Genomic DNA, 72089 nt, shown 5'->3' on the forward strand with positions numbered 1-72089 from the left:
TATTTGCATGAGCTAAGGGCAGATGGATTCCAGGAAGTAAATGCTACATGAATCATCTGCCCTTACTCAAGATGGCTGAAGCTAGAAACCCTGGGGGTTGAGGGGGGGGGGGGTTCAAACTGATTTCTTAACCAAATAAAGCATGGAGACATGGATGGATGTGTGAATTTGCTTTGAATATTTAAAGAAATTAATTAAACGGCATTTTCAGTTTGTGGTGCTCAGATGCAGTTTAGTTCACTTTAATTGTTTCTTCTGTAATGTAACAGGAAGGGTTTTTAAACAGATTTTTCAGTCTCTGAATATACTGTAGTTCATGGAGTTTGGGTTGAGAAGCTGTCAGGATAACATTTTTTAATTACATACCTGTGAAGCAATGAGCTCATTAACAAAAAGGTAGGCTTAGGTTCTGCCAGACAGAATGCAATGCATAATAAATTATATTAAAAAAAAAAGGAGTATAATTAAAGGCTATTCTGTTTATTACCTAATAATTACTCATTATTTAATATTATGCAATTATATTTATGCTGCAAAAAGAAATGATTATGTTGGTCTCTGATGGTGTCTAAAGTATGGCACCATCTCTTTAATGTTGCATGATGGGTATTTTACCGAGGGGTGACAAACATTTTATAATTCCGAGCTCTTGAAGCATTGGTTTTGGGTTCTGGGGTGATCTCTAGGTCTTTCTTATCCACTGTTGGTTTCAATGTAAGCTTCTGGAGTACAGTAGTGAAAAACAAGAAAAGCTCCGTACGGGCTAGACCTTCTCCTGCACATACACGCTTACCTAAAAAGAAATAAAAGGAAAAAAAATCAGCTTTAAGATAGCAGCCACAGAGACCACATGTACAACCTGCAAGATACAGTTTTCTGATTGTTGGTAACATGGTGCTCTGGTAACACCTAAATCTGAGCTTGGTCCACCCTACATGTTTCGTCATACGTGATGTTATCAGAGGCAAGGACAAGTTTATCCTTGTGTTTAACTTTGCACGCTATGCCTAAGCTAAGGAGTTCCTGTTTGGATAGCTATGGTGACTGCTCGGCTGAACTTGGGTGAATGTCTTTCTTAAACTTTTCAAGTGCAATTGACCACTTATAGCCTGAGGGTCAATAAGCTCTAATAAGCTGCAGAGCATTTAAATGTGGGTGTACAGCATTGGATGTCACTTTCTTGGTTGAGGTTGAACTGTCTTCTGTTGCTTGCATGAATACCATCCCAGGGATTCTTCTTTTATGCAGCATCTGATGACCCCTTTGGTTAGACTCTTCCTTCCAGTCTTCGAGATGTATGTAAATGGCCTGCAAAATGAACTTTTGCTACTGCTTCTATATGCCCTGCTCACTGGCTTTGTTTGCACCTGTGCTGGAATGCCGTATAGATTTCTATGGGTTCTTCATATGTTAGTCTTGAGCTAATCATTAAGTGTAGCGGCATCCTAGTTTTTATGAGGTTTTTAGTATGGTAAAGTGAACCTTTACCCATTAAATTAACTTCTCATCTGCTCACTCCTCTCTCTTTGTTACTCAACTACAGATATTATTTTATAAAAAGTAATTATTATTATTATTTTTTTTTTTTTTTTAAATAGTACCATTTCCTAAATTTCTTGCCTAGAAGTAAGGTCGACCACCCCATGGCTCCTAGGATGCCCATGTTACACATTTAGGGAGGCAGTGTTTCTGTAAGGGATGAAGTATTGCTCCATTTCAATCTTGACAGAGACCTGAACATGAACGGGACCTTGCACATGCACATACATACTTCCTTTGGGTCTCTGCCAGGTATTTGGAACCTGGAAGTGACCTGCCCTCATGTCTGCACACGCATGAGCTCTCCCCGGGCAGGAGTTTCAAGATGACAGCACAGAAGCAGAGCAAGGCAAGAAGAGGTTTATGAGCAAGGAAGACAACACTTGACTCAATGGACTAGTAACTATCTTTTTTATTATCTTAGAGGGAAAATTATTAGGGAGTTGAAATTTAGTTTTACCTAGATACGGTGAAGTTCCTCTTTAACTTGTTCTTACGCAAACAACAGTTAAGTCCTGTCTTCTATTCATATTTCTACTATGTATAATTGTGCGAATGAGAAAATATAGCTAGTTTGATCAACACCTTTGCTGAACAAAAGCTATCAAACATAAATTACTAGTAAAGTCAGCAGGAAAGTGCATTTGATTAAAGACTGTGTCTATCCTGATCTGAATAGGTTTTGCCTCAATCACATCCCTGCCTTCCCTGGAAGTTTATGTCTACAGATAAAACAAGTAAAGCCCAATCCATTGCGATTTTCTTCTAACCTAGAAGCAGTGACTTTATATATGCAGAGGAAACGAAGCATGTATACAGAGCATTACATAGCACACAAAAAAAAAATAATATTTATAGGAGCAATGGTTATATCATTTAAATTATAATAATTACATTTAGCTTATTTATGTTACAATGGATTCCTATTAATATTTGCATAGTTCTTTGGTACCTGCAGAAAAAGGCATAAAAGCATCATTCTTCTTAAAGGCTCCATTCTCATCAAGAAAGTGTGCAGGATCAAAGTTAGTAGGATTCTTAAAGAATTTGGGATCTTTCAAAACAGATGTGAGGGTAACAACCACCAAGGTGTCCTGAATTGAAAATAAGATACAAATACAATCAAAACATATATATTATCATCACAGATTTTCATTTGGGGTTTAGGAGACATATGTTAAATTATTTTGCTCCTTAATTTAGGGATTAGCAACCTGAACTTGAACTGGCAGTATGCCCTGCATTTTAAAAGAATTTGTCACTTTGCCACCCCCCAGACCATTTTATATTGACCTCTCCAACAAACTCTGCCACTCCTTCCACCATCACAGCCACCAAAATACCTAGGGTCAGCTGGTGTCAGATCTCAGATGGAGGAGTGACCTAACCTCATCCATTATATAACAGTGCTCAGGCCTTGTGGTAGACCTGAGGACTGCATCATGGGATGGGGTCACATGTCTCCTTAGCCAAAAACACTGGATATTTGGCAGCAACGGCCACAGAAGAGGAGAATTGGGGGATGCTTGGAGAAGTAAAGATCCTGCCAATTTGCCCTGAATGTGACAGGCTCTCTTTAAAGAAATTTGCCTTTAAATTGTTTCCATTATACAACTGACAAAATCAATGCACATCAACAAATTTTGTTGGGAGATGATCACTTGACAATTCCTTTCTAAAACAGACGTTTCTACTCCTACCTTAGGAATCCTATATCCTCGGAAGGTGATGTCTTTGCTGGTAGCATGAAGTAATCCTGATGGAACTATATCAGCAAATCTCTGGATTTCATGTATAACAGCATCTGTATATGGCATCTTGTTCCTGTCTTCCACAGAGGGAAGGCGATCTTGTCCAATCACGGCGTCAATTTCTTTCTGGACCTTTTCTGCAGGTTACATGAAAACTATGATAGAAATGGAAGGGAATTGTCCCCCAACAAAACATACCATCAAAAGCAAAATATCTTCATGAGAAGGCAATGTTGTGCAATGACTAATCAAGGACATGCTCCAGGCTGGAGAAAGAGATATAAGCAGCAGAAACATGATGTGAGATTCAGGGACAGAAAAAGCCAAGGGTATAGAGCAGTAGAGCAGGGGCGTTGCTAGGTCTGCAAAAGATCTGGGGCTAGAGCCCATAGCAGCGGTCACCAACCTTTTTGCAGGCGGGGGGGGGGGGGGGGTGGTGGTTTAAGAAATTTTTTGCGGGGCAATTTGTGCAGTGGCTGGTGTTGGCGCTTCAATCATCATGGCACCATGGTTGATAGTTGATATGGTGTCAGGGTGATTGAAGTGCATTATTTCTATTGTTATATTGTAATATATAATGAAGTGGTTCAACAGTGCGATCCAGTTCTGGGAGGGCGTCTATTGACATCCTCCCAAAACCGTGCTCACTGCGGTGCACACCCAGCTCACTCTATAAAACAGCTGATCACAGATTGGGGTAAAGAACCAATAACAGCAGCTCTTTACCACGTGACCAGCTGTGTCCAATCACAACTGATCGAGATGTAAACACACTTGCCGGTTATCGGCATTCCTTTCCTCACACTGAAAAAAGTGGCCAGTAGGCAAGCGGTTAAACCTGCATGGGGTCCAGCTTTTTCATTTAAAAAAATGACTTTAATAACGCTTTAGGCCTAGGTCACATCTATGTGGGTTTACAGTGCATGTTTGCGCAGGCATGGCAGACCATTCCGTTGAATGGGCTGCTGTGCCTGCATTTTTAGAAAAACGCAGCAGCTTTTACACTTTGCGATTTCCCTGCAGTTCAATTTTAGATGTGTGGGGGTGCCATTAAGAATGAATGGCAGCCTCGTGTGTTTTTAAACAGCAGCATGTTTTGACTCTGGGTGCTGGAATTGCTGAGATTCCTGCACACGCTGCTGTTTAAAAAATAAATTCCTAATGGCACCCCCACGCATCTAAAAATGCAGCGCGATTGTGGGTGCAGGACCTGCAGGGAAATTGCACAATGCAAAAAGCACCATGCGATTTCAAGGCCGCTTAAAATGCTGCATGCACCTTTTCTCTGCAGGAAATTCAGGCATGGCAGCCCGATTAAATAAATGTGCTGCCATCACAGCGCAAAAACAGGCCGCAAACCCGCATAGATGGGAACTAGGCCTAAAGGAAGCCCAACAAGCAGTGGTGCATTTCACCATGTCTGTGTGGAAGATGTGCCAGTACCAGTGGTGGTGGTGCATGCTAGTGCTCTAATTGGTGAACAGTTCAGCCACAGCCAGATCAGGATTTAGTCCACACTCACAGGCAGAGTATTTGGGGAGAAGGACCTACCTGGTCCTGCCCAGCTGGGCTCACCATCCGCTGGCTTTCAGCACAGTGGGCACCTGCTCTCTCCCATTCGGATCCCAGCTCCAAAGCCTCTGGCTCTCACCACCACTGCCGCTCCCTCCCGCTCTGATTTCAGCTCATATCCTGCGGCCTCCCGAGTCTCAAACGTGCGGCCTACATTGGGCGGGGTCAGAGCAGCAGTGGAGCTCCTGGCCCCACCTGCTCCCTGCTAGCCGGGGAATAATACAGTGCAGCGCTGCCTGTCTCCCGCCGTATACATAGTCACTTCGCAAGGCGGAAGTGTACTGATGCGGGTGGGCGGAGAGAGATGATGTAATATCTGCTCGCCCGCCCTCCCACTCGCTTGCTCGCTCGCTTCTTTCACCTGCCTGCTCGGCTCCGTCATGCAGCCCGTCCACCGCGCTTGCGGCCCGGTGGTTAGGCAGGGACCACTTCGGTAGGAGACTTGGGGCTATGGCCCCCAGATTCGGGGCTATAGCCCCAATAGCCACCCCCTAACGACGCCCCTGGTATAGAGCAATTGTGAGTAGTCAGATAAGTCACTAGTCAGAGTTCCTTCAGAAGGTCCTTTAAAAATAGGTAAAGCATAGACAGAAAAGAGATTCTAAGGCAGACCAGGCATCCAGTTATGGATTCAGAAAGAGGTTTGTGGCATGTTCTTCAACCTATACTTTTCACCTTAACCACTTCATTACAGGATACTCTCACCCCCTTCCTGCCCAGGCCAATTTTCAGATTTAAGTGCTGTTAATTGTGGGATCATGCAACATTGCACCCATATGAAATGTTCATCATGTTTTTTTCACACAAATAGAGCTTTCTTTTGGTAGTATTTAATCACCACTGGGTATTTTTGCAAAACAAAACCTAAAAGAAAAGAAAATTTTGCAAAATTTTTTTTTCTTTGTTTCTTTATATAAACAATAAACTATTGCAAATAAATAATCTTTCTTCATAAATGTAGGCCAAACTGTATACTGCTACATTTTTTTCTGGTGAAAATAACCCAAATCAGTGTTTATTTTTTAGTCTGTAAGAAAGTTATAGAGTCCACAAACTATGGTATATATCAGAAAATCGATCAATCCTGATGCACTGATCTAATTTTCTGAGACCCAAAAACACCAGGACAGTACAAATACCCTCAAATGACCCCTTTTTGGAAAGTAGATAGTCCAAGGTATCTAGTAGAAGGCATGGTGAGTTTTTTAAAGTTGTCATTTTTTGTCACGTATTTTGGAAAATGAAGAAATGAAAAAAATATTGCTTTTTTTGCAATCTTTTTTTTTTACATACTGTCAGCAGTGCAGTACAGCGTCATCATATAACTGGTGTGACGGCGATCAGGGGCACTGACTGGTGACAGTATGTAAAAAAAATGTAATAACTTTTTTCAATTTTTTTCCTTTTTATGCCATTTCCTTCTTTTTTTAAGATTTTTTTTTTACACACTGTGACCAGAGCAAAACAGTGTTACCACAATAACACTGTACTACTCTGGGGTAGTAATTAGGTTTTTTTCGCTTTTTTTTTTTTTTTTACACATTATGATGGCTTATACCAGTCAACTGCACTGGAATAGGCAACCGTTTTTACTGAATTAAACTGATTCATTCAGTGTTTACTATTGTGATTAGCTGTGATTAGCCACAGCTAATCACATGGTACAGATGGGCTGTGATTGACCCTGTCAGTACCATGTGATCACTGTGACCGATCTTGCTTGCAACACAAATATACACAATGAATGGCATGAAGAAAGCCATTCATTGTGTACAATTGCCATGTGATCTGCTGTGATTGGTCACATCGATTACATGGTACCGGCAGCAGGCTTGTACACTGATCAGTCATCGGCTGAAATGGATATTTTCCATTTTTCATACACAACTTATCACTTTGTTGATGCTAGCTGCTGATTTTTTTCTTTGTGTCTTTTTTCCTTGTGAGTCACTAGTAGCGCAACTTTTTCACAATTTTTCCAAGAATAATGAACGTCCCGTCCAGCCATCATATTAAAATAGGCTGGGCGGGAAGTGTTTAAAGTGATTTACTTTAAGGTCATTGCAAAGGACAACGGGGCACTCTTTGCAACTGGAGAAAAAATGTTTACTATCTGCATATGGAAAGGCTTCTTCACAGTGAAAATACATGAAATATTCTTCACACATGAAATAAATTCCCTCAGAAACTAGTTCCAGCCAGCTCAGATGATGGTTTTAAAAAAAAACTGTATTGATTTCTAAATGCACAGCATATAATTGGCTATTAAAGCCTAAGTTTACTACAAAGAAAAAAAAATCAGCACAAGAGACATTACTTATGATGATCAATGTAATGTGTCCTTTGTGCTGCTGTCTCCTCTTTTAGTGGAAATCCTCTTCTTCAAATTCCCACCCCACCCCGACACCATAATCTTCCAACATGGCAGGGGTTAACGGAGCCAACTGTGCTGTGGTCTACCAAGGGTGCTTTTGTACACATGCCCATAGCGGCTCAGTGAGTCTATGGGGACCAACCTATGCTAGGCAAGAGTGGGTTAAACAGTACAGGTTCTACACCCACTGTTTTTGTGGCTGTTTTTGTGGAGGGCATGCAGCCTGAACATGCACACCTGGCTGCCATTACACAAAAGTACTACTACTTTTGTTACACATGTTGGATGTACAGTTAAGCCCCATACACGCTATTAGATTTTCTGCAGATTTTTTTCTTCAGATTTACCAAAACCATGTAGTGCAAGGGCCTGCCTGATTGCATACAAATTGAAACTCTTAAGGTTTGACCTCATATTATATGGTTTTGGTAAATCTGAAGACAAAAATCTGCAGAAAATCTAATAGTGTGTATGGGGCTTAAGTCAGCTTTCTTACCTTATTCCTGTAAACATGATGCTACAAATTTATGTCTTCTGTATTCTGGGTATGTTTCTCAATATGCATGCTAATCCTGTATGTATGGATTGTATGGATGGATGGATGGATTCTGCACACTACCAGTTCTGTTGCTTTGTATACAGGGTATAGTTCTCAGTATGTGTTCTTATCCTGTAGTATGGATACTGCACAGTACCAGTTCTTTTTGTCTGTATACTGGGTGTAAATCCAAGTTCCTGTTCTTTTCATGCATGTACTGCACAGTGCCAGTTTTCTTGCTTTGTACACATAGTGTAATCCTCAGCATTTTTTTTTTGCATGTATTATATGAATAACACACAGTATCAGTTTTCTTTTTTTCTGTATGTTAGATATAATTCTTAGGGTAGCACCCTCCTAGATAGGTGTCAGGATTAGGTAAATTTAGTTTTGTCTCACTGTGTCCAGTTGAACTGTGTTTTTGTCATTAGGTACATTTAGCTTGTCTCACTATAATCAGTATGGCTGCAATTGCAGTGTTAGGTAAATTTAGTTGTGCTTATTGTAACCAGTGCAGCTGTGTGTGATTAGTTAGGTCTGTTCAGTGTTTCAGCTGCTGCTGGTTTGATTGCTTCCATTGCTTTCCAGAGAATAAAACAACATCCATTGCTTTCCAGAGAATAGAACAACTCTCTGGAATATAGGTGTGGAGCAATGCAAATAACAGCATGAATATTTATACAGCCCTGGACAATCCCAGGTAGGGTGGTCCTGAAGGTTGCTGGGAGTCTGTAAAAATCCTCTGAGACACAGAGCTTCTGGGTCTTTTCCTTTAGGAGAGGAACTAAGCCTGGAGGGCTTGCTGCCATCTGGGCAACACTGCCATGTGATTGTTGTTTGTGAGGCCTCAGGTGGGTGACCGAAAGGCCTGGATGCTGAAGCGACAAAGAGCTGACTGAGGGACTGTTGTCTGAAGATCTAGTCTGCTATCACAGGAAAAAGGTGTTGCATGAATGTTGGAAGGAGGCAATTAACTTTCCCCGGATATTTTTTGAGTACAGACTGCTGTGAGAGATCTTAGAGGCTTTTGGGCTGCTGCCACCCCCTCTGGAGATAGAGAGTCAGCTGTGTGTTTGTGTAAAGGGAACGTCGGCTGGTGTCCTGAAAAGCTCAGTCTATCTAGTTCTTTTGAAGAGACAAAGGGACTCTGCTCTGATTGCTCTAAAGAAAGAAGCTTGTGTGCTTTAACTGCTTCTACCAAAGCCAAGTCCATAGTTTGCTTTTGCAAGGACTACATAGTTCTTTTTGGACTATCCCATGCAATTCCCTCAACCCTATCCCAGTTACCCAAAAATAATAACACCAAAAAGAACAGCCCTAGACTTGCTATTGAGCCAAAGTCTGACTGTGATCATGGGCCTGTCTGCAGAGCAATTACTGGGAAAAGGAATCTGGGCAATTTCTAATGGCTCCTTCCGGGTTAGTGCTACATAAAGATTCATTCTTATTCTGTTTGTAGGAACAGGGCCTATACACATTCACAGATGAGTAGTTACCCAGCTTAGTTAAAAAATGTGTCTCATTCATCCAATCCTCTTTTATAGCTCATATAGCATGTATAGGTAAAGGTAGGTCAATACAAACTATATTTCTTGAAGCCACACCCAGAAGACCTTGTAGCAGATGGTGCCCTAAGCATTGTGATTTTTTTCCTGCCTCTGTAAAGTATCCCTTCAAATTATTTTGGCAACTGTGCTCATTATAATTTATTCACACATGTCAAACATTATCAATTTAACTAAATAGATGCTTATGAGAAACCTTTCCCTGTAAAACAATATCTAAGACAGCCTTTCTCAACCTTTATACCTGTGGGAACCCTTGAAAAAATTACCATGTCTAGGGAAACCCCTGCTAAGAACAATTCATTGGGAGGAGGTGGGAAAATGCACCTTACAACAGTGTTCAGTGTAACTGTTTACAGTAGGGATGAGCTTCGAGTTCGAGTCGGGTGACCCGGCCCCCCTCTGACATCACGGGGAATGCCACAGGGAAGTCCCCGTCAAGTCCCCGTGCGTCAGAGGGGGCGGGGTCACCAGGTGGCTCCACCCCCCCATTATTTAAGAACCGTCAAAAGAGGAGAAGCGTCACACAGCGGGAGCCTCCCTCCATGCCATCATGGATGCGGAGCGGCCCGAAAAGAAGATGAAGACAAGAAGATGAAGACAAGAAAATGAAGAGAAAAAGATGAAGAGAGAAGCGTCACACAGCAGGAGCCTTCCATCCAATCATGGATGCGGAACGGCCCGAAAAGAATATGAAGATAAGAAGATGAAGAGAAGAAAATGACGTGGAGGGAGATGCCGGACGAGAACACCGGAGAAAGAAGCAGAGGATCAGAGGAAGAAGAAGATGGAGGAAGAAACCGAAGGAAGATAGAAGAAGGAAGATAGAAGATGGAAAAAAGAAGACTTTAAATAAAGGAATTGTCAAAAACTGTCTCTTGTCATTTTTAACATTTTTGACAGGTTTTTTGTGAAATGGTAGGGGTACTTTTGTACTCCCTTACCATTTCACATGGGGGGGTGGGATCTGGGGGTCCCTTGTTAAAGGTGGCTTCCAGATTCCGATAAGCCCCCTGCCTGCACACCCCCACAACCACCGGCCAAGGGTTGTGGGGATGAGGCCCTTGTCTTTATCAACATAGGGACAAGGTGCTTTGGTGGGCTACCCCAAAGCACCCTCCCAATGTTGAGGGCATGTGGCCTGGTACGGTTCAGGAGGGGGGAGGCGCTCTCTCGTCCCCCCTATTTTCCTGCGGCCTGCCAGGTTGCAAGGAATATTATACTTTTATTGTTTGACTTTAAGCATTATTAAAATCACTGCTCCCGAAAAAATGGCCGTTTTTAAAACTTTTTTTTGCATTGATACATGTGCCTTGGGGCAGTACCCGGGTCCCCAAACCCTTTTTAGGACAATAACATGCAAATTAGCCTTTAAAATGAGCACTTTTGATTTAGAACGTTCGAGTCCAATTGACTTCAATGGGGTTCTAACGTTCGTGCAAAGTTTTGGTCTGTTCGCAAGTTCTGGTGCGAACTGAACCGGGGGATGTTCTGCTCATCCCTAGCTTACAGTCATAGTCAGAATGTGACTCTTACAGACAGCTAAAAAAGATAATTGATGGCATGTTGCTGGCTCTTCCAAGTGGCGTTGGCTCCAAAACTTTGCAGCCACCATCAAATTGGAGGTCAACCAGCCACAGCTTCAGGAACCCACAGCAACCTATGGAGCAACCTTAGGGTTGATTATGGGTGGTCTAAGAGGAAATGTAGCACTATCCCCATGGGGCCACTGTAGTTTTCACAGGTTCTTTCCCAAAACAGGGCAGAGGCAGCCAGGCACACAGCAACGGTCCATACACTCTGGCTTATGGAACAGTCTAGGAGATTTTTTTAATTGAATTTGCTTGTGAAACTGGTTACAGGAGGTGATTTGGGGTGGTATGGGATACACAAAAATGTTAGGTATTGTTAGCAGAGGACACTTCTCATTCAGTGACAGCAGCACAAGTAACAGATAGACTGGAAGAGTCTATAGCTCCACAGCTGGGACCATGATGTAGGTTTAAGCATAGGCAAAGGTAGACTTTAACAGTCCATAGGTTTATGGCTGGGGACCATCATTTAGGTATGAGCATAATCAAAGGTAGATTGGAAAAGTCCATAAGTTCACGACTGGGGACCAAGAAGTGGGTTTAAGCAAAGGCAAAGGTAATCCTAGATCACAGAATCCTAGAACAGGATCAGTCAATAGGTGCATCCTCTTGTAGAGTAGTCCAGCATCCAGTCCAAAGGGCTCCAGGGCAAGCACCCCCCTCTCCCTTTTCAGCTCACAGATCCATTCCCTCCACAGGGAAGAAGACAATCTGCTCAGGGCTCCAGACTATTTAACAGCCTCCCAGTCACCACTTCCACTAGGCCCTGCTCAATTTTCAGGCTGGGCATTTGATTTCCCCCTCCCCAAGCTCCAGAAACTTCCTCCAGTGGCAGGTGGAAGCAATCAAACTGCCAGTCTGTGCAGCCCTGAAAAGACAGGACCATACAATTACTGCTCCCCTGGTTACAGAAGTAGCCAAAAACGAAATTTACCTAGCAGCCTAACTAGGAGGGTGCTACAGAGAATTACCTCTCACTCCATCTCTTGTGCACGTCTGGGGCAGGAAGTAAAGGGAAACTTCCACAACAGGACAAATATTGCAAAAAATAACCCGACAGGCATTTTACCCCCTGTGTTAGCTGAAAAAAAAGCTATAAACTATGTTAGTAGCAAGCTATACACTATGTTATTAGAAAGGCAATATTGTAGATAATAATATCAATTTTATCTGGAATGACAAAAGTCATACAAACATCTAGAAATACCTTGTATCTCTGGAAATTTCTGCATTATTAGGAAGGCATATCTTAGGGTAGCACTTGAAGTCTCCGTACCAGCAAAGAACAAGTCAAGAACTGATGCCAACAAGTTCTCTTCAGTAAATTCAGTATTTGTTTTTTTTTTTCTCCTATAATAAAACACAGATACTCCAAATTAGTTGCGATGCATACATATGTATACATACACATATGTATTCTTTATTTTAGTGGCCATCATAGGGTATTATATATGCACTGATGTCAAAGCTAACATAACATTATTTCTAGCAAATATTAACATTTACAACTTACCGTGTTTTATAGACAAGGTCGTGTGTCCTGGATTGTAGACATGTGCACTGCCAAAAAATGTGTTCACTTTGTAACTTTGGAAAAAATTGAATCTGTTATGTTTCATTTGTTTAGATATGGTATTCATTATTTTGATAATTCGTAAAAAATACGAAATGAGAAAATCCAAAGAATATAAATCCGAAAATAAGAACGAAAATCAGAAAATCAGAAAATTTGAAAATCAGAAAATAAAAACGAAAATCCTGAAAATTTGAAAATCCGAAAGTAAGACTGAAAATCGGAAAAATTCGAAAGAACGAAAATCTGAAATCTTTTAAATTTGGCTGTTAGTAAACATAACAGAAATACGAACGTAAATACCAATTAATCCGAAGTTACGAATTATCCAAAATAACGAATGCTGCATCTAATAATAATGAATTAATATAATAATTAATAATAATTATTATAATTATTTATTATTATTAATTTGTTAACGTTCCATTCATTTAGATGCGGCATTCGTTACTTCGGGTAATTAGTAACTTCGGATAAATTTGTTTTCGTTACGTTCAGCCAAATTTGAAAGGAAATTCCAATACCTATAATTTAATAGTTAGCAATAGTTATTATTAGTTAGTTATTCAGATTTTCAAATTTTCGGGTTTTCGAATTCTGGGATTTTCGTTCTTATTTTCGGATTTTCAAATTTCGGATTTTCAAAATTTCAGATTTTTGTTTTTTCAAATTTTTGGATTTTCGTTCTTTCAATTTTTTGGAAAAATTTGTTAAAGGGGTTTTTGTCAATTTGAAAATATTTCTAAATTAACAAATTTGTCGAATTTTGTTGAAAAACTAATTTGGAACTAAACTAATTGCATATGTCTACTGGATTGGTTCAAGAGGATGGGGAACACAAAGCTGCATGCTTAGATAAGGCTCTGGTATAATTTTTTAGGGAGAAACCCATGCCGTTTCTGTTTGCTTTTTTTTGTGTGAGGTTCCCCATTAACATCTATATTAGACCCTTCACAGCTGACTTGCTTGCAAACAGAACAAAGCAGCCAGGAGCTGTCACTTACTGCCACTTCAAGCAGATGTGTTTCTTTGTAAATGTCAGTTATGGTGCAGTAGCTGTATATATGGTACAGATGTGTCACTTCACAGGCAGAATAGGGGCATCCCCCCCCCCCCGCATATTATTTAACCACTTCAACTTTGGAAGGTTTTACCCCCCCCTCCTTCATGGTCAGAGCATTTTTTGCTACTCAGCACTGCACTACTTTAACTGGCAATTGCGTGGTCATGCAACACTGTATGCAAACTAACTTTTTTTTTTTTTTTAACAAATAGAACTTTTTTTTGGTGCTATTTGATCATCACTAGGTTTTTTATTTTTTGTAAAATAAATGAAAAAAGACCAAAAACTTTGAAATAAAAAACAATCTTTTCTACTTTTTGTCATAAAACATATCCAATGAAATCAAATGTCATCATCAATGTAGTACAAAATGTATTCTGTTACATGTATTTGATAAAAAAAAAAAAAATTCCAAAAGTGTATATTAATTGGCTTGTGTGAACATTCTACCATCTACAAACTATGGTATACTGTATATTTGAAAACTAATCAGTTCTGATGTACTGATGATCTCATTTCTATAGGCCCTAAAATGCAAGGACAGTACAAATTTCCCCCTAAATAACCCCTTTTGGTAACTAGACAGTCTGAGGCATTTAGTAAGAGGCATGGTGAGTTTTGTGAAATTGTATTTTTTTGTCACAATTTTTTTGAAAATTTAGAAATTGAATAACATTTACATATCAGTACAGTACAGCGTGATCATATGACTGATGTGGGGGATCAGCGACACTGGCTGGTTACAGTATGTTACAAAAAAAAGTAATAATTTTTTATTCTATGGATTATTATTTTTTTTTACATTTTGTTTGTTATTACAATGAAGATAATTGTAACAGCAAAGTTTTCAACTGTCATGAGTGGGTTAACCATTCATGACAGATGTAGTTACCAGTGATCTGTGATTGGCTACAGCTAATCACATGGTTGACCCAGGTACCATGTGATAGCTGTGGACCAATCTCAGCATAGGCAACACAGCTATTATAAATTAATTCCTTCATGACAGTCTTGTTGACATGGTGATCATGTGATCGTATAGCAATAAGCCACATAAGTAAATAGATGGGGAATGAAGCAGGTTACATCATTGCCTAAATATGACCACATGGCCATATTTGGGCAATGATGTCACCACTATCACTGGCCCTTCCTTTATATAGCTTATGATAGATCAGGAAGCTTCATTTGGCTTTGTGTAATGTCAGACCAGTTGTGTGCGATGGGCCATTGGGGTTTTTTTTTCTTGAGTCTGCAGGTGCAGCCATCATGATTGACAATGGATTTACCCAGAGGCACACTTTTGGGGATTTTTAATTTTTTAATAAAGGACTTCTTAAAAGTTTAGGTGTCTTTTTTTTATCTAAAATGTAGGTTTTCCCCCTCCCCCCAAAAAATAATCACACAGTTTTCATTATCATTAGAAAATACTTTATCAAAAACAGCACACAGACCCCTCCAAAGGTTTCCCACAATACATACCAAACTCTTAGGGGCCTGCTTTGTATTTTGGGGAACCTGTGTGGTCAGCGTACCCTTTTATCTTAAAAAAAAAAAAAAAAACAGGAAGATGTTATTTTCCTTTGTAAATATTAGTACTTTAAAAAAAATCACTGCTCCCAGCCGCATTAAAAAAAAAAATGTTTGCAATGGTACATGTACACCAGGGCATTGCCCACACCCTTGTTATTTTTGCCACCCCTTTGCCTATTAGCCCACAAAATGGGCATGCATTTGACAGAATTGATTCCCATCAATTTCAGTAAGGTTTTGGTTTGATATCTGAACTTCTTTAAAGTCTGCTGAATCAAACCGAATTTAGGGACGTTTGGCTCATTACTACTTACTAGTCATTTTCTGACTTTTTTCACCTGGTGATGTGGTCAGTAACATACTTTTTTGGTACAGGAGGTGTTTGGGAAAGGGTGATGGGAATGTACCAAAAAAAAATTCTGTCAAAAATATAAATGTTTCCTGACTCTCCTCTCACATTGTTTCCTTTTTTCACAGAAACCTCGCAAACAGATATCCGACGTGAGAAACTTTCTTATTTAATAGCTGGCAGCAACAGGTCAGTCGGTTTAACACTATCCATATTGATTGAACGGAATATAGGCAGATAGACGTTTACACATAGTGTCAGGGATGTATACACACACCTATAAAAATCCCTTAAGATCTGACTTCTAGTCTAATCTTGTATGCAATGTTTCTGTTCAGTTTTTGTTTAGATTATTTTTCGACTATTTATTATTATTATTATTATTATTATTATTATTATTATTATTACTATTATTACTATTATTATTATTATTTTATTTTCTTTTTAGGGTGACCGTCAGCTCTTAATATATGATTTTTAGAGTTTTTTAGAGTCTTCTATAGAATTATACAATATACAATTTTGATTTAATCTTTTTTGTATTTTCCGCATGTTTGCCCTTATACAGTACCTTGTCCTCAGATATCTTTTCTTTGTATATTTTCTTGTGCTTGTTTGATAACCCTGATGAAGGGGGAATCCTATCTCCTGAAAGGTGTTGGCTTGATGTACCTGTCATTACTTTTAACATCTTTTGATCTACCACCAAACACGTATTAGTTTGGACAAAGGGAGCTCCTTCCTTTTAACTTTTTCAAGTCTATATGCGGAAATGACCATAAGGAATAACCACGAGGTAGCAGCCCACGTCCCAAGAGGGTTCACTGCCACTATCCAAAATTGGACACAATTTAATGGAGGGACTCTGCGTGTCCGTATTATCACCCATCTACGACTAGTGACTGATCTAGTCAGTCCAGCTTGGTCTCCAGCACAAACAGAGTGTCCTAGAATGACAACAACTTCTTACTGTACTGTATCTGTAGGAGAGCAGTGTTGTCATCTTTAGACAGGGAGTGTGTTAGGGATTTAGCTATGAATTATTAATCTCCCATTCTCCGGATCTCCATAACAGAAGACAGCTATAAAGGTGGATAGCATTGTTTGAGATTTTAGTTCAGTGCACAGGAAGTTACAAGGACACCGGATTTAGAGGAAAAGAGATTTAATCTCCAAATATGGAAAGGTTTCTTCACAGTGAGAGCTGTGAAAATATGGAATAGACTCCCTCCATAGGTGGTTCTGGCCAGCTCAGTAGATTGCTTTAAGAAAGGCCTGGATTCTTTTCTAAGTGCACACAATATAACTGGGTAATGAAATTTATAGGTAAAGTTGATCCAGGAAAAATCTGATTGCCTCTCGGGGGATCAGGAAGTAATTTTTCCCCTACTGTAGCAAATTGGATCATGCTTTGTTGGGGTTTTTCGCCTTCCTCTGGATCAATTGTGTGTATAGGATTGGGTATATAGGATTATTTGATATTATTTTTTATTTATTTTTATGGTTGAACTGGATGGGCTTTTGTTTTTTTTCAACCTGACTAACTATGTAACTATGTAACCGGATTTCTGGAAGGATGAACACATTTTGGACCTGCAGGATGAACACATTTTGGACTTGCAGAAAATGTTTCTTAAAAGAGAAAACTAATGTGGCTTCCACATCTATGCACTAATATATATTATACTATATTTTTGTTCTTGGGTTTATACTTTAATTCATGGTCTAGGACTATGATTTCCTTCTCTCCTGCCTCAGAATGTGAATGGGTCCTCAACATCATAAGATAAAGTACAGGACTAGTGGTGGATGCTGGTACTGCATTGTACACAAAGACACCTCTGAGAAGAAAAGCGACATACCCAGAGAAGAAAAGTGGCTTCAGGGGTCTGGTCATCAATACCACAATATCTGGTGCTTCGGCTGCCTTGGGGCCAAGGATTAAGGTAAGTATTCCTGTCTACTAGATCCCAACTGTACAAAACAAGAATTAAATCCTACACATGCTGGGGGAAGGGCTTTCCACATCATTTAATATTTTTGGCCAGTCTGAATCAGGCTTTAAAGCCATTTTGGTATTAGTGTACTGTAGGGATCTACTGTCTTCTACTGTCTGAATTTGTAAATGCCTGTAAATATATTATGTATGCACTTCCCACCCCTGAGTTTTTGGCTTTGAAACCCTGGAAGGAAGAAGTGGAGAAAGACAGAAAGTCTCAGCCACATCTCCTTCCCATGCTCCAAGTCAGAAGAGACAATTATACACTACTAGGGAGGGACTAACACACAGAGTAGATAGGCTGACTCTAAGTTCCATTGCCACCACTCAATTGCTGCTGGTTAGCATTCCAAGCTGGTCAGACAGCAATTTGAAGATCCCCTGTGATGTCTGATCTTGTCTTCAGGTCTCCAACACAAAGACAGATACCTCATAATTCTCAGGGGCCCTTGCAATTGGACCTTGCTGCAACATTCATCCAGGGGTATCTCTATTAATAACCATATAAACCCAAGTACATGCACACAATTCCACCAGGGCTCTGTTGGGTTCTTTGCAGATAATATCTGTTTGTACATTGGATGTATGTACTGTTATTAATCTTTTCTTATATAAAGTTTGTATTATTTCTATATTGGTGTACATGTATATGCTTCTTGATAATGCTATATGCTGGTTGCAGTAATTCCTCTGCTCTTGATTACTTTTTGATAAGATTACTGATTAATTTCCCAGGAAAGTTTTGAAGTTTAGGCACCCTTCCTAAGTGGAGATGCTGCCCACTTTATTATAAAACCCACTCTTACAGGTTTAGTGCAATATACTGTTTTGGGAGAGCCTCTTCTCATACCCCCCTGAAAACCAAAAAAGAAAAAAATGGCTACATTACATTACAGTACATTTCCAGGTAGGATTTTCTAAAGCTACCAACTATGTACTCATAGCTCATAGCCATTGCCAATTCAAGTCAGTTTAAAGGCATACAGACTCATTATGATGAGATATCTCAGGTATATTTGAAAACTAATCAGTTCTGATGTACCGATGATCTCATTTCTATAGGCCCTAAAATGCAAAGACAGTACAAATTTCCCCCTAAATAACCCCTTTTGGAAACTAGACAGTCTGAGGCATTTAGTAAGAGGCATGGTGAGTTTTGTGAAATTGTATTTTTTTGTCACAAATTTTTTGAAAATTTAGAAATTGAATAACATTTACATATCAGTACAGTACAGCGTGATCATATGACTGATGTGGGGGATCAGCGACACTGGCTGGTTACAGTATGTTGTAATAATTTTTTATTCTATGGATTATTATTTTTTTTTACATTTTGTTTTTTATTACAATGAAGATAATTGTAACAGGAAAGTTTTCAACTGTCATGAGTGGGTTAACCATTCAAGACAGATGTGGTTACCAGTGATCTGTGATTGGCTACAGCTAATCACATGGTTGACCCAGGTACCATGTGATAGCTGTGGACCAATCTCAGCAAAGGCAACACAGCTATTATAAATGAATTCTTTTGTTGACATGGGGATCATGTGATCGTATAGCAATAAGCCACATAAGTAAATAGATGGATGCATACAATTACTGTAGCTTTTTGTGAGTGTGGTCTCTATGCAAATGGAATTTTAGTGATTAAGTGCAGCCATGTTTACTTTGAATACCCAATTATGTGCAAGAGATTTTAAAAATGTTTTTTTTCCTAACACATAATTGGGTATTCAAATTGAACATAGCTCACCATATTGAGTAACATTTATTTGGTAGAAAGAAGAATACAGTTTGCAATGTGAGCTACTACTTACGTAAGTCAGCACAAAGATATTAGTTTTATTATTTTTTTATATGAGGGAATGTGACCCACTTAATTTAATTAACACTGTCAATAATAATATTCTATAAAACAAATTCCTATACATACTTTGTACACTCTGAAGAAAAAAATAATTATATTCATCATTCCAATGCGGGGAATAAGTTACCCTCCCAAATATTTCAAGATATATGTGTATATATATATATATATATATATATATATATATATATATATATATATATATATATATATATATATATATATATATAGTGGGGGCGGAAAGTATTCAGACCCCCTTATATTTTTCACTCTTTGTTATATTGCAGCCATTTGCTAAAATCATTTAAGTTTATTTTTTTTTCCTCATTATTGTACACACAGCACCCCATATTGACAGAAAAACACAGACTTTAACTCAGGTGCTGTCCATTTCTTCGTGTGTGTCCGCAGCAGTCTCTCTGTCTCACCTGAGACAGAGAGACTGCTGCGGACACACACGGCTGCAGCATTCTCTCATGAGACCTTCACCCCCCTCCATCCTCCATTTACTGGACAGCACCTTCCCAGGAGTATACAGGTCAAAAGATCTCCCCTCCACCCAGCCCGTGACAGGTCCACACCACCCCATAACCATTTCTCTACAAACTTAAAGGAGAACCCACACACCATCTATTATCACATAGAACGCTTGAACGTGGACTGGTATGGAACACAGAAAATCGCATCTTCCATTTCAGGCCGTTTTTTCCAACTAGCCATCATGTTGATGTACATATTTTGGCCTACTGGCATATAGAGACTGCACCCTGGTTCTCAATAGGCTCTGATGAAGAGGTTATCCTCGAAACGCGTTAGCCAACTCTAAACACCCGCCTTAACATGGGCTCATGATATTTTTAACCCATTTTTAATTTTTCATGTCTTTTACATTTTGTCACCTGTTTGCATGATACGTAGTATTGGTATTATTCAATTGCTTTTATTTGCTCTTTATTTCCTCTGAAATAAATTTTATATGTTTTGATGTGAGCTTGATCACGCGCCCTTCATCCATCACTCTCCATATAGCCTTACCTGACCACCCCGGGGTCAATCTCTGGGCAGCGGGACATGCAATACCATCTCTTCTAGCTTTGATACAGTTCACAATACTACTCTTCTCAAACCCAATCAGACCCTCACAAGCGCAGGAGTAATTTCTTCCTTGTCCACAATCTAGCTCACAGTGCATGTCAGAGCAAATGAGAATCATGAGGTCAAAGGAACTGCCTGAAGAGCTCAGAGACAGAATTGTGGCAAGGCACAGATCTCCCAAGGTTACAAAAAAATTCTGCTGCACTTAATGTTCCTAAGAGCACAGTGGCCTCCAAAATCCTTAAATGAAAGATGTTTGGGATGACCAGAACCCTTCCTAGAGCTGGCCGTCCAGCCAAACTGAGCTATCGGGGGAGAAGAGCCTTGGTGAGAGAGGTAAAGAAGAACCTAAAGATCACTGTGGCTGAGCTCCAGAGATGCAGTCGGGAGATGGGAGAAAGTTGTAGAAAGTCAACCATCACTGCAGCCCTCCACTAGTCGGGGCTTTATGGCAGAGTGGCCCAATGGAAGCCTCTCCTCAGTGCAAGACACATGAAAGCCCGCATGAAAAAAACACCTGAAGGACTCCAAGATGGTGAGAAATAAGATTCTCTGGTCTGATGAGACCAAGATAGAACTTTTTGGCCTTAATTCTAAGCGGTATGTGTGGAGAAAAAACAAGCACTGCTCATCACCTGTCCAATACAGTCCCAACAGTGAAGCATGGTGGTGGCAGCATCATGCTGTGGGGGTGTTTTTCAGCTGCAGGGACAGGACGACTGGTTGCAATTGAGGGAAAGCCAAGTACAGGGATATCCTGGACAAAAACCTTCTCCAGAGTGCTCAGGAAATCAGACTGGGCTGAAGGTTTACCTTCCAACAAGACAATGACCCTAAGCACACAGCTAAAATAACAAAGGAGTGGCTTCACAACAACTCCGTGACTGTTCTTGAATGGCCCAGCCAGAGCCCTGACTTAAACCCGATTGAGCATCTCTGGAGAGACTTAAAAATGGCTGTCCACCAACGTTTACCATCCAACCTGACAGAACTGGAGAGGATCTGCAAGGAGGAATGCAGAGGATCCCCAAATCCAGGTGTGAAAAACTTGTTGCATCTTTCCCAAAAAGACTCATGGCTGTATTAGATCAAAAGGGTGCGTCTACTAAATACTGAGCACAGGGTCTAAATACTTAGGACCATGTGATATTTCAGTTTTTCTTTTTTTAATAAATCTGCAAAAATGTCAAAAATTCTGTGTTTTTCTGTCAATATGGAGTGCTGTGTGTATATTAATGAGGAAATAAAAATTAACTTAAATGATTTTAGCAAATGGCTGCAATATAACAAAGAGTGAAAAATTTAAGGGGGTCTGAATACTTTCCGTCCCCACTGTATTTTTAATCTACTACTGATAGGTAAATTTAGTGGGTTACTTGTTAGGTGAAGTTAGATTTGCCTCTGTTCCAGCTTGGCTGAGTTGTGTGTAGTTCCACACTGCGCCGGTGGGTGTCGTTGTCCCCATGGGTCGGTGTTGGAAAGGCAACGTGTTGAAGCGTATGAGTGCTCCTCTGTCCCGGAGACAACTCGGTGGAGGTCCTCCGAGTTGCATTCTGGGAGAGGGTATTTATGGGACAGACGCCATGTTTGGGGGTCTTTTCCATCCACCTGCTGGCCCTCCTGGCCGACAGGTATGCATTAGGAATACCACCTCGTGGTCCTCCGTTCCGGAGGCCCACGTCGCTGCAGCGTGTGGGTGGGCCCAGAAGCCTGCCTGGGACCTACCACAGCAGCAGAGGAATGGTCCTGAGCTGTCTATCCTGAGAGAAGAAGCTGGACAACTGAAGAGATCCCAGGGGAGGACCCGTCATGGAAGGATCATGCAGAGTGCTGGTCTGGAGAGGGGCCTGGTGACTCAGTTGAAGGACGCATCCTGAAGTAATCTTACTGCATAGTACTGCCGGGTTGGTGTAAAGGTTCAAGTGCTGTGTCTGATATTCACCGTAAACCATTACATCCTGTGGGAGAGGATCGTACCGGTTCTGTTTCAAACAAGTCTGTGGCAGAGACTTTTGTTCGTGCTACGTAGTGGCTGCTAGGCAAGTGAGAGAGGCCTATCCAGGCGGGCAAAGATTGAATCCCACAAGGGGAGTGCATTCAATTACAAGTGTTCAATTCCTAACAATGTACTAAAGAATACTACAGAAAGGTATTTGAGCTTCCCTGCAACTTTCCTTCTGCCTCTTTCTTGCTACTTCCTTTATTACCTGTTCATTAAAGCATTGGAAAAGATACTCAAGTGTTTGGTACCTACATTGTCCAGAGGTAAACTCAACGGGACCCTAGACCCGGTGCCGGTGAAACAGAGGTGGCGGGAGTGAAGGTAACAGCCCGTTTTAAACCAGCAGCTCCACCGAGAGTTATTGCTACATGTGGGGTTGTCGTCCGGGATTTGTTGGCCATCAACTTCCCGCAACCTAGAGAAGTGTTTCACCAGGAGTTTACGGTGAAAGCTGGACTTTGTCAATTTCTCAGGAGAAGAAGAGGTTAAAGTTGCAGGACTTTATTTCTGACTGCGTAGGCGGCGGGCACCAGTGAAAGCCCGGGAGCTACGTGATCAGAGGAACAAGTGGGAGGAGCCTAGCCTACTTGATACCGCATGGGACGCGTGTATGTGTGTTGGCACCAGAGAAGAAGAGAGGCCTCGTGATCGTGCTGAGAAGATCAGAGTGTGGCCATGTCTTTTTCGGTGATGCAACCAACTGTGGGACCTAAGATGTTTCCTACGAGCATCGCTGCGGGTGCTATGCTGACCGGAACCTTGCTTACGGATACCGGCATTCGTCTGAAACCGAAGGAAAAGTTTGTTCTTTTTACAGTCGGAGATATTGAAGGGCTGGGAGTGCTTTGCCACAAGTGTGAAGGACTGGCCATACATCTCCGTCCATTTTGTCGCTGCCCGCGATGTGGAGAGTATTTGTTTGTGGTGGAACAACCTACTATGTCGCCTTGTGCTTATCGTATGGATTGGGCTACAGGTATTGCCACAGTGGAAGCTGCTGCTACTGTTGAAAAAGAACGGCAGGCCGTGATTTCACCTGTTGTCACCGAGAGTGTTCCTGAGAAAGGTACTGCGGTAGCTAACTCATCAGCGGACATTACTTTGATTTCTGCGTCCACTACGCCTATCCCCATTGTACCTGTCCAGAGGAAGGTGGGATATGTAAAAACTTCCCGCGGCCGTGGTCGAGGCCTACCCCAGAGACTACCCAAACCCGGAGAAGTCCACGTCAGGAACGGGTGAGAGATCACAGGGGAATGTATCTGGGACTTTGTGTAAATATTTGCCGGCAGAAGAGTTGAGAGATTCGGAGATAGATTCCTTGTCGGATCTCTCCGGTGATGATGATTTATTTAAGACAATGTCGCCGGAACTGTTATGGGCTCAGGGAGAAGATGTTGCTTCTGCCTTGACTTTCTCAGAATGGACAGCCCTGGATTCTGGGAGAGCATCGCCTTGTGTGGAGCCACACAGTACTATCAAGGAGACATTGCCTAAAGTTACTACTTTGGTTCCGACACCCATCGGGTCTATGGTGAGCAAGTCATTGAACTCTTGTGTGCCCCCTGGTTTGGGGAAAAATAGATCGTTGCCTAAACTTGCATGTTTGCAGAGAATGCTTAACAAGCGTGTGGCTACGGAATATGGTTTGGAGTTTCCCTATGTTACTCAGGACATTATGCAAGAGATTGAAGCCAACTGGGAGCTCTGGTACAGTGAAGCTGTTTGGGACTATTTGTCTGTGCCTCAGCCTTTCCGGAAAACTGGATATTCTGTCGCTATGGATGAACGCTTCAGTGGATGTTTCCTACACTGAAACTATGGTCGGCACATTCATGCTGACAAAGTGGTCATTTGCAGACCCGGAAAAGATGACGTTGTGTACTTCATTACTACAGTGGATAAACTGGGAAAGACACTGACATTGCCAGATCCTCGGTTTTACTGGTGATTATGGATAAAGAACTGTGGGGTATGTAGATAGACAGTGTCAGTGTTTAGAAATCTTCGTGATCAAGATTTGATGCCCATCTCAGTGTTTCTAAATCCTAGGCCCGTTTTGCTAGCTGGATTCTTCTTTTTTTTTTTCATTTAAAAGATATGATATACCTAAATATATATATATATATATATAGGGATGGACTCCTCAAGTTATTTTAGTTGGTTCCTTAAAGGGAATATAAGAAAAATTATGGGAAGAAAGTTTCATTTTTCTTTCAGAATGAGACTTTGCTCCTAAACTGTATATATCTTGTGTGTGTTTAACTTTGTTACTTTTCAGGAGCAAGTGGACCTACTATCAAGCTGTTAGGCTTTTCAGCTAGATAGATAGTGGGGTTGCAACAGTCTTATGCCCTGTACACGGTCGGATTTTCCGACGGAAAATGTGTGATAGGACCTTGTTGTCGGAAATTCCGACCATGTGTGGGCTCCATCACACATTTTCCATCGGAATTTCCGACACACAAAGTTTGAGAGCAGGCTATTAAATTTTCCAAAAATCCGTTGTCGGAAATTCCGATCGTGTGTACACAAATCCGACGCACAAAGTGCCACGCATGCTCAGAATAAATAAAGAGATGAAAGCTATTGGCTACTGCCCCATTTATAGACCCGATGTACGTGTTTTACGTCACCACGTTCAGAACGATCACATTTTCCGACAACTTTGTGTGATCGTGTGTATGCAAGACAAGTTTGAGCCAACATCCTTCGGAAAAAATCCATGGATTTTGTTGTCGGAATGTCCTATCAGTGTCCGACCGTGTGTACGGGGCAATAATGTGGTTTTGTTTGCGGATGTGAACATATTGTTTAAAAAAAAAAAAAAAATGTTGAAATTGTAATGTCTTTCGACTGTCTTCTTTTCTTCTTTACTTTAATCCCAGTTTTAAGCTCAAATACCTACTCTCAGGCTTGGGAGTTATTTTTTGACAGACGTTGAGGACAACGTCTATTGTAGTGGGGGAGTATGTAGAGCTGGTAGATTTTTAATCTACTACTGATAGGTAAGTTTAGTGGGTTATTTGTTAGGTGAAGTTAGATTTGCCTCTGTTCCAGCTTGGCTGAGTTGCGTGTAGTTCCACACTGCGCCGGTGGGTGTCAATGTCCCCATGGGTCGGTGTTGGAAAGGCAACGTGTTGAAGCGTATGAGTGCTCCTCTGTCCCGGAGACAACTCGGTGGAGGTGGTCCTCCGAGTTGCATTCTGGGAGAGGGTATTTATGGGACAGACGCCATGTTTGGGGGTCTTTTCCATCCACCTTCTGGCCCTCCTGGCTGACAGGTATGCATTAGGAATACCACCTCGTGGTCCTCCGTTCCGGAGGCCCGTGTCGCTGCAGCGTGTGGGTGGGCCCAGAAGCCTGTCTGGGGCCTACCACAGTGGCAGAGGAATGGTCCTGAGCTGTTTATCCTGAGAGAAGAAGCTGGACAACTGAAGAGATCCCAGGGGAGGACCCATCATGGAAGGATCATGCAGAGTGCTGGTCTGGAGAGGGGCCTGGTGACTCAGTTGGAGGACGTATCCTGAAGTAATTTTACTGCATAGTACTGCTGGGTTGGCTTAAAGGTTTAAGTGCTGTGTCTGATATTCACCATAAACCATTACATCCTGTGGCAGAGGATCGTACCGGTTCTGTTTCAAACAAGTCTGTGGCAGAGACTTTTGTTCGTGCTACGTAGTGACTGCTAGGCAAGTGAGAGAGGCCTATCCAGGCAGGCAAAGATTGAATCCCACAAGGGGAGTGCATTCAATTACAAGTGTTCAATTCCTAACAATGTGCTAAAGAATACTACAGAAAGGTATTTGAGCTTCCCTGCAACTTTCCTTCTGCCTCTTTCCTGCTACTTCCTTTATTACCTGTTCATTAAAGCATTGGAAAAGATACTCAAGTGTTTGGTGAATACATTGGCCGGAGGTAAACTCAACGGGACCCTAGACCTGGTGCCGGTGTGAAACAGAGGTGGCGGGAGTGAAGGTAACAGCCCGTTTTAAACCAGCAGCTCCACCGAGAGATATTGCTACATATATATATATATATATATATATATATATATATATATATATATATATATATATATATATATATATATATATATATATATATATATATATATATATATATATATATATATATATATATATATATATATACGTATATATATATATATATATATATATATATATATATATATATATATATATATATATAGTAAGATTAGGGTGATCAGACTCAATTTCCAGTGAGTACGAAGCAGTAGGTGTATTTTAAGGGCATGGTAGCCCACTTTTATTTAAAAGAACAAAAAAAAAGGTTCACAAAGACATCAGTCAATGCACATTTTTAGCCACATTTTTCCACACTCATCTCTTTAACCATTTCTGTGTCCATTGGTACCTCAACCAACACCTCTGATTTGTCTGACAGTGCTCTACAGTGCTTCTCATACACTTTTTCGTTACAGTTACCAACACTTATTTCCTGTCAGAGTGTCTCCTGGTACCTCAAACTGCACCTCCCGATGGACCGAATTCCCACTACTGCCGCGTCTGTTCCAGGCCCTTCCTTTACATGTGGTCTAGCGGGTGAGACCGTACACGCGCCATGTACCAACCACTGCTCAGCCGCACCTCAGACTGCACCAGCAGGAATACACCTCATCACACCAGCATATGGAAAGACTTCCACTATGTCTATCATTTCTGATTCCTCTAGCAGTTCCCCTGAAAGCCTTCAGCACATAACTACCGCTGGAAGCACTCTCGCAGAGAACTGTGAGACCACTTTCCACAAAAGTAACCAACATTCCAGTAACCAATTTTTATCAACATTGCTTAACATTCCCTGTACCACCTGTCTCCACTGATTGGTACTACGCGGTACCATCTGCGGTTGATGCATGCAGGTGTACAGTGGAAGGATTTTCACCAATTCCAACAACATCTCAGTTATTTCTAGACATGCCCAAATAAACACGGGAATCTAGGGACTTTTCCCTTACTAACGACATGGAGGGGCTCGTTTGCTAAGGCTTGAGAGGCCGAGACACTCAAAGAGACCTCCACCTCAGAGGCAGCTGACAAAACTTGCGGCTCCCCATGAGCACTGCAAAACGCATGTGTCACACTTATCCTCTTATTTTCAGCAACACTGAGCACTTCCAAGTCTTTATCCATTATCCCACCATCCTGACACTCAACATTAATCATTTCTTTTGCTGTGGACAAAACCTCTGCTATGTATGCTCCCTTTTGAGATCCTTCCAACTGGAGAGGGTTAACTTCTGCAAAAGCCAATGCACCTATGTCTACTAGCCCTGCAGCCTCTCCATTTGTCACAGCAGCAATAGTGTCCAAATTTCTTTCCACCACGCTAATGGGGCGTACACACGGTCGGACTTTTCAGCTACAAAAGTCCGACAGCCTGTCCGACAGACTTCCGGCGGACTTTCGGCGGACTTGCGGCAGACTTTCTAACGAACGGACTTGCCTACACACGACCACACAAAAGTCAGACGGATTCGTACGTGATGACGTACAACGGACTAAAAGTTCATAGCCAGTAGCCAATAGCTGCCCTAGCGTGGGTTTTTGTCCGTCGGACTAGCACACAGACGAGCGGATTTCGGGGTCCGTCGTAGTTACGACGTAAAGATTTGAAGCATGTTTCAAATCTAAAGTCCGTCGGATTTGAGGCTAAAAAAGTCAGTTGAAAGTCCGGAGAAGCCCACACACGATCGGATTACCAGCCAGCTTTAGTCCGTCAGCGTCCGTTGGACTTTTGTAGACGAAAAGTCCGACCGTGTGTACGCGGCATAACACCTTTATGGCGAGACTATCCCAGTCTATCCTGTCTGTGCTCCAGTCACCAGCACTCCATAGTACTGCTCCCTCTGCCCAAGAAGACACAGGTGGACAGAATGGTTTAGCAGCAGGCATCCTGCACCAGTCACTGTCAACCATATCAGTTCGTGATAATTCATGCTCCATCATTTGAGCTGTTTTCCCATTGTATTCCACCTGAGCAGTATCAGAGTTGTCCTGGACCCCCGCCAGCTCCAACACAGGGAGTCCTCGTGAGATTTCCATGGACAACTCTGCAGCACTGCCTGTGGTTGCCATGAGAAAACCTTCATCAACATCGTCAGAAATACATTCCTCATTATCATTCCTGACTCTCATAGGCTGTCATAGGAATGATAATGAGGATTACCAACTTGAGCCTGTGGGATATTTATTACATCGCTTTTTGCTTTATAAAACACTCTTTCACCCACTGGGGTGGCTACACAATCATCCTGAGAAACCTCAAGCTCAGACACCATGAACTCCTGGGAGGTCTCCAGGGACAACCCTGTTGCACCTGTCATGGTTGCTAGGGGCAATGGTACATATCTCTCAGCGGTCACCCCTGACATATATACTTCAGCACTCTGCCGAATCAGTCCTGTCCTTTGCACAGAACCCTTTTCCCTTTTAAACACCAACATAGAGGGAAATGGATCACCATTTTCAGAATTGTTAGTACACACCACATCATTAGGTTTTGCTTTAACCCTTGCCTCTCTGCTACAAAGAGCATTGCATGGAGACAAGTCCTTAACAGTCCTCAAGCTTGCTGCGGGTTCAGCTTTAAACTGTGCTTTACTACTACAAAGGGTATTAATTTTCAGCAAGTCTCTGAAAGCAGATTCTCTCACTGGACTTACTCCCACTTCACAGGGAATAGTCCAATGACCAGTCTCTCTCACATTTGTAACAGTCTTACCATTCCAGTTGGCAGGGGTGGAAAGCTTCAATTGAGGGTGTTGTCCCTTCTTTGCTGCGCTCTCACAAGCTAATGCCCCCACATGGACACGGGGCAACACTGCATCCTTCCATTGCATCCTTCTTGGATTATCCAACATTCCCTGCAGGCCAAACAGATTTCCTGTTGCCAGGGGTAACAGGAGACCCACACACATGGTCACACCCCTTGCAGGATGCTGAATACGATGCCCTCTTCTCTGGGCCAACCACTTCACACAAGCAGCCATAACTTGAAACCACTGGTTTCTTGTGCTCTCCATCAGCCCCTGCAGGCTGAGCAACATTTTCTCCAGGTGCAACAACAGACACTTTTGCACAAACCTCTTAACTCAGAATTTGAGCCACATCTCTGCTGTAGCTCCTCCTTTCTGCAAACTGACTTTCTCCGGTTGCAATGGGAGACCACATTCTCCCCACAGAACTTTTCCAGTGCTCCATAGACTGGATGGATTCTAGATAATTATCGTAGTCATCTCACTTATAACCCATCAATCGGTACACCCCTTGGTACTCCTGCGTCAGAAAAAGTTGCACCAGGGGCTTCTGGGCCACCCTTGTAGGAAGCAATCATTGCAAATTCATGCAAAAAGTCTTCAACTATATATATATATATATATATATATATATATATATATATATATATATATATATATATATATATATACATATATACACCGATCAGCCATATAATTATTTTTGCCATCAAAACATCCACTCCACTAGACAAAGCATCATACTGCCTCTTTCGTGGTCCAGTTCTGATGCTCATGTGCCTGCTGTAGGCGTTTTTGACTGTGGACATGGGTCCATGGCACCCTGACTGGTCATAATGTTATGGATGCTATGGTGTAATACTAGGGCTACTCATAGGTTATGCTTGTTGTTCTTAAAAGTAGCAACAAAGTAGAGATAAACATTTCAGCATTCCAACACCAGTTTCACTCAACCCCTGAACTCACCTCTTCCATCTTTATGAGAAAACAGTCTATGAAGTCCTGTGGACAGTTTTCATCCAGAACTTCTCGATGGGACTGCACCGTCTCCCTCACAAATTTCCTCAACTTTTCAAAATTGGCAAAAATGTTCTGATGGGGTCCAGGAACCTTGCTCAGCAAGTTTGGAAACATGTTAAGAATCTAAAACAGAAAAATATATATATATATATACAGTATTTTTTATGAGCTTATTTCTCAAATTCTGTGTCTAGTTGCCAGTTACAAGTCTTTGTTGAATATACTATAGCCACGCCAACATCCTCTAGGACTCTTTGGATACATTTTATATTCGGAGGCTCAAGGATATCCTTCAAAAGCTGGAAAAATTGTATCGCTGTGTTGTTTGCTAAGCTGCAACTGTTATTACACAGAAATGCATGCTTTTATCTTTGGACATGTGAGTGCAATATGTTATGTTTTCAAATACATTCCTATCAGTACATACTACACTATGAGTCTTTATGTCCAATATGACCCCTTATTGGAGAGTGGATAGGGAGGCATCCACTGAGAGTGGAGTTGAGGAGCTGTGAGTGTTTGAGTCGGTTCCAGTGTGGATACTGTTTTTTGGCTTGTCATTGATTTGAAAGCCAACAAATTTTGGTAAGCAGACAATTTTACCTTCGCTTCCACTGGACGTTTGGGGACACTTTACTCGATCATCTCTTTTTATCTCTTTTTCTTCGAGTCACTTCAGAACGTATCATCTGCTTTTTGTACATTTGTGGACTTCTTCTTAGTTTTTTTTTCACATATTTGTTATTTATATATGGGTTTCTCTATGGACTATTTTGTATCACTATTTGTAATCACACACTTATATTTTCAGTTTGAGTATAGTAAGTGCTGCACTTTTGTTTAAATATATTGATTGGATTGGTATCTGTTTACCTATACTAGCAGCTGTTTTTTCACATTTTTTTTTAGATCTTTTTGATTCAAAGAACGGATGTTCACAGGTTCAGAATCTTCACTGATATACAGCTTTTCAATATATTATCAATAAGCATTTATAGTGTTGAATCTCATCTTGTGTGTAACTCCAAAAATGGGTATATTTGAATGTGCTTCCCTTCAGAATCCTAGTTGGATTTTGCCTTTGCTGATAGTGTGGATTTTGGTATCAATGTGTAATACATTTTTTTAATATAGCAGTCATACACGCACTGTAGTGGTGAATGATTAATTATACATGGTGGAAAATATAGTGATCTGTCCAAAATTGGATGTATTGGGCAACAATCATCTCATATCTCTGAATTCATTTTGCCTTTAAGCCAATAGATATCACTAATCAATACAATTTTATAGAAAACACATTACAGCTATCTAAAAAAAAAGTCTCCTTTTGAATATTCACCTGGCCTGCCCGAGAGTTTAGTCCCCTGACAATTTCTCTGATGTATTCTAGAAGGGTCATAAATTTCTTGTCTTGGTAGTCAAATCTCTTACCAAACACAATGGAACAAATAACGTTGGAGACAGCCAATCCCAGCAGATATGTTGGGTCAAAAGGGGAGTCTATTGACAGAAAAAGAAATCCAGTTGGAGGGCTATCACTATACACAATTAAATAGAAATAAAGACAATGTTTTTTTCATTTTGGAATGAGTAAGGGAGGGTTTCCATCTGCGCCCAAGTAGGAGATTTTACTTCCTGTCTCATGGCCAAAAAAAGTGAGAGGAAATCCCTCCAAAGTGGTCCAGTTCTGATGCTTACATGCCCATTGTAGACACTTTTGGCTGTGGACACGGGTCAGCATGGGCACTCTGACCAGTCTGCAACTACGCAGCCCCATAAACAACAAACTTTGATGCACTCTGTGTTCTAATACTTTTCTATCAGTACTAGCATTAACTTTTTAGCAAATTTTAACTACAGTAGATCTTCTATTGGATTGGATTACATGAGCCAGCCTTCACCCCCCACGTGCATCAATGAGCCTTGACTCTGATGTCAGTTTTCCTTCCTTGGGCCACTTCTGGTAGTTCCTGACCACTGCAGACTGGGAACATCCTACAATAGCTGTATTTTTTGGAGTTGCTTAGACCCAGTTGTCTAGCCATTACTATTTGGACCTTGTCAACGTCAATCAAATCCTTATGCTTACCATTTTTTTGGCTTTTAACATGTAGACTTCAGGAACAACCTTTCACTTGCCTAATATACTGATATACTGAATATACTAATTTACTTTCACTGCCTAATATATCCCACCCACTTTCAGGTGTCATTGTAACAAGATAATCAATGTTTTTCACTTTACCTGTCAGTGATCATAATGTTATGGCTGAACAGTGTAATTATTAGGGCTACTAATATGGTATTCTTGTTCTTCTCCAAAGTATTAACAAAGTAGAGACAAACATTTCACCAACATTTATACTGTATATATAAAATATCAGTTACAAATTTACCAAAAACTATTCCAATTTTTCTAAGGGTTTCAATGAGGGTAAATGATAAAAAAATGGCTCATTATTTATTATAGTCACCTACCTTTGTTCTCTGAGAATTTCACTCTCAGATAGTGGGCCTCTTCCTGGATCCTCTCCGCAATGCTCCTTTTCCCCATGCCAAAATTTCTCAAGGTCGTTAAAGAGAAGCGCCTCATAGCTTTCCACCTTTCTCCATTACTCATGACGATCCCTTGAAGATAAGATTGTTTACTCAAGACAACTGAGAAAACTATACTACAATTCCAACAGGTGGTGCGATCTAAGCTTGTAAAGATCATAGCATGATAGCTGCATTGGAACAGTTATTCCTGCACTATAACCTGATCTCCCTTGTTCCACAACCAAGAGCACTAACCTAAATTCTCCTGCCACAATCATCTCTTGTTTCAGAGTCCCCATATTTCCAATTACCATGAAAGTGCTATAATATATATTAATAATAATAAATGTTTTTAAGATGCTTTGTATTAAAGTTTTGAATTGCAGTACAGACAAATACACTAAACTAACCACTGAATATAATACCAGTTTGTTTTGCGTAATATTTCATTCTAAGTAAAAATTGCATAAACGACAAAAACAAACTTTCTGAAAGATACATGCACTCATTCACATAAACCATGTGAACTCGTAGACTTAAGAATGTGAGGGTGGTTGTATAAGGGAAGGTTGCACATCTATCCCAGATTTTTGTAAAGTGTTCCCTATTTTTATATGTTATTTTAAAGAGTGGGAGATTGGAGTTATATAATTGTATGTGTCATGAAAGGCATATACATTTCTAGGTTGCCTTTAAGACTCTTTGAAACATGAGATTTGGAGAGTATGTCTTTATGTTTTTGGGACCATACTTTGGGTTTCTGTGGTAACATATGGACAAAGGGGTAGATTGCCAGGTTTTTCTTCCACACAGCATAGTTATACAATCATTTTAAATGTTCTTTGAATAAAGCCCAGCCATTTTTAATGGTGCTATACAATGTAGGTCAAAGGTACGTAAACATCATACAGAGATTAGGCAATTTTAAAATGTTTTTAATAACAAGTTCATCAAAATGCATAGTCTAAACCCACACAGTAATCAAAAACTACATATCAATTTCTACCATACTGTATCTCCCTATTGCTGTATACGTTTTGGCTATAGGTTTATATGTACTTATCAGTGAATGTTTTTGATAACATTGAAATATCTGTATAATTTTTACTTCTTCCTATGAAGGAATTGCCCATACCTACAATGTCTCTTGAGATGTGAGGGAAACCAAGAAACTCTATACAGGAAAAATTCCTACTGCAAATCAAGCTCTGGACCCAAGGGCTGAAAACTGCTTAGCACTATGGTGCCAAGATAATGTTTAACACTCCTTGTAGCCGGGTTGTAATGTGGTTGCTTTAGTGAGTTAGCGGCTGACCCAGGTCTGGATAAGGGTTAAGTGATGTAAGTTCAGTTCTCAGGTTTTTTCATCCCAGTTAGCCCACCTGTGCAATAAAAAAGGGGAAAGGCTGAGGTCCTTGATTGGTTATGTTCCCGCTCACTTGTGGTATTGGGACTACTGTGCCTTGTAGTTTGCTGAAGGCACCACCATTTTCAGAGACACACCAGCCATGGAGAATACCAAGATGGGCTATCACCTCATGGAAATATGCCTGGGCAGCCACACAGTTGTAGTTAGTTTATGGACAAGTAGTTTGTTCATATTGAATGTTTATGCTGCAATTTGTTCAGTAAAGTTACATTAACCATTCTAAGCCTAGTCTCAAGTTATTCAATGGGGTACATGTTGGTTCTGGCGTATCTAAAGAACCAGTGTCTGTAAAGCACAAAAGGGGTATGAAGCTACACCACAACAAAAGGATTTACTCGCCAAGCCAAGGAGAATGAATGTAGTTGCTAAGAGTAATCATCACAAGTTAAAGAAACCAAGCAACCAGACATTAGGCGTAGGTCTTTTTTAGGCTTCCACCCTATCCAATAGCAACTGGAACCAAACCTGCGTTACAGAGACTTATGACCTGGTCACAAGGTATGAGAAGTGAAGGAGTTAATATGAGCATGCATGAGGTCCATGCTTTGTGCTCGACAGGACTCCTTTCTGTTAGTGGGAGTGAGATAACAGAGGTACGCTGGACTGGTGGAGAGGACGCAGGCTCAGCACGCCGTTCCTATTGCAACATACAAGTTACAATGTGTAGTGACATGGGACAGTACTTGATAGAGGAACTCTGTATGGTATTTTATTTCACATAATAAAAGCTCATCTCTAAGTCAGGGAACTGCCTTAATGTTAGTTTATTCACATGACCGCAGACTCCCTCTAGTCCTGGGCATTAATGAGTGCGCCCCTTGCAAAAAGTACCCCATGCAGGGAGAAGATGACTCCATCCACACCTTTACCACCCCAGAAAAATATTTGCTTGTTTATTTTATTGTGGAAAAATAGCTCTCTCTCCTACATACACTGCTTCTATCCTGAGGATGTTAGCTCCTCTATACATAGCTGAAAATAGTCAAGAATTATAAAGGTAAAATAGAAGTATGGCCAAAGCTTTTTTTGTCACACTGCTCCTGTTGGTCACAGAAGTACACTTATTTTTACTCTCCTGTGAACCAGAAGACATATCAGAGCAGCTTCAGGCTCTGTTAGGGACAGGATTGTCAGGATCCATCCAGCAACCTGATTGACAGCTGGCTCCACATCTCAGCCCTCTTCTCTTAACTATATAACTAAAAATTTTGGATTTCCCTTAACATTCTGTCCTACTGATAATGGTTAGCAGGACAAACAGAGATGTAAATCTCCCCAGAGTCAACACAAACAGAAATATAAACTTAACAGAGAATCTATCCAAAACTAAAAAAAACAAAGTTTTGCCTTATCATACACTTTTATATTCTTGAAAAACAAAATGTGAGAAGTCCACACAAGGGCCTGTCAGGAAGCTGTCGCCTGTAATGGGCCAATCATTTGTGGGCAAGGCATTCCCTGCCCCACAGTTACACATATACATACCAAATACTGTATACATGCAGCTGCAGGGTCGGGAATGCCCTTGACACAGTTGATTGTCCCATTACAGCTGAAAGCTTCCTAGCAGGCTCTGCCACAATGGTCTAGAAAAGCATTCAAACACACCCAAGCTCATCAGTTAAGAATTTTTTTTTCCCCACATAAACAATGACAACAGGGAACATGCATTGTGCAAAATCCAATGACTTCACAGATCTTTCAGCAACATAAAATCTGATTGGTTACTGCTACTTTGCAAATCAATATTGCTCTCTCCCTATATTCTTAAATAACCCAGTGTACAGATAGAATTTATAAGCTGGTTTTACAGTATAGTGTATCTAGGTACTTACCGTGATTTCTGAATAATAAGCTAAGGAGGTCCAATTCTCCTCTGTTGCTGAATGCCTCACTGTGTTCTACCAACGCCTCTTTCACTGCATCGTACCCAACCAGTACAACTACAGGTATGGTGGTTAAGTAGCAGGTGTACACAGATCCATAGGTCTCACTCAGCTAAAGAGTCATGACAAGATATGGCATGCACAAAATTAATGCAAGAATACAAGAAATGCAGAGAAAATTGAGAAATGTTGTTAGAAAAATGAATTATATTTAAACAGGACTCCAGTCAATGTTGTATTTATTCAAAGTCAGTAGCTACAAAGACTGTATCTGCTGACTTTTAATAAACAGCCACTCAACTGTCCCACAATCCAGCGATGTGCTCACCTGAACGGTCCCTTCTATCCCCAGCGCTGGCATCTCAACTGTGCGCACCTGGCTGTGACAGCTTGTGACTTCACAACTGGGTGCCCATTGTGCATGTGTGAGGTGCGCTGCGCTCTGTGAATGGCCCTGCTGTTTTCAGGGACCTGTGACATGTCCCAGAAGACTGCAGGGAGGGAGGAGGAGAGGAAGACTTCCCTTCGGATTGCCTAGACCAGTGGTTCTCAACCCCTCTAGTGCCATGACCCCCTGATGAAATTTCCCAAGTTGTGGGGACCCCTAACAGTAAAATTATTTTCTTAGCGTGGGTTGTCAGCATCCAAAGCAAAACAAGTAATTTGCGCCCCTAACCCACGGACATTTAGCACTCCCTGAGTCTCTTTCACTTGTACAGTATTAAAACCCCTTATGGTACATTACATCTTCCTCTTTGTTCTCCTTTCTTTCACTTTTATCTCTCTCTATGTTCATTTCTTGTCCCCCACCCACCCCATCCCTCTCTCTAGCCATCTTTCTTGTTCTTTCTCTTATTCTTTCTTTCCCTTTTTATTTGTTCCTTCCCCTCTTTTCCTCTCCCTTCCATGTATTCTCTATTTTTATTCCCTCTCTTACTCCTTGGTGGGAGGAATGGGATGAGTGACAGTGCTGGCAGGGAGTTGGCATGAGTGGCAGTGCTGGTGGGGGGTTGGATGAGTGTCAATGCTGGGGGGAGTTCTGATCAGTCAACTTAGGTGCTCTTAATCAAGGTCATCTTCTGATCTGAGAACTGTAGTGAGGACTTTTAATGGCAACTCTCATCACAGGTAGTGTTACTCACTGTGTCTCTGGCTTCACTGTGTTTCTGACTTTGTGGTGTCTCGCAGCAGTGACATCTATGCCGAATTCAGGAGATAGGGTCTCCTCCAGCCCCACCCACTTCATTCCTCACCAGTCAGCTGACCTCTAGTCTCTGCCCCCCAGCCATGCTGTGAACTGAATGTCCAGCTGCGAAGATGCTGAGTGGGCGGCCGCGAGCTCCAGGGATAGCCCTGCTGGGCATCCGCGAAAAGGCTGGGAGAGCAGTTTGGCTTCAGGAACAGCCCAGGAGTCGGTGACCCCTGGCAAATCGTCATTTGACCCCCGAAGGGGTCCCAACCCCCAGGTTGAGAACCACTGGCATAGACGATCCGAGCAGAACTGGGAGCAGGTACATATCAAAACCAAGTACCCACTCCCCCCCCAAAAAAAGGGCCATTTAGTGAAGAGGAGGTCTTAAAGGAGAACTTACGCTTTTGGGTGGAGCTCCGCTTTAATCACTTGACCTCTGGAAGATTTACCTCCCTTCATGACAAGGTCATTTTTTGCGATATGGCACTACGTTAATTTAACTGACAATTGTGCGGTCATGCAGCTCTGTACCCAAATAAAATTTATGTCATTTTTTTCTCACAAATGGAGCTTTCTTTGGTGGTATTTGATCACCACTGTTGTTTTTATTTTTTGCGCTACAAACAAAAAAAAACGACAATTTTGAAAAAAAACTATATTTTTTTCTTTTCTTCTTTATGCATCTAATAATAATAATAATAATAATAATAATAAAAAAATCGAATTTCTTCATAAGTTTAGGCAAATATGTATTCTGCTACATGTTTTTGGGAAAAAAATATCAAATGAATATTGATTTGTTTACGCAAACGTCATAGCATCTATAAACTATAGGACAGGGATATGCAATTAGCGGACCTCCAGCTGTTGCAAAACTACAAGTCCCATCATGCCTCTGCCTCTGGGTGTCATGCTTGTGGCTGTCAGAGTCTTGCTATGCCTCATGGGAGTTGTAGTTCTGCAACAGCTGGAGGTCCGCTAATTGCATATCCCTGCTATAGGACATATTTATGGAATGTTTATTTATTTATTTTATACTAGTAATGGCAGCAATCAGCGACTTATAGCGGGACTGTGATATTGCAGCAGACATTCTGACATTAACTGACACTTTTGACACTCTGCCTGGAAACCAGTGACACTAATACAATGATCAGTGCTAAAAATATGCACTGTCACTGTACTAATGACACAGGCTGGGAAGAGGTTAAAATCTAGGGCAATCAAGTGGTTAACTGTGTGCCTAGCCAGTGTTTGTGTGCTGTGTGCTGCTTTTACTAGGGGGAAGTAATGGATTCTAGTCCTTGCTTTGTAGGAACACAGAATCCGTTCCTCCCCCTATCAGAACTGAGATGTGTCTTGTTTACATAGACCAATCTCAGTTCTCTGAGTATTGCCGATGTTCAGTGGGTGCCATAGGACATCGAGTGCCTGGCACCCGCAGATCGTCTTCTGCTGTGAATTATCACAGCAGAAGCGGCCTGTGTGTGCCCCCTGCAAGCGGAGGTCCAGAATCACGTACTGTGTATATATATATATATATATATATATATATATATTACCTTCCGCACAGCTGCTGCCATGTAGCAGTTAAACTGCTATGGGGAGGAAGGCAAGTGGTTAACTAGATATGAAAATAAAGTTACCATTAAATCCACTCTAAGAATGAATAATAATTTATTAAAGAAAAGGCTGGGCCTGTGTTTGGCATTTATTGCATCTATGGGCACCATCCTTGCAACCTAATCAGGTATTTAAGAATGGGGTTCACTACTGTGGGCTGGGCAGACTCTGAGGAAGTTGGAATACCAACAAAACTGGTCAGATGGTAGTCTCTCTCCCATTGATCATGTGGTGGAGTTCCCTAAATCTCTCTCTGATGGATGGACGTTTGCTTTTTCACGTGGAATGAAGTTCCTTCAACTTGAAGTTTCATGAGAATTGAGGGAATGTGCAGCGTGATGAGGTGGCAGTAAACAGAGACGGGCCGAACACCCCCCTGTTCGGTTCGCAACAGAACTCCCGAACAGGAGAAAAGTGCTAACCCAAAAGGCAAACCCCATTGAAGTCTATGGGAGCCGAACAGGAAAAGTCAATCAAATAAAAAGTGCCCATTTTAAAGGCTTATATGCAAATAATTGGCCATAAAAGGAGTATGGAGGTCCGGGTACTGGCCTGGGGGACATGTATTAATGCAAAACTTTATTTAAAAGCAATAGTTTTTTTTTCAGGAGCAGGGATTTTATTGATGCTTAAAGTGCAACAATAAAAGTGAAAAATTCCTTTAAATATAGTGCATGGGGGTCCCCTTACTCTGTTTGTAAAGTGGCCCATATATAGCATGCATAGAACGTGCTGCAGAAAAAAATGAAAAAATGAAAAAAAAAACAAGGCAAATCACATTTAAATTGACTCGCGTTTGCAGTTGTCAGCACCTGGCTATTGAACAAAAAAAGAAAGAAAGAAAAAAATAGTGTAGCCCCCAGCTCTTCGGGTCTGGTATGGATTTTGAAGAGGAAAAACATTTTGGGTTCCCCCCAAAATCCATACTAGACCCTTATCCAAGCATGCTGCCTGGCAGGTCAGGAAAGGGGGGGACAAGCAAGTATCCCCCCCTCCTGAAGCATACCAGGGCACATGCCCTCAACATGGGGGGGTAATTTGGGGTGGGGTGGCTTGTCACCATGTTGCTGGGAACAAGGATCTCTTGCCCACAACCCTGGGCTGTGGGGTTTCTGCGGGCGGGGGGACTTATCTGATTCTGGAAGCCTCCTGTAAAAAAGAGGCCTCCAGAGCCCGCCCCCCCATGTGTATGGGTACCCATTCACCAAGAAAATGTCAAAAAGTCATAGAAACACAGAGATAGTTTTTGACAATTCCTTTATTAAAAAATAAAAAAACAGTCCCCCCCAAAAAACGCTCCACCTTCATTGACGGCCGACCGCTGCTGAATGCCTCTTCCGCATTTTGACAGTTCTTATATAGGTAAGGGCAGGACCTTCTGTATTTATTAACCACTTTCTGAGATTTGTTGTTTCTGAGATTTGTTGTTTACAAGTTAAAAACTGTTTTTTTTTGCTAGAAAATTAGTTAGAACCCCCAAACCTTATACATTTTTTTCTAACACACTAGAGAATAAAATGGAGGTTGTTGCAATACTTTCTGTCACACCGTATTTGCGCAGCGGTCTTACAAGCGTACTTTTTTGGGAAAAAATATACTTTTTTGAATTAAAAAATAAGACAGCAGTTAACCCAATTTTTTTATACTGTGAAAGATAATGTTACACCAAGTAAATTGATACCCAACATGTCATGCTTCAAAATTGCGCCCGCTCGTGGAATTGCGACAAAATTTAGTCGGCGTTTAAAAAATTGTACAGGTTGCATGTTTTGAGTTACAGAGGAGGTCTAGGGCTAGAATTATTGCTCTTGCTCTACCGATCATGGTGATACCTCACATGTGTGGTTTGAACACTGTTTTCATATGCGGGCGCTACTCACATATGCTTTCGCTTCTGCACGCGAGCTCGCCGGGACCGGCACGTTTAAAATGTTTTTTTTTTCTTATTTATTTATTTTTTATTTTTACACTGTTCTTTAAAAAAAAAAATGTGTGACTTTTATTCCTATTACAAGGAATGTAAACATTCCTTGTAATAGAAAAAAAGCATGACAGGACCTCTGAAATATGAGATCTGGGGTCAAAAAGACCTCAGATCTCTTATTTACACTAAAATGCAATAAAAACAAAACAAAAAACGTCATTTAAAAAAATGCACAAAAAAAAAATGCCCCTTTAAGTGCTATGGGCGGAAGTGACGTTACTTAGAATCCCCAAACATTATATATATATATATATATATATATATATATATATATATATATATATATATATATTTAACAGAGACCCTAGAGAATAAAATGGTGATCGTTGCAATTTTTTATGTCACACGGTATTTGTGCAGCAGTTTTTCAAACACAATTTTTTGGGGGAATACTACACTTTGAAATTTAATGCAAAAAAACCCACAATACATATATTCATATACACAATATAATAGATGATGTTACGCCGAGTAAATAGATACTTAACATGTCACACTTGCGTACACTTGTGGAATGGCAACAAACTATGATACTTAAAAATCTCCATAGGGGACACTTTCAAAATTTTTACAGGTTACCTGTTTAGAGTTACAGAGTTTACATACTGCATGCGTGCACAATTTATGTATGCGTTTGCTTCTGTGTGCAAGCACAGAGGGATGGGGGTGCTTTACATTTTTTCCTTATTTTTCTATTTTTTATTTTTACACTGTCCCTTTAATTTTTTTTTATCACTTTTATTCCTATTAGAAGGAATGTAAACATCCCTTGTTTTAGAAATAAGGGATGACAGGTCCTCTTTATAGAGAGATCTGGGGTCTAGAAGACCCCAAATCTCACCTCTACCTTTAAAAGGAAAAGATAAAAAAAATGTTTTTGATCTTTTGTTAAAAAAAAAATTGCTTCCGCCCTAGACCGGAAATGATGTCATGATGTCATGATGTCACTCCAGTCCTCCAAAAAAAAAATTAGCTTCAGCCATAATCCTTGAAAGCCACTTGCAAGCCGCAACGTATATATATGCAGTGTGGTCGGCAAGTGGTTATAAATAATAAAATATATTGGTTAAGCAGTTGGTTGCATAGAGTTATATAAATTTTATTTTTTATTTTTCTATATTTACACTTCTGTGGTAGCCCTGCACTATTGACAGTAGTGGTTTCTAATGTGGTAAAAAAGCATCTGAGATCAATTATGTAGGCCATCATAACAAAACAAAAAAAACAAAAAAAAATACAGAACTGGATCATCTGCATAATAAATATAACTCTACATGATGATAAAATAAATGAGGTAGAAAGAAAACTATATTGTAAAGTTACCTAAAATCTATGGAAACAAATAACCTTATTTAAAATAAGTTTTCCAGGTCTTTTCCAGGACTCCATTGGTCAGTGGAAATTAAAGAAAAAACAACTCAAAAGCCTATTCCATTTCTAAAGATGTCTGCAAAAATACAGATAGTAGCTCACTAGAGAACCTTGCCTTATTTATAAATGTAGTAAAAAAACTAAAAAAATTAAGGGCTTAAAAAATGAGAGTAAAAAGTTGAACAACAGGTTTAATATGACTTTAAATGATTTGTTTTGACCAGGCTGATCCAAATGAACCATTTCCTTTACTAGCATCAGCTACTTTATATACAGTACACAGTGTTCTGACAGTGGGATGAAACTTCCCGTGCCATTCCTGGAACAAAATTGAGTTGGACTGAATGCTGCTCAGCTATTCATGAGAAGCCTTTATTTTATGAATGAAAATACAAACTTCCTTGGTCCAAACAAACCATCATAAGAAACCTGGAGTTATGTTTAAAAGAAAAGTAAGGCTTTTTTTTTTAAGAATCATACTGACCTAGGTGGATGCAGCATTGCTCCGATGCTGCATCTGTCCTCTGTCAGCTCTAAGGCTGAGAACCGAGTGATCAGCGGTGTTTGATCGGCTCTGAGATGTCAGTCCACAGCGGGCTGAAGCAGCTGAAAACAGGTCACAGGAGTTCAGAACAAACTGCACCCCAGTGATCCACAGGAGAAGGACAGCCAAACAAGCGTTTGCTTTCTTTAAATTAAATCTAAAGTCATCTTTTAGTAATTTTTTTTCCATTTGTGTCCTATTGCCAATAGGCTATGGGTTCGAAAATGTCCTCTTAGATAGCAGACTACAACAAGTGTCCCTACTGCAATGGCATGGGAATAGCACCAATTTTATTGTTTACCCTGAATACAAAACTCTACTAAAAACATTTCCCTATAAGCAGCAAAGTTCTAACTTACCTTCATCAAAGCTTTAGGCATTTCTGTGGTGCTCATTTGCATTATATTCCCCAGTAGGGGTAGAGGTGTGGGTCCTGGAGGGAGATTACTGTGCTTTACCCTCCTCCACCGTGTAACCAGGTAAATTAGAAGAGTGACCATGGTAAGCAGAAAGAGGGTGATGCATGTTTCCAGCGCCATCATGGAGGCAACTAATTTCCAGAGACATACGACTGTGAAATATATACCTGCATGCTTGAACTTTGAACACTGGCAACATTCCAACCAAACACGTGCTTGATCTATACACTGTGGGTGTGATATGGGATTGCCGCTGTTCCCAAGTGATAATGCTTTGTGCTGTGTAATTGTATGGGGATCTGCTACCATAAATGGAAAAGGTAAGAGGTTCAAAGGAAACTGTTCACACTGCAAAGTGCTGTGTAATTGTATGGGGATCTGCTACTATAAATGGAAAACGTAAGAGGCTCAGAGGAAACTGTTCACATGCTAAAAAAGAGAGAATAATTGCCAAACCTAAAGGGGTATCAGTCCTGTTAGATAACACTATTGTTATTCTTATACTGCATATATACTTATTGTTACTTTTGTTTATATTTATCTTTTTCTGGATATTGTGATGGCCTAAGTCAAGCATAAAGTAGAGGTACGATTTTTATTGCACAACCATATTGGTCCAGCTTGGACCACTATAGATAGGGGTGAGCTCAAGGTTTGGTCTAATCACAAGTTCAAGAGCCAAACGCAATATATAATATCTGTATTACTTCCACTATTACACATGACAGCTTCCCTCAATGGTCAATGGTTGTTATTGACACCGGTGTTTACAGGCATGGAGTCATTGGCTATGTAATCAAAGGGGCATGAATAGTTTAAAAAAAATGGTGTGGGATTCCCTCCCTTTTCATATCAGGCCTTATGAGTCTGGTATGGAGTTCAATCAAAAAAAAGTTTCAAAAACGGCCGTTTTTCGGGAGCAGTGATTTTAATAATGCTTAAAGTGAAACAGTAAAAGTGTAATATTCCTTTAAATTTCATACCTGGGGGTGTCTATAGTATGCCTGTAAAGGGGCTCATGTTTCCCGTGTTTAGAACAGTCTGACAGCAAAATGACATTTCAAACGAAAAAAAGTCATTTAAAACTACTCCCGGCTATTAATGAATTGCCGGTCCGACAATACACATAAAAGTTCATTGATAAAAACGGCATGGGAATTCCCCACAGAGGAACCCCGAACCAAAATTTAAAAAAAAAATGATGTGGGGGGTCCCCCTAAATTCCATACCAGGCCCTTCAGGTCTGGTATGGATATTAAGGGGAACCCCGGCCAAAAAAAAAAGAAATGGCGTGGATTCCCCCTCAAAATCTATACCAGACCCTGAGGGGGACTTTAAGGGGAACCCCGTGCCAAAATTAAAAAAAAAATTGTCATGGGGTCCCCCCAAAAATCCATACCAGACTCTTATCTGAGCACGTAACCTGGCAGGCCACAGGAAAAGAGGGGGGACGAGAGAGCGCCCCCCCTGAACCGTACCAGGCCACATGCCCTCAACATTGGGAGGGTGCTTTGGGGTAGCCCCCCAAAATACCTTGTCCCCATGTTGATGGGGACAAGGGCCTCATCCCCACAACCCTTGCCCAGTGGTTGTGGGGGTCTGCGAGCCGGGGGCTTATCAGAATCTGGAAGCCCCCTTTAACAAGGGGACCCCCAGATCCCAGCCCTCCCCCCTGTGTGAAATGGTAAGGGGGTACAAAAGTACCCCTACCATTTCAAAAAAAAATGTCAAAAATGTTAAAAATGACAAGAGACAGTTTTTGACAATTCCTTTATTTAAATGCTTCTTCTTTTTTCTGTCTTCTAACCTCTTTCTTCTATCTTATATCTTCCTTCGGTTTCTTCCTCCATCTTCTTCTTCTTCTGGTTCTTCTGGTTCTTCTGGTTCTTCCTCCGGTGTTCTCGTCCGGCATCTTCCTCCGCGGCATCTCCTTCCCTTCTTCTCCTCGGGCCGCTCCGCATCCATGATGGCCTGATGGATGGGAGGCTCCCGCTGTGTGACACTTCTCCTCGTCTGACGGTTCTTAAACAATGGAGGGCCACCCGGTGACCCCGCCCCCTCTGACGCACGGGGACTTGACGGGGACTTCCCTGTGGCATCCTCCATGACGTCAGAGGTGGCCCCGCCCTCCGTTATTTAAGAACCGTCAGAAGAGAAGAAGCGTCACACAGTGGGAGCCTCCCATTCATCATGCCATCATGGATGCGGAGCGGCCCGAGGAGAAGAAGGGAAGGAGACGCCACGGAGGGAGATGCCAGACGAGAACACCGGAGGAAGAACCAGAAGAACCAGAAGAAGAAGATGGAGGAAGAAACCGAAGGAAGATAGAACATAGAAGATAGAAGATAGAAGAAAGAAGAAGAATTTAAATAAAGGAATTGTCCAAAACTGTCTCTTGTCATTTTTAACATTTATGACAGTTTTTTTGTGAAATGGTAGGAGTACTTTTGTATCCCCTTACCATTTCACACAGGGGGGAGGGCCAGGATTTGGGGATCCCCTTGTTAAAGGGGGCTTCCAGATTCCGATAAGCCCCCCAGCCGCAGACCCCCACAACCACCGGGCAAGGGTTGTGGGGATGAGGCCCTTGTCCCCATCAACATGGGACAAGGTGTTTTGGGGGGATACCCAAAAGGGCATGTGGCCTGGTATGGTTCAGGAGGGGGGGCGCTCTCTCGTCCCCCCTTTTTCCTGCAGCCTTCCAGGTTGCGTGCTCGGATAAGGGTCTGGTATGGATTTTTGGGGGGACCCCACGCCGATTTTTTTTTTAATCTTGGCGCGGGGTTCCCCTTAAAATCCATACCCAACCTGAAGGGTCTGGTATAGATTTTGAGGGGGACCCCACGCCATTTTTAAAAAAAATTTTGGCCAGGGTTCCCCTTAACATCCATACCAGACCTGAAGGGCCTGGTATGGAATTTAGGGGGCCCCCCACATCATTTTTTTTTTTTATTTTGGTTCGGGGTTCCTCTGTGGGGACCCAGGTCCTCAAACACTTTTTATGACAATAACTTGCATATTAACCTTTAAAATTAGCACTTTTGATTTCTCCCATAGACTTTTAAAGGGTGTTCCGCGGCTTTTGAATTTGCCGAGAACACCCCAAATTGTTCGTTATTCGGCGAACGGGCGAACAGCCAATGTTCGAGTCGAACTCATGTATCCCATACTCATTTACAAGGAGGGGTGGTATTTGGGTTGTGGGGATGAGGCCCTTCTCCCCATCAACAAGGTGCTTTGGGGGGACTACCTCCTAATGTTGAGGGCATGTGTCCTGGTACGGTGGGGAGGGGGGGAATTCCCCCCCCCTCTTTTCCTGTGGCCTGCCAGATTGTCAGGTTGTATGCTCAGATAAGGGTCTGGTATGGATTTTTGGGGGGACCCCATGCCATTTTTTTTTTACATTTTGGCGCGGGGTTCCCCTTAAAATCCATACCAGACCTGAAGGATCTGGTATGGATTTTGAGGTGGACCCCCATGCCATTTTTTTTTTTCATTTTGGCGCGAGGTTCCCCTTAATATCCATATCAGACCTGAATGGTCTGGAATGGAATTTGAGGGGACCCCCACGCATTTTTTTTTTTTAATTTTGGTTCGGGGTTCCCCTGTGGGGGAATCCCATGCCGGTTTTATCAATTAATTTTTATGTGTATTGCCGGACCGACAATTCATTATAGCCCTGACTAGTTTTAAATGACTTTTTTTCCTTTAGAAATGTCATTTTGCTGTCAGACTGTTCTAAACACGGGAAATATGCGCCACTTTACAGGCATAATATAGACACCCCCCAGGTACAAAATTTAAAGGAATATTACAATTTTATTGTTTCACTTTAAGCATTATTAAAATCACTGCTACCGAAAAAACAGCAGTTTTTAAAACTTTTTTTTGCATTGATACATGTCCCCTGGGGCAGGACCTGGGTCCCCAAACACTTTTTAAGACAATACCATGCATATAAGCCTTTAAAATTAGCACTTTTGATTTTTAATGTTTGTGTCCCATAGACTTTGCGTGTTCGAACAAATTTTTTGCCTGCTCGCATGTTCTGGTGCAAACCGAACGGGGGGTGTTCGGCCCATCCCTACTTATATGGTCAATGCCAGCACTGGGGCAGTGACCTCAATGACCTGTGCAAAAGGGAAACTGATTGAAAGTGGACCCTGAAGATTGTTGCTATTACTGCAGTAGCACCAACTACTACAGTGATTTGCAGCTCCCAAAGCAATCACTCAAGTATGAGATATGCATATCTACATTGTGTCAAGCTGGACCAATGTAACTGCAATAAAAAAAATCATATACGTGGTGGTATCAAAAAGTTTTGAGACTAGCTCTGTTTACAAGAATGTACTTTTTTATGTACATTTACATACTATCATCTTCGAAAAAGTCCCTTTGTACAGCAATACAGTGCTACCAGCGTTCCTGTCACTTCTGGAATGTGTCCTGGAAGTCATCTTTTTGAAGCATGTCAAGCACCTTGTGCTATTTGCGCTAGATCTCCGCAATGGTGTCAAAATGGTGACCTTTGAGCTGGATCTCCAACTCATTGCAGCATCACTGTAAACCTACTGAATCATGTCAAACGTCTCTGTGGCAGATTTGCCCAGTTTCACACATAGTTTCACTTTTGCTCTTTCTTTTATTTTGCTGTCCATGATGAAATAGCAGATGTGGTAATGCACGTGGTCAGAATAGCAGCAGTTGCACAGCTCCCAATGTACACAGAATTATGTATTTGGGCACACTGACCAGTGAAGGTCAGTACTCCCTGTGACTGTGCGTGCAGCCTTGTGCTGCCATCTATTGGCATGTTACAAAACTTATCTTTTTGATACCACCTCGTTAAAAGCACAAATCATCAGCTCTGTAAACATTAATACATCATAAAATCTATTTTATTAATTCAAGCAGTAAGTATCTGAATTTTCTATCAGTCTCTTTCTTGTAGCATACTGTACAGCAGTGCTCAGAGAGGGGAAGATAGCAGCAGCACAAGGAGCCAGTCGGATGTCCTGCTTTGCAAGAAGCATGCTGATAGGAAGAAATCAAACATATATTATCAATTTGCTGCTTATCCTCTCACTGGTTTGGGTGGAGACCTGCAGGTGAAAACGAAACTGCAGCAGAGAAAGATCAAGTCCTCTTTCCTGCCAGAGAGGGCTGTACTGTGTAGCAAATACAGTAAAACCTTGGTTTGTGAGCATAATTCGTTCCAGAAACATGCTTGTAATCCAAAGCACTTGTATATCAAAGCATTTTTTTTACAAGGTATAAAAGAGAAGAGAGGCACCTCTAATGCCCTGTACACATGGTCAGACATTGATCGGACATTCTGACAACAAAATCCATGGATTTTTTCCGACGGATGTTGGCTCAAACTTGTCTTGCATACACACGGTCACACAAAGTTGTTGGAAAATCCGATCTTTCTGAACGCGGTGATGTAAAACACGTACGTCGGGACTATAAACGGGGCAGTAGCCAATAGCTTTCGTCTCTTAATTTATTCTGAGCATGCGTGGCACATTGTGTGTCAGATTTGTGTACACACGATTGGAATTTCCGACAACGGATTTTGTTGTCGGACAATTTTATAGCAAGCTCTCAAACTTTATGTGTCGGAAATTCCGATGGAAAATGTGTGATGGAGCCTACACACGGTCGGAATTTCCGACAACAAGGTCCTATCACACATTTTCCATCGGAAAATCCGACCGTGTGTACAGGGCATAAGTGTAGCAATAAGATGCTAAATGTTGTACCTTCATTAAATGTAACCATATTGCTACACTTAGAGGCTCCTCTCTTCTTTTTTATACTCCAGTTGTGACATGACGCTACTCTTATATCAAGACATCGCTTGTATATCAAGGCAAAATTTATTAAAATATTCTGCTTGTCTTGCAAAATGCTCTCTAACCAAGTTACTCTCATACCAAGATTTTACTGTATACGTATATCTTAGAATTGCATAGTCAGAAATACAAATCCTTTGGCAGGTAAACAACTCTAATGCCGCGCACACACGGTCCGATGTGAGCTTGTTGTTAGAAAGTCTGACCGTGTGTATGGTCCATTGAACATTTGCTGTCGGACTTTCCGCCAACAAATGTTTGATAGCAGGTTCTCAAATTTTCCGCCAACAAAACTTTGTTGTCGGAATTTCCGATTGTGTGTACACAAGTCCGACACACAAAAGTTCATGCATGCTCAGAATCAAGCAGAAGGAGCCGCACTGGCTATTGAACTTCCTCTTTCTCGGCTCGTTGTACGTCTTGTACGTCACCACGTTCCCACGTTCGTAATTGTTGACCAACATTTGTGTAACCATGTGTATGCAAGACAAGTTAGAGCCAACATCCTTCTAACAAAAATCCACGGTTTTGTTGGCGGAAAATCCGATCGTGTGCACGGGGCATAAGGCTTCATGTACACTTGGCCATCATTTACCGTGACCGTGGAAAAATGCGAAATGCAGTTTTGCCGCATCTTGCAGACTCCCGTGGACGTCAGTCAAAACATTCCTATCTGTTGTATATGTTGTAATATGTTCACCGATTTATGTGGGACATTGTTGTGTGTATGTACACAGGCAGTCAATGTTGACCAGGCCAGAATGACAATGACAGAATGGTTGATTTGTCCAACTGAATTTTAACAGCTGAAGACTCTTTGATGTGTTAATCTTATGCAAGTCTATTTGAACATCTCAAAGGGTATTCAGGTGGTATCTGTTTATATAATTACACATATCTAAAGGGGACTTGTTGATGTTGATATGCGAGAGTGCAAATTGGGGTGGTTCACGGCTGTTCACGGCTGGGGGTTGTTGTCTGTTTGAAAGACTAAAGCTAATCAAAGTCCTAAATTGAAACGGCCAATCAAATTGCTCAGCCATTCAATATTTAGTGAATATAACACGGCATTCAGTCTATAGGTTTGGAAGTGAGGCTTGTCTGTGTATGAGTTAGGCTTGTCTGTGTATGGCTGGGAACACATAGGCCTAGGAATATGGGTCTCTGAATTATTTTTCCTCTGTCGGATTTCTTTGTCATCTGTGGACTTTGGACTTTGTTCTGTGTTGGAAGTCAATAAAGTGCATCTCTCTGGAAGAATTGGGTTACTGCGGAAGAGTACTTACATCATCATTATAATAATACCTAAATATTAATTATCATACCCACTCTACATCATATCACCCAGTATATATTAATATACTCGATCACTACACTATCCTGAACGCAATTCTTCCACGTTCAGGAGAGGGAGGTTGAGGAAGGTTGAACCTCTCCTAACGGCAGGAGCTCCAAAACGCTGCTAAAACCTATGTGTACATTGGCACATAGGCTTTTATGAAAAAAATGGCAAAAGCTCCTAAACTTGAGCTAGTGTAAATGAAGCCTTAGAGAAGAAATCTCTCCAAGCTGTTTTTACCACAAGCTTGATTCCTTAACTTGATAAATACTCTATGATATTCTTCATATTTACTATGGTATTTTGGCTTTTTCATGCTCCCTGCATGGAAAATTCACCAATTTTTCTTTCTCCCCAAATCACAAAATTCTACTACGAAGTGTAGCGCTACCACATAGGAGCTACTGGAAAGATTCCCAGGGTCCTCTTTTCCGAACAGATGCCCCTCAGCCAGGTACACCGGAGGGGAGGTTACTTATCTTCTAAAGAACTGGGAGCCTGCAGCAAACTTAAGGATTGTAATCTTCCTCTGGTGATAAAGTCCAAGTGAAGTCCTTTCACTGGGAATTAAATAGACTAAGCTTTTCAGGACACTGGACACTATGTCCCCTCTACAAACACAGCTGACTCTGACCAACGATGGGAACGGTTTCAGCCCAAAGTCTCTAGCATCTCCCTCACCAGTCTATACTCACAAAGGTTCCCAGCTAGAAGGGCTGCCAGCCCTTCTTGGCAGTCCAGCTGAGGATTCTGCCTGTTTCATTGAGGCCCCAGCTGTATATAGCTGGGGAAGGGGGGGTATTCTGCTGCAAAAAACAGAGCTATGAGGGGTTTGAAGGCTCACTTAAGAGACTGTTTGCGTTAGCCTCTAGTACACATCTGAGATAGAGGAATCCTTGTGACTGTTGCTGCTATTAACCCCTGGTGCACTAGTATTAAGGCTTGGTGCGTCCCCCAGACAATGCCATCTGTGATGAAAACACGTAGGGTTGGGACTACGATGGTGATGCCATCAGCACACCGAGTCTGATTAGTTGACAGACAATGTCTCGATGTCCCCTTTGCAGCAAACCACAGGAACGCCATTATCTGGATGTGATTGTCAGATTTACCTAATGTGAGTTTTATTCCTATTTGTATTTTTAGAATACATTTTGTGAAATCTTTGTACACTATGGGAGCATCTCTTGCATCTCGTCTTTTGAGCTAATTGGGAGACATGTCTCTGCGTCTAATTGTTGGAGGATGTTAAACATTGCATGTGATCTCTTTATCTAGATAAGTGCTGCCAGACCTATCTGTTTATACAGGGGTTACTGCAATCTGATAAGGAGCTGTAGCGAATGTCCTTACACCATTGTTTTCTTTCCTATTGGTAGAAATTTCTCAACGCATTAACTTTTTAAACAAGTGTTGGTGTCACTTTGGAATAAGAAGATTATCTTCTTCCTTCTGGAGCACAATTTTTTAAATTTTTTTTTACTATGGATTTTAATGATTATTTCTCAAGTTATATATATGGATTTTGCTATAATTGTATTTGTGAAAGGAGTCTTGTGACAAGTGATTAGGGGAGGAAATTGGACCTGAGTTATGCCAAGGTCAGGGTGGGCAGTATGCCTAAAAGAGGGCATACTCTATAATGAGAGTGGGGAGAAAAGGAGATGGTGGGTGGGGAAAACGAAGGGCAGAACTGACGTTAAGGAGCTGCAGGATGGGGTTTATAAAGGAAGAGAAAGATTCCTCCCCCAAATTAAGGCAAATGACTTAGCCTTCCTACATGTATCACTTGATGTCAGGCATTGTCACATTTGTCATTTAACATTTTATTGCTGCACCTTATTACATTACACATTTTTAGAGTTTATGTATCCAAACTCTTAGTGCTGGCAGCTCTTTTTTTTTCCCAAGCGCAGTGTTTTTTTCTATTTTTTTTTTTTTGCATAAGCCTGGGTTCACATTTATGCCGCGTACACACGAGCTGAATGTCTTTCAGAAAAAGCCCGATGGGAGCTTTTCATCATATTTTCCGTCCGTGTGTATGCCCCATTAGACTTTCCCCCTCAAAAATTCTGACGGACTTAGATAGTGAACATGTTCTAAATTTTTCCAACGGAACTAATTACTATCGGGAAACGCGTTCGTCTGTATGCTGTTCCCGACGTACCAAAAACGACGCATGCTCAGAAGCAAGTACGAGACGGAAGCACTCGGTCTGGTAAAACTAGCGTTTGGAATGGAGATAGCACATTCCTCACGCTGCAAATTCTGTGATCGTTTAATGCAGCACATTCTTTTGTGCTTTATAATGCTAGAAGAATGAACTTGTTTTGCTGCTGATATTCACACAGAGTTCTCACAAACTTTTTGCTTTATTATTTCTCCTGATCTCATGAATAATCTTTTATTATTTTAAATCCAGATCTCCAGAATGATGTTGAGAATAATTTTTTATAGTCATTTTTTTTTATAATTTGTTTTTTTCATCAAGATCTTTTTTTTGATTATTGCAAAATGATTTTCTAGTGATCTCCATCATTTTTTTTTGGTGTGTCAAGTTACCACAATCACATTATTATCTTGTGTTTTGTAACCTCAAGGAGGCTGGTTGGTGTCCCTTGTTAATTTGCCTACTCACAAACAATCTGTCCTATTTTAATAAAAACACATAAGCAAGTATTTTCTTGAAATAAAATATCCATTTATTCTGGTTAACAAAATAAAGAGGAAGGCAAGGCTGGAGAAACTTTTGGAATTTGCAAAGCCTTTTGGCCCCAGGGCACACATCAAGTCTGTGTAAACAAAAAATTTTATCTTGAGGAGTCCATATAATTTTGAGCACAATCTGGTCCAGGACTCCCAGAGATCAGGACCAGCAGCAGATGACATATATGTCCCCAGGCTGTGGTACTACACCAGCCTGCGTCTTCTGTCAGACCAGACAAAACCTCCGTCATTGTCCCCTTCCTGGGCCTTTTTGTTTGAAGGTGGAGGGGAGGCACCTGGGATTGGGTGAGGCTCCTACTGGGGCCAGCCACCTCCTGGCTGACACTGGGCCCGCCCACCTCCTGTCTGTCACTGGGCACGGCCACCTCCTGGCTGCCACTGGGCACGGCCTCCTCCTGCCAGCCACTTTCCAGACCCTCCTCCTGGCTGAACTCATCCTGTGTATAAAAAAGAGACATAGTTTTAGTTTTTGCTTCATCAATCACACACAATTTTCAACTCATGGCTTACAAATTGAATGTTAATAAATAGAAAAGACTATCATTATGACCCCAGCATTTTTTTTTCTTGTCCCAAACATTTTGGCCACTACTGTCTATTCATATGTAAATCACTTTGTGTAAAATCATTAATTAGTTATCAATTATACCATATAGTTAACATCATTTATAATAGGACAATAAATATGTCTACAAATAATACACCTGGCTCCAGCTGGGTGAATCCACTTCTTCCAGGATGGAAGGCCCAGGTAGTTCCTCGTCAGCCTTTGCTGGGGTTGAGGGAAGGGTGAAGGGAAGGCTGCAGGGAAGGTTAGAAAGTGATTCCCTGGCTTCAGTCTGGTTGTCCAGAAACCGCAGGTACATACACTTGCGCTGTTGCTGCTGCTCCCGTGCTCCTGATCTGAGTGATTTCTGGATCTTATTATGCTCCTTCTTATACATGTTCCTCAAGATCCTAATTTTATTTTCCAAAAACTTGATATTTACATCGGGGGCCCGAGTCTTCACAAATTCCATAAGTCTCTCCAGCGATGACCTCCTAGCTTGTATATTATAATATAAGCTGTGTTTCACCTCCCACAAATTCCTCATCTCCCTGTATCTGTCTATGAAACTGGACATGTATTCTGGGTCCTTAAAGTGATTCATCTTTGCTGTAAGACAATACACAAGGCAAAAACACTAATGTCAGCCTAAACTCTCATAATCTTATCCCAATATAGGCCTCAATCTTGAATCAGTATAGGCCACTGATTGCCCAAGTTCAAAATTTGCCTTCGTTATAACGTATGCAGCTTCCGGTCCTCCTTCCTCCGCACACAGAACGTACGTACGACACATGCGTGTTAACTTTATACACACTGCACATGCCTGAAACTACGCCCGCATCGCCCGCCCCTGACGTTCTTTCTCGAATATTCCCCCCTTCTCTTTAACGCTAGCAGTAGGAGTGACCTAGTGGAGAAAGAGCAGGTGTGTGCTACTTATTATAGTAACGAGAAGGAGGAAAGCCCAGAGCCAGAAACGTCCCGATCCCGGAGGAGAAGATTTAAGGACTCAAATATGGCCTTTATAGAGATGGTGGAGATTGTGGACATTTTGAGAAGGAACGACTATGATGGGAAGCATGGACTGTACCTAAACCCAAATGTGAGAAAGGCCAAGATCATGACTAAAGTTGTGAAGAGTCTGCACAGGAAATTTGGGGTACGACGATCCAAGGAGCAATTAAGGAAACGCTGGTCAGACCTGGAACTGAGGGAGCAGGATCAGTAGAGAAGAATCAAGAGAGTGCTTCTAAAAAGTAAGTAGTTGTCCTGTGTTCCTATTATTATTATTTTGGACATTGCTGTCTAGATTAAGGATGAGCCGAACACCCCCCTGTTCGGTTCGCACCAGAACATGCAAACAGGCAAAAAATTTGTTCGAACACGCGAACACCGTTAAAGTCTATGGGACACGAACATGAATAATCAAAAGTGCTAATTTTAAAGGCTTATATGCCTTTATTATATTATTATTATATATATTATAAGTTATTGTCATAAAAAGTGTTTGGGGACCTGGGTCCTGCACCAGGGGACATGGATCAATGCAAAAAAAAGTTTTAAAAACGACTGTTTTTTCGGGAGCAGTGATTTTAATAATGCTTAAAGTGAAACAATAAAAGTGTAATATTCCTTTAAATTTCGTACCTGGGGGTGTCTATAGTATGCCTGTAAAGGGGCGTATGTTTCCCGTATGTTTCCCGTGTTTAGAACAGTCTGACAGCGAAATGACATTTCAAAGGAAAAAAAGTCATTTAAAACTACTCGCGGCTATTAATGAATTGCCGGTCCGACAATACACATAAAAGTTCATTGATAAAAACGGCATGGGAATTCCCCACAGGGGAACCCCGAACCAAAATTTAAAAAAAAATGGCGTGGGGTCCCCCCAAAAATCCATACCAGACCCTTATCCAAGCACGCAACCTGGCAGGCCGCAGCAAAAGAGGGGGGGAGGAGAGAGCGCCCCCCCTCCTGAACCGTACCAGGCCACATGCCCTCAACATTGGGAGGGTGCTTTGGGGTAGCCTCATCCCCACAACCCTTGCCCGGTGGTTGTGGGGGTCTGCGGGCGGGGGGGCTTATCGGAATCTGGAAGCCCCCTTTAACAAGGGGACCCCCAGATCCCGGCCCTCCCCCCTGTTTGAAATGGTAAGGGGGTACAAAAGTACCCCTACCATTTCCACAAAAAAAGTGTCAAAAATGTAAAAATGACAAGAGACAGTTTTTGATAATTCCTTTATTTAAATACTTCTTCTTTCTTCTATCTTCTTTTTTCTATCTTCTATCTTCCTTCGGTTTCTTCCTCCATCTTCTTCTGGTTCTTCTGGTTCTTCCTCCTGTGTAGGGTCTGGTATGGATTTTTGGGGGGACCCTACGCCATTTTTTTTTAAATTTTGCCGCGGGGTTCCCCTTAAAATCCATACCAGACCTGAAGGGTCTGGTATAGATTTTGAGGGGAACCCCACGCCTATTTTTTTTAAATTTTGGCCGGGGTTCCCCTTAATATCCATACCAGACCTGAAGGGACTGGTATGCAATTTAGGGGGACCCCCACACCATTTTTTTTTTAATTTTGGTGCGGGGTTCCCCTTAAAATTTATACCAGACCCTTCAGGTCAGACCTGAAGGGCCTGGTATGCAATTTAGGGGGACCCCCACACCATTTTTTTTTTAATTTTGGTTCGGGGTTCCCCTGTGGGGAATTCCCATGCCGTTTTTATCAAAGAACTTTTATGTGTATTGTCGGACCGGCAGTTCATTAATAGCCGCGAGTAGTTTTACATGACTTTTTTCCTTTGAAATGTCATTTTGCTGTCAGACTTTTCTAAACACGGGAAACATACGCCCCTTTACAGGCATACTATAGACACCCCCCAGGTACGAAATTTAAAGGAATATTACACTTTTATTGTTTCACTTTAAGCATTATTAAAATCACTGCTCCCGAAAAAACGGCCATTTTTAAAACTTTTTTTTGCATTGATCCATGTCCCCTGGGGCAGGGCCCAGGTCCCCAAACACTTTTTATGACAATACCATGCATATAAGCCTTTAAAATTAGCACTCTTGATTTCTCCCATAGACTTTCAAAGGGTGTTCTGCGGCTTTCGAATTTCCCGGGAACACCCCAAATTGTTCGCTGTTCGGCAAACTGGCGAACAGCCGATGTTTGAGTCGAACATGAGTTCGACTCGAACTCGAAGCTCATCCCTAGTCTAGATGTGTTTATAACTAGAATGAAATGCAAGCTTGATTCAGTGTAATGTAAAGGAGAGGACACTCAGCAGCTGTTTACACATCTGGACTCAGGAGCACTAGTGTGGGACACAAAAACAAACTTTTTAAGGTGTCCCACACAGGTGCTCCAGTGGATACTTGGTGTGTCTCCATGTGTGAAAATTGTCTAAAAAAGGTAAGTATTCCAGCTTTGGTAAGGTAAAAAAATCATGTCTTCAGCTTGGAACTCTGCCCAAAACAGACAATTGTACCCCACTTCCCAGAAATGTTTCATAGTCCTATTTCTTGACTCAAATATCTGTGTGCTAAGTACACCTTTTGTTTCATTCTCATAGGGGAGAAAAAAACTCAGAGGACACCACTCAGAGGACACCAGGGACCCCCCGCGGATTTGGAGGAAGGAGAGGTGGAGGAAGTCAGTGAAATTGTCACCACAACAGGTGAGTGTCTGACACCCCAGCTTCTGGTACTATATGTATTCCTGTATATTTATAATACATGTTTTTACTCTAATTTTTAGGTGATGTGCTGGTTGTGGAAGAGCAAGCTGAACATTTCACAAGTGACAGTGCCCAAAGGCTCATCCACGACATCATGGCGTGGAATGGTGAACTGGACATCATAAGGAAGAAATTTAATCTTATGGAACAACAAATAAAGAACATGATTGATGTGTTGGGGAGAATCTGAATTTCTTCAAAATCCCACCATTTTCCCATTTTTTGGACTCAACCAAAAATTTTTTTTGACATATTAAAAGCCAAATTTTGAAGATGCACACGGTGTGTCAACATGTGCTATCTGCCATCAGGGGATATCAATGTATGCGTTTTGTGGGTGCAACCCCTTCCTCGTAACTCTAGTAGGTGAGAGGAAGGGTTTGCAACCCCAAAACATGTCCATTGATCCCCCATGATGGGAGATAGCACAATAGCACATGTTGACATTAGGCATGGGATTAAGAGGGAATTACCCATTTTGACTCCCAAATTGTGTGCATCTTCAAAATTTGGCCTTTACAGGGGTGACATAACCCCATCTGATGAAGGCAATATCAAGACATTTTTGACACTATAATGTCTGATCTTGCCTTCAGTTTTTCTACGTTGAACTTTGTAAGTTCCAGAGTTGAGTATGTTATGTTTAGAAACATGCGTATAACAACAAATGTTTTTTGAAAAAAAAATGAGAAAAATTTTTTTTTTACAGCAAAATTTTAAAACGCACATGTGAATGTGCACAGAGTAAAAAGTTTGCTAATGAACAATGTGTGGCTTCTTATTTCAATGCTCAATACCTGTTTTTAAGTAATTTGGTGTTTACAGTGACAATGGGGCTTATTTACTAAAGGAAAATCTACTTGGCACTACAAATGCACTAGGAGAACCTAGGAGACAGCCAAAAAGAAACACAAGCAATAAAGAAATGTCAAGATTTTATCAGATCTTTTTTTTTATTATTAAAAATTAGACATTGTCTGACATTCCAATGGCTTCCCTACCCATAAAATAATTAACATATTTCTCCCAAACTTCACGGGCGCTTTGGGGTGCCAAGCCAGGACGGCCAGTATCCAGGCTCGTAAGAGGATTGGAAGTAAATCCGGCCTCAGGCCCAACTGAGGCTATATAATTGTGTGAATTTTTATGTAAAAAGTTGTGCAATATGCAGCAGCATAAGCTTATGTGGTTGAGTTTATACTCCGCCATGTGTATGGCTGTCAGAAACAGGCGGAACCGGTTGGCCATTATCCCAAAGGCATTCTCCACGACTCTTCTGGCTCTGACCAGCCGGTAGTTAAAAACCCACCTCTCCGGGGTGAGGGTCCTCTGGGGGAATGGCCTCATCAGGTGCTCACCCAGACCGAACGCTTCATCAGCAAGAAAGACGAATGGGAGTCCATCAATGTTGTCCGCATCAGGTGGCAATCCCAGGCCACCACTCTGGAGCCGTTGGTAAAACTCTGTCTGGGCAAAGACTGCTCCATCCAACATCCGGCCATTCTTCCCCATGTCCACATAGAGGAACTCATATTGTGCTGACACCACGGCCATTAACACTATACTATTAAACCCCTTATAGTTAAAATAGTATGACCCCGAATGGGGTGGTGGCATGATGTGGACGTGCTTCCCATCTATAGCCCCTCCACATTTGGGAAAGTCCCAACGGTCTGCAAAATGGGAGGCCACAGTCTGCTATTCCTGTGGCATTGAAGGAAACTGTGGAGTCAAAACATAAAAAATAATATGAGTACTTTTGCACATAACATTGCAAGCAGTTTAGACACAAACATTCTTGGCCAACATCAGTGTAACATTTATTTTAAGGAGTATTTAAAGACAAAAATTTAAGACCCACTTATCAGATTAATCCCCCCCTCTGATGGCCCATTGTAAAAATTTTAGTGGGGGTAGGGTTCGAGATGAGTTTGGGCCCCCCAAAAAAAGCCTCTGGCACTTTGCCTGAATTTAAGGACAACAATAACATTTGTACAGATTTTAGGGGGTGTTTGGGGTAAAGCACTACAATGGAGCTGACAAAATACATTGTTAAGTGACTAGGGTATAGGTGTATATGGGCCCAGGATAGCATGCTGGGGAGGTTAGTGAAGGAAAATATGCATGTAGGCCAAAAGAGGAGCATTAACCTCCCTGGCGGTATGATTATTTTGGATTTTAGGTGCTGAAAGCGGTACAATTATTTTGCATGGAAATTTGGCGTCTTATATTGTAGGCCTGTAATTCTTAACAATAACACACTTAAATCTGTCCACTAAGAGTCTATTAGATATCCCGGGTATGATGAAGTTTGAAACACAAAAACATAAATTATAATATAATAAATAAATATAAATAATTAAAAAAAATATATATAATAATAATAAAATAAATTTCCCCATGATTCACTATCGCTCAATTCTGCAAGTGTTCTAATTTACTATCGCTGTTTTCTAGCTGGTCTAAAGCCACTTTTGATGTAAAGGGACACTTTTTGGTTGCTATGGACAATCTCAAGTTTCCAGGCAGAAAGAACAGTATATACAGCCAGGTCCATAAATATTAGAACATTGACACAATTCTAATCTTTTTGGCTCTATACACCACCACAATGTATTTGAAATGAAATGAACAAGATGTGCTTTAACTGCAGACTTTCAGCTTTAATTTGAGGGTATTTACATCCAAATCAGGTGAACGGTGTAGGAATTACAACAGTTTGTATATGTGTCTCCCACTTTTTAAGGGACCAAAAGTAATGGGACAATTGGCTGCTCAGCTGTTCCATGGCCAGGTGTGTGTTATTCCCTCATTATCCCATTTACAAGGAGCATATAAATGGTCCAGAGTTCATTTAAAGTGTGCTATTTGCATTTGGAATCTGTTGCTGTCAACTCTCAATATGAGATCCAAAGAGCTGTCACTATCAGTAAAGCAAGCCATCGTTAGGCTGAAAAAACAAATCAAACCCATCAGAGAAATAGCAAAAACATTGGGTGTGGCCAAACCAACTGTTTGAAACATCCTTAAAAAGAAAGAATGCACCGGTGAGCTCAGCAACACCAAAAAACCCGGAAGAGCATGGAAAACAACTGTGGTGGATGACCGAAGAATTCTTTCCCTGGTGAAGAAAACACCCTTCACAACAGGTCGCCAGCTCAAGAACACTCTCCAGGAGGTAGGTGTATGTGTGTCAAAGTCAACAATCAAAGGAAGACTTCACCAGAGTGAATACAGAGGGTTCACCACAAGATGTAAACCATTGGTGATCCTCAAAAACAGGAAGGCCAGATTAGAGTTTGCCAAACAACATCTAAAAAAGCCTTCACAGTTGTTCCACAACTGTGAAGGCTTTTTTCTGGAACAACATCCTACGGACAGATGAGACCAAGATCAACTTGTACCAGAGTGATGGGAAGAAAAGAGTATGGAGAAGGAAAGGAACTGCTCATGATCCAAAGCATACCACCTCATCAGTGAAGCATGGTGGTGGTAGTGTCATGGCGTGGGCATGTATGGCTGCCAATGGAACTGGTTCTCTAGTATTTATTGATGATGTGACTGCTGACAAAAGCAGCAGGATGAATTCTGAAGTGTTTCGGGCAATATTATCTGCTCATATTCAGCAAAATGCTTCAGAACTCATTGGACGACGCTTCACAGTGCAGATGGACAATGACCTGAAGCATACTACGAAAGCAACCAAAGAGTATTTTAAAGGAAAGAAGTGGAATGTTATGGAATGGCCAAGTCAATCACCTGACCTGAATCCGATTGAGCATGCATTTCACTTGCTGAAGACAAAACTGAAGGGAAAATGCCCCAAAGAACAAGCAGGAACTGAAGACAGTTGCAGTACAGGCCTGGCAGAGCATCACCAGGGATGAAAACCCAACGTCTGGTGATGTCTATGTGTTCCAGACTTCAGGCTGTAATTGACTGCAAAGGATTTGCAACCAAGTATTAAAAAGTAAAAGTTTGATGGATGATTGTTAATCTGTCCCATTGCTTTTGGTCCCTTAAAAAGTGGAGGCACATACAAACTGTTGTAAATCCTACACCGCTCACCTGTTTTGGATGTAAATACCCTCAAATTAAAGCTGAAAGTCTGCAGTTATAGCACATCTTGTTCGTTTCATTTCAAATTCATTGTGGTGATGTATAGAGCCAAAAACATTCGAATTGTGTCGATGTCCCAATATTTATGGACCTGACTGTATAATATAAAACTGCATGCAGGGCACTGGACAAAGCACTGGGGACAAAAGGGATGTGAAATAATTTCATACAGTACTGTAATCTGTAAGATTACAGTACTGTATGTAACAAAAAGTGTATATTTAGGCCTATAATACACCGCTTAGCGCCACAGAATCCCAGCCACTATTCCAAAGCACCCAGCATATGGGATGACATAATAGAAATATACCTTCCAAAACACCCAAATGGTTGCAACTCAGAGTGTGGAGGCTAAGCTGCTGTTTAAAAAAAACAATAAATACATACAATAGTATATAAAACGTATGATCAAATAGATATAGTAGTCATATACTAAAAACAGCGCTAGTGTTGAGCACATAAAATGAAAAGATAATGTGTGGCCAACTTCACACAAAAAAAGTCCATAAGAGTAGTGAAGTACAAGTAGTGGTTCAGAGAGTGTTCAAAGTAGATCCTATAGAATGTCACAGCGTGCACCTTCCACCGATCACTCCAACTCCACCATGCGTGAACACACTCCCCTCAGGGGAACAAACTCACCAGAGCTAGGTTAAATATGAGCCTCCAAAGTAAGAAATTTCCTGGGCTACATTGATACAACACTTTTCCAGGTGACAGGTAGATGGAAGGGCTCCAAAGAATTATAAACAAAAGAAGAGCGCATATAGCGTAATTCCATTTATTGATAATAAAAACCCATCACATCAAATATCCCCCATCAATATCTACGTACTAGACACAGGCAGTCATAAATCAGAAAGAATGAAATCACTGTGCCCTGCACCGTAGGACCCCGGTTATCCCGTCTCGGCAATCAAGGAGCGAAAGATTCACTTCCTCGTTCCGGGTCCGACAACGATGGAGTGCACGCGTCACTTCCGGCATCGTGTGTACTTTGAACACTCTCTGAACCACTACTTGTACTTCACTACTCTTATGGACTTTTTTTGTGTGAAGTTGGCCACACATTATCTTTTCATTTTATGTGCTCAACACTAGCGCTGTTTTTAGTATATGACTATTATATCTATTTGATCATACGTTTTATATACTATTGTATGAACAGTACTGTATGTGTTATGATTTTTACTTTTTTTTAAATTTGCCATCAGGCTCTGCCCCCAACGCTCACAGGGAACGGAGCCTGGCACAGAGAGGCTTCGGAGGAGAACAGAGCCCGCAGACACAGCGGGGGACATCGCAGGATCCTGGGGACAAGGTAAGTAACACCGCACCAGGATCCTGCAATGTAATCCCGAGTGTGGCTCGGGGTTATCGCTAATGGCACTGAAATTTAACCCCGAGCCATACTCAGGAAAACCGCCAGGGAGGCTAAAAGATTACAGCATGCAAGGGGACATTCACAGCATATTACAATCATGGTAATTAGGGAATGATGAAAGAAATACAAAACATTAGCAAACATTAAATACAATAGAATGTGATGTTAAAGGACAAAACTTACCTTAATATAGTCCTTCTGCAGGACCTGAATAATAGCAGAACAGGTCCCTGGGATAATGATCCCAGAGCCTGGGGGGAGATGCCTGTCGAGAACTTGAGGCCCTGCAGGCTTCTCCCAGTCGCCAAGTACCACAACGTGGCGACTAGCCTCTACTCTGGAGTGATAGCTTGTCGCATGCAGGTATCCTGTATGCTAATATAAGGGGTCAGCAAAGCCAACAGATGGTGAAAAATGGGGTCTGTCATCCTGAGAAAGTTCCTGAAGTCATCAGGATTATTCTCCTGGATCTCACGAAGCAAAGGCATATGAGAGAATTGGTCACGCTGGAGTAACCAATTCTTGGTCCATGAACTCCTCCCCACCCTGTTCATGGACTGGGCTTGGGTCAAAGAATGAACCCCAACACCAAGCCTCCACACAGCACGAACTCTACGACGAGTACGTACACGCAACATGGCTTCAAAACAGTCGGCTGGTCAAACGCACTAACACAACGCACTGAAGAACAGCAAGGCCCGTGAAGAGCGAGCTGAAAATCAGAAACGAGCGGACAAGAACACACTGAAAAAAACAGATACGAACTGTCTACAGGCTTTGAAAAGCAGATGCAAACCCACAAACACAAACTGAAGAGCAGTAACGGACTGAAAAACATGACAGCTGAAAAGCGCGAATCGTCTCTCACCAAATTTCTACTAACACGAGATAAACACGGGATGAGCAGAAGGAGCCCAAAGGGTGGCGCGCTTGCTATTGCACTTCCTTTTTCTAGTCCCGTTGAGCGGAATTCCGTTGGAGTTCTGTCGGAGAAACCTTCGGAGTTTATTCCGACGGCAAAACCGGTCGTGTGTACGCGGCATTTTGCAAACACAGACATCGCATGTAATTGACACCGCATTGCTGTGCAGATCACATGCGATGTCTGTGCGATGTGAATTCAGCCATGCAAATGTATGGCTGAACTCACATTGCATTCCCACGAAAATACAATTCTTTTGTCCCGCACTGGAAATTCACACCTATGTGATCCGATTCCTGTACCATTTGACAGTTCGCCCTGCCAGAGAGGAGAGAGGACATCTCAGAGTAAGTTTCACTAACACTACACTGACAGAGTACACATAGGCACACTTGCCACCCCCGATCACCCCCCGATTGCCCCCCCAGTTAACCCCATCAATCCCTGTCACTGTGTCACCCGGTGCAGTGTTCATTTTTGATCACTGTACTGGTGTCATTTGTGACAATAATCAGTGTTAGGGTACTTGGCGGTAGGCCCAGATAGATCTAGGGACCCCCTAAACCCCCCTAATAAAGGTTTAACCCCTTAATCACCCCCTGTCACCAGTGATTACCATATTAGTGTCATGGGTGACGCTGGTTAGTTAGTTCTTTTTTTATAGCGTCAGGGCACCCGCTGTATATTACCTAAATAAAGGTTTAACCCCCTGATCACCCGGCCGGTGATATCAGTTAGGTTTTTGCATCAGTCAGGGTCTGCGTCGGCCCAGGCAGCATTAGATTAGTGCCAGTAGTGCTAACACCCACACACGCACCATACAGCACCCTTATTAGTATAGTGTCTGAACGGATCAATGTCTTTGATCAGATCAGAACTATAATAGTGTCCCCAATAGTTTAGGGTTCCCAAAAATGCAGCGTTAGTGCCATCAACCCAGATACCCGCTAGCACCTGCGTTTAGCCCAGCCCAGCCCAGCCCACCCAAGTGCAGTATCAATCGATCGCTGTTACTTACAAAAAACTAAACACATAACTGCAGCATTCGCAGAGTCAAGCCCTGCGAACGCTAACAGTTTTTTTGGTAGTGTTTGAAGCAGTCGCTGACAATCCGTCGCCCTTTTTTCTGTGAGTCTACCAGTAATTTTGGAGGTCAAAATGTCCAATTGAAGGTACACTACTGAAGAGGCCTACACATTTCTGAGTATGACAAGATGAGAGTGAAGAGGAAGTCACCCATCTGTCCGATTCTGACCCAGAATATGAACCGGTAGACAGCAGCGGCACCCTGACAGCTCTGACGATGGAGTAGTGGTCCCAGCCAAGGTCAAGCGTATCCGACCCCATTCTTCTGCTGTTGTTGAGGTGCAAGAACTGCAGGGCACTAGTATGGAGCAGAAAAACAGTACTAGTTCCGCTCATCCTTCTGGTAAACTGGCAAGCACCAGCAGCCTAGTACATCCTGGTCGTACATCCAGCACTGCAGTAATACTTGGTGACGTGGCCCATAAGTGCAGTTCAAGCTGGTGAGGCTAGCACAAGTAGAGTCCCGCAGCTACCAAGAAGACAAACGCAGCCCATAGTGCCCTTCCTGCTGCATTTGTCAATCTGAATTGGGAGCCCACCACTTCTGCAGCACCCGTACTTCCCCCATTCACTGGCCAACCCAGAATTCAGGTGGAAACGGTTGATTTTACGTCACTTGATTTTTATTCGCTGTTTTTCACGGAAGATCTCTATAGATCTGTTGTGGACCAAAGCAATTTGTATGCTGATCAATTCATCACCGCTAATCCCCAGTTGACCTTTGCCAGAGATTGAAAACCTATTACGGTTTCCGAATTTGAGACCTTCCTGGGCCTATCCCTCCTCATGGGCATGGTATAAAAAGTGTCTGTATATTTATTCCAATTGGCTCTGCTGAATGCTTATGTGCTTTACAAAGCTTCAGGACGAACTGGATCCTTCCTTAAATTCCAGGAAGGGATCATCACAGCCCTTCTGTTTCCAGACAGTGCTATGCTCCACCTTCACAACGCAAATGCAGTGAGCAGGCTGAATGAGAGGCATTTTTCGTATGTCCTCCCTGGTACCCCTGCTCAAAGAACACCCCAAAGAAGATGTTGTGTCTGCAGAAAACGCGGATTTAGGCGTGATACCCCTTTTATTGTCCCTCCTGTTCTGACCAGCCTGGTCTCTGCATCGGTGACTGTTTCAAACGCTACCACACACTAGTGGAGTATTAGAGTAGGGTACAGTACTACACAGTCCTAGGGCACACTTACACAGGGTCTCGAAAGATCAGATGGCCATCAAATTTTGAGAGACCCTAATTTGGAATGTTTACAGTTTATATAAAAGTGCAAAAAAAACACAAAAAAATAAAAAATAAAAAAGCCAAAAATAGTTGTGGTTTTATTTTTCTTCTCTCTCTTATCTTTGCTCTCTATTGTCCGCTCTATTGTTTGCTCTCTATGTTTCTATATTTGTTCTCTCTCTATTGTTACTATATTTTAGAACTGTAATGTTTTATTTTTACTACCCTGTTTCCCCGAAAATAAGACCTAGTGTGATTGTCAGTGATGGCTGCAATATAAGCCTTACCCCCCAAATAAGCCCTACCCTGTTTCCCCAAAAATAAGCCCTGCCCTGAAAATAAGACCTACAAGGACTTTAACTAGGGCTTATTTTGGGGTAGGGCTTATATTGCAGCCATCACCGACAATCACGCTAGGTCTTATTTTCAGGGAAACAGGGTATGTTTTATTGTATTTGCTTTGCAGGTATGGTATGTCTTACTGTTATACTGTAATGTTACTTTGCTTTTTTTTTGCTTAGCAGGTATGCCATTCAGCAGCAGCATGGGTTTATTTATTCTTACAGCAACAGCGTTTGCTTCCACAATAGGTAAAGCCGTGACTCCAGCGCTGTAGGGGGTGAGTTCACCACCACAGTTAAAAAAAAGAGCATATATGCCGAAGCATGGGGGCAGGGGTGGAGGAGCGATTTGCTCCTAACATTAGGGGTGGATTGCCCCCATGCCTCAACATATATTTTTTAGGCACAGATTGCGTTAAAAATGTTTTATTTTTATTGTATTTGCTTTGCAGGTATGGTATGTCTTACTGTTATACTGTAATGTTACTTTGTTTTATTGCTAACCTTCATTTGCTTAGCAGGTACGCCATTCAGCTGAAGCACTGATTCATTTATCTTGACAGCAACAGCGTTTGCTCTCACGATAAGTAAATCAGCGACTCCAGCACTGTAGGAGGTGGTTTCACCACGACAGTTAAAAAAAAAAAGGTGCATGTATGCCCATCATTAGAAGTGGGTGGATGAAGGGTGGTATTCTAATGGTGGGCATACCCACCAATCAATCTCTTTTTTTCATTCAACCCACAGGCTGCATGAAAAAAAAAACATTACAATATATGCCCAACAAGGACCAGCAACGTACTGGTATATTGCTGGACTTTGAGAGACGTTTGTAGACGTTATAACTTTTGCGCAAACCAATTAATATACGCTTATTGACATTTTTTTACCAAAGATAAGTAGCTGAATAAATTTTGGCCTAAATGTATGACTAAAATTGGGTTTATTGGATTTTTTTTATAACAAAAAGTAGAAAATATCATTTTTTTTCAAAATGTTCGGTCTATTTTCATTTATATCGCAAAAAATTTAAATTGCAGAGACAATCAAATACCATTAAAATAAAGCTCTATTTGTGAGAAAAAAAGGACACAAATTTCGTTTGGGTACAGCATTGCATGACCAATGCTGTACCCAGATCACCTCTGCGTTTTTTTTATTTTTTTGCGCTATAAACAAAAAAGAGCGACAATTTCCAAAAAAAAACCCAATATTTTTTACTTTTTGCTACAATAAATATCCCCAAAAGTATATAAAAAAACAAATGTTTTCCTCAGTTTAGGCCGATATGTATTCTTCTACATATTTTTGGTAAAAAAATTGCAATAAGCGTATATTAAGTTTGATCTGCACAAAAGTTATAGTGTTTATAAAATGGGTTTGGTTTATGGCATTTTTATTATTATTTTTTTTATTAGTAATGGCGGCGATCTGCAATTTTTATCGTGACTGCGACATTATAGTGGACACATCGGACACTTTTAACACTATTTTGGGACCACTGTAATTTATACAGCGATCAGTGCTATAAAATGCACTGATTACTGTGTAACTGACACTGACAGGGAAGGGGTTAAACACTAGGGGGCGATCAAGGGGTTAAGTGTGTCCTAGGGAGTGATTCTAACTCCCTGTAGCTCCCTGTATTCAACCACAGGGAGCAGTGGATTTCTGTCATGTCACAAGGCAGAATGGGGAAATGCCTTCTTTACACAGGCATCTCCCCATTCTGTGGCTCCGTGACACGATCGCGGGACACCAGTGGACATCGAGTCCGCGGTACCCGCGGGCACGGTCATGGAGTACGCGGCGGTGTGTGTGCCCGCTAGCCCCACCAATTAAAGGGGATGTACAGGTACTCCCATTTGCCCACCGCTGCCAATGTGCAGACGTATATCGGCGGCAAGCGGCCGGCAAGTGGTTAAATATGTTCACTAATTAATGGGACGCCGCAGAAAATGTGTTATATATTTTTTCTATTTGTATTACTTTTACACAATACTTATCAAACATGATTTTGACATGAAACATATCTGATGCAAGGTCTACTTTAACTTTTGGGTCTGTCTGTCCCCATACCTGTTGGTATTCATACTTGCCTTGCCTTGAAAGTAGTCCTGGGAAAAATGTGGGGTCAATGCGAAAAATAGATACAATATGGTAAGAATTACTCCTGCGCTTGTGAGAGCGTTTATTGTGTAAACGGTAGTATTGTAGATGGTAAAAGGTATGAAAGAGATGGTAATGCATGTCCCGCTGCCTCAGCTGACCAGGGGTGGTCTGGAGAAGACTTTGTGGAAAGAGGTGGATGGAGGGCGCGTGATCAACTGCTTACATCAAAAAATATATATGGTTTAATCATGTATAATGGAATACAAACAAATAGATAAAACCATCTGAATAATACAAATAATACTTTCATATAAACAGGTAACAAAATATACACACTGAAGGGTTTAAAATGGGGATATGCCCATGTAGAGGCAGATGTTTAAAAAAGGTTGACGCGTTTCGAGGGTGACCTCTTCATCAGAGCCTGAGAGAACGGGAACACAGTCTGTGTGAGCCAGTAGGCCGACATGTGTACATGGGGAGGAGTGGTTAGTAGGAGGGTATATCCTGTGATGTATAGTCACTTATTCTGAGCTCCATAATAGTCCACGTCCAAAACATTTTGCAATGGTATAGTTGAAAAGTCATATGTATTTCTTTTGCAGCGATGCAGGACTGTTGGATATGCCTGTTTCCAAAGGTGTACAGGGGAGAGCTGTAGCCTGCGCACGTCCCTGGGGGCAGGGGACCGTGTGATCTGTAGAGTAGGAAGATATAGGAAGTGTCTTTGGATAGTATCAGAGCCGCAGGTGCCTGAGGAGCTGTCTTTCCGTCTGAGACATAGGTGTTTATGTGGGGTGTGGGGTAGTGTTTTCCCTGGATCGTGCACAGTTACTGAGCCCACTGTAGCCACACCACATACAATGTGGGAAGGTAGTACCCCACAGAACTGGATGAATAACTAAATGCCAGAGTGCGTTGTGCTGTTTATATACATCTCACTGCCTCATTTTTTGAAAAAGTGCCTTTAAAAGGCAAAACATAGATTAAACAGAAATAGTTAATAAAGTCAACTGCCCTTGTAGGCCTTCTTTCAAAAATGACAGTTGCCTTGTATGGTCTGGCTCAACTACTTCAGCCCCAGAAGATTTTTCCCCCTTAAAGCGGAGTTCCCACTAGAAAAAAAATAAAATAAAAGTCAGCAGCTACAAATTCTGCAGCTGCTGACTTTTAATAATCGGACACTTACCTGTCCCAGGGTCCAGTGATGCGGGGGATCGAAGCCCCACTCGTCTCCCCCTCCGCTCTGCGGTGTCGGCATTTTAACTGTGGGCGTCAGGCTGTGGCTTCACAACCGGGCACCCACTGCACATGCGCGAGCCGCGCGCCGTGACTGGCCGCGCAATCATCTGGGACCTGTCACATGTCCCAGATGATTGCCTAGAGGGAGGTGGGGAGAGGCGATCTCCCTTCCTGCGCCGAGGGAAGTGACGTCAGGAGCCCAGGCACTGAAGGAGGCAAATTTCGTGGGACCACATAGCAACAGGGAAAAAAAGTAAGTAAAAGAAAACATTTTTCCAAATGTTTTTTTCTTGTTTTCATGCACATTAATGTAATTTTTTTTTTTGGGTGGAACTCCACTTTAATGACCAGGCCATTTTTTGCTATACGGCACTGCGTCGATTTAAATGACAATTGCGGGGTCGTGCAAAGCTGTACCCAAACAAAATTTAAGTCCTTTTTTCCCCACAAATAGAGCTTTCTTTTGGTGGTATTTGATCACCTCTGTGGTTTTTATTTTTTGCGCTATAAACAAAAAAAGACAATTTTGATAAAATTAAGCAATATTTTTAAATTTTTTGCTATAATAAATATCCCCCCAAAAAATAAAAAAATTAAAATTTCTTCATCAGTTTAGGCCAATATGTATTCTTCTACATATTTTTGGTAAAAAAAAAAAAAAAACGCAATAAGCGTATATTGATTGGTTTGCGCAACAGTTATAGCGTCTACAAAATAGGGGACATATTTTTGGCATTTTAATTTTTTTTTTTTTTTTCACTACTAATAGGGTGATCAGCAATTTTTAGCAGGACTGCGACATTGTAGCGGATAGATCAGACACCTTTGACACTTTTTTGGGACCAGTGACATTTGTACAGAGATCAGCGCTATAAAAATACACTGATTACTGTATAAATGACACTGACAGGGAAGGGGTTAACACTAAGGGGCGATCAAGGGGTTAAATGTGTTCCCTGGGAAGTGTTTCTAACTGTGGGGGAGGGCACTGACCGGGAGTACAGAGAGATTGCTGTTCCTAATCACTAGGAACAGATGATCACTCTGTACTTCCCTGTCAGAACGGGGATCAGTTTGTTTACATTGACAGATCCCCGGTTTGGCTCTCTGTTGAGCGATTGCGGTTGGCCACACGTATCAGCTCCCCCGCTATAGCTGTAAAGGGGCCAATGTAAAGCTACGGAGATTTGCAGGAACGAGCCGACCTGCCGCAGTATAATCACGGTGGCTGGTTGGCAAGTCGTTAAATACCAAGGCCCATAAGAAGCATACAGCAAAAGAAAACCAAAAATAGTTGGAATTACTTATTAATATATTTTCTCCTAGCCCCAGCATCAACATGACAGTCAGGAAATTAGTATTTTCTAGAAGGAGAGATCATCAATGGTGGTTCTGAACTTTGTACTGCTTCATTTACAATCACATTTTTAGTATTTGTGTTCATTTCTTAAAGGAGCAGAGTATGTCATGTATAAATTTTCACTTTGCAATGGGATTTTCACTTTGCTTAGTGAATGTGGTGAACATTCACTTTGCAAATACCCAATCTTGTGCAAGGAAAAAAAAAGGAATTTTCTTTGCACATGGATGATGGAAGGTAGCAAAGCATGACCTTATTTACTAAGCTAAGTGAAAATTCCCTTTGTTAGAAGAAGCGTACACTCCTTTAGTAAATCAACCCCAGTGCATTCTTGGTGTTGTTGTTCAGGTTTATCTTTCAGCAGTGGTGGTACATGGAGACAGCTGAGACAGTTTTCCTTGCAGACTCTTAAAGATTTTGGAATGGGTAGGAAGAGTTTGGAAGACCCCATCCTGGAGGAAGCACATCATATTGTGGAACACTTCAGAAGCTTAAATGGTGAGTGGATCGCTCTTCCTGTCACCTTCACTTTTCTATATTTCTGTATGCAAATAATTCAGCCCAACTCAGTTTTTTTTTTATCACATGGTATTTATCTTGCATAAATGTTTTTCCCAAAGTTTGATCAGTTATATACCTACCTAAAGACCTAGACAGGCTAGATATTGCACCAAACCACCCCGAAATAACTATATATTTTAGTTTGTTGCCATTTGAATTTCTGCAAAGTCTTTAATGTCTACAAGTCCGTACCTACTAAAACATATTCAACAAGATGCTCTTCTTCCCAGACTGTGGCTAGGGTAAAAAAAATCTGCAAGCTTGAAAGAGACTCTGTCACTTTGAAAAATA

General features: G+C 41.5%; 1 protein-coding gene across 1 annotated transcript; it reads right to left on the minus strand.

Annotated features, from left to right (window-relative positions):
- Window positions 1-464: 464 nt before the first annotated feature.
- Window positions 465-36198, minus strand: LOC141107717 (cytochrome P450 2C8-like). The gene is made up of 8 exons (XM_073598637.1): window positions 36040-36198; window positions 32716-32865; window positions 31577-31737; window positions 30164-30357; window positions 12139-12278; window positions 3240-3427; window positions 2492-2633; window positions 465-793 (listed from the first exon to the last, which is right to left on the minus strand). Exons 2-8 carry the CDS (start codon window positions 32855-32857, stop codon window positions 612-614), a joined length of 1149 nt encoding a protein of 382 aa, XP_073454738.1. The 5' UTR covers window positions 32858-32865; window positions 36040-36198; the 3' UTR covers window positions 465-611.
- Window positions 36199-72089: the final 35891 nt, after the last annotated feature.

The sequence above is a fragment of the Aquarana catesbeiana genome, linkage group LG09 (assembly GCF_042186555.1).
Source record: "Aquarana catesbeiana isolate 2022-GZ linkage group LG09, ASM4218655v1, whole genome shotgun sequence".
Taxonomy (NCBI): domain Eukaryota; kingdom Metazoa; phylum Chordata; class Amphibia; order Anura; family Ranidae; genus Aquarana; species Aquarana catesbeiana.

Coding starts and splice junctions, on each gene's coding strand:
- LOC141107717 (XM_073598637.1), bottom strand. CDS start 32,857: ATGAGTAATGGAGAAAGGTGGAAAGCTATGAGGCGCTTCTCTTTAACG. Junction 30,358..31,576: donor TAAACTCTCGGGCAGGCCAG/GTGAATATTCAA, acceptor TTTCTGTTTTAG/ATTCTTAACATGTTTCCAAA. Junction 2,634..3,239: donor GAGGATATAGGATTCCTAAG/GTAGGAGTAGAA, acceptor TTTTCAATTCAG/GACACCTTGGTGGTTGTTAC.